This window comes from Enhydra lutris, unplaced genomic scaffold (assembly GCF_002288905.1).
Source record: "Enhydra lutris kenyoni isolate GAN:26980312 unplaced genomic scaffold, ASM228890v2 scaffoldscaffold1, whole genome shotgun sequence".
Lineage (NCBI taxonomy): Eukaryota > Metazoa > Chordata > Mammalia > Carnivora > Mustelidae > Enhydra > Enhydra lutris.
The window spans coordinates 34,097,404-34,169,492 of record NW_019154085.1 but is presented as its reverse complement, the minus strand read 5'-3'; the positions used below and the strand labels follow the sequence as shown (position 1 = coordinate 34,169,492).

The 72,089-nt window shown below is 38.9% G+C and overlaps 1 protein-coding gene across 1 annotated transcript; it reads left to right on the top strand.

Moving 5' to 3' along the window:
* Positions 1–20,588: 20,588 nt before the first annotated feature.
* Positions 20,589–64,366, top strand: LOC111144975 (dedicator of cytokinesis protein 10-like). Its single transcript, XM_022499619.1, has 28 exons — positions 20,589–20,679; positions 22,770–22,866; positions 24,780–24,824; positions 26,643–26,818; positions 26,945–27,061; positions 28,148–28,259; positions 28,982–29,103; positions 29,191–29,305; positions 29,396–29,462; positions 29,688–29,735; positions 30,491–30,592; positions 32,543–32,667; positions 33,963–34,075; positions 35,403–35,540; positions 35,934–36,116; positions 36,645–36,755; positions 38,780–38,995; positions 40,407–40,464; positions 40,798–40,896; positions 43,494–43,600; positions 45,540–45,662; positions 45,801–45,914; positions 53,217–53,363; positions 55,791–56,001; positions 57,196–57,386; positions 59,285–59,385; positions 59,503–59,641; positions 63,605–64,366. Exons 1-28 carry the CDS (start codon positions 20,611–20,613, stop codon positions 63,719–63,721), a joined length of 3,363 nt encoding a protein of 1,120 aa, XP_022355327.1. The 5' UTR covers positions 20,589–20,610; the 3' UTR covers positions 63,722–64,366.
* Positions 64,367–72,089: the final 7,723 nt, after the last annotated feature.

The following is a 72,089-nucleotide window of genomic DNA, read 5'->3' as shown; positions in this document are numbered from 1 at the left end:
TTTCAAATGTGATGTGAGTTGTCACACAAATCTTTCCTAGTACAATTCACTGAAGATAAATATAGTGCTTAAAGAGACAGTGTCTATACATCAAACAATTGAGTCATTTTGATCCATTCTAGTGAAACCAAGTTTCAAGCTTATAATTTTGAGCAATCCAAGATACAAAACAAAGTCACAGACTCTGGTTATTGCTGCTATTTTTAGTATGTTCTTGAAATCCAGAAATCAATGAATTTTAGAACTTGGAGAACCTTAAAGATCATTAATCCACATATTGCAAACCACCAGACAATGGACCACATCCCACTCAGAAATGTGCTTTACTTATCCTACACGGCAGTGTTTTTCTTTTAATTAAAATTATTGGCATATTATTAGTGCAACCACTGTGGAAAACAGTATAGAATTTCTTCAAAAAATTAAAAATAGAATTATCATATGATCCAGTAAGTCCGTTATTGAGTAGTACCCACAGAAAACAAAAATACTAATTTGAAAAGGATATGCACCCCTATATTTATTGAAGTATTATTAACAATAGCCAAGATATGGAAGCAATTCAAAGATCTTTCCATAGATAAATAGATAAAGAAGATGTGGTATATGTAGACACGATGGAACATCACTCAGCCATCAAAAGAATGAAATCTTGCCATTTGCAACAACACGGATGCGAGAGGGTGTAATGTTAAAGTGAAATATGTCAGTCAGAGAAAGACAAAGACCGTATGACTTCATTTTTATGTAGAATTTAAGAAACAAAATAAATGCACAAACGAAGAAAGAAACAAACTAAAAACAGACTGTTAACTATAGAGAACAAACTGGTAGTTGCCAGAAAGGAGGTGGCCAGCAGGGAATTAGTGAAATAAAGAAGATTAAAAGTACACTTACTTAAAAAAAAAAAATGCCATATTTAACATTTTTCAACTTTTCTTAATGAGTTTGAAGGTCTAGCAATACACAATGTGGACAAAAGTCTGTGTTCCTTCATGACATGGTGCGTCTGCCCTGAGACGCTTCCTCCTTCTGAAGGCACGTGTGCTCCTGCCCCTAATGTGCCACAGATACTCCTTGCTCTCCTGTTTCAAAACCAGCCTGCTTCACTCATTTCCAAGGCCTGCCTAGGACCTGTGGGTACTTTGGTTTGCCATCTCTCATCTAGACAAGGCTTTGTTTATCTACAATGAGAACGCTGAAGTACATGGTAATGACCAACTCTAATTCACATTCTCTTTTTAGAGACAAACCAAATTTATATAACCAGTTTTTCACAATTTTAGAAAGTAATTTCTCTAACAGATATTTATTCACCATAGAAAATGGGATTGCAAAAGTTCACATTTAAATTCTGCTCAGCAAATACTGGGATAGGTGGTTCCTTTCAGTATACGGCTAATTTCAGAAACCTAAGGGGAAAAAAATGCATGAACCATGTGACAAATGATATAGTCCACGACAGGTGTAATGTGAAATGAATCTTATTTGGATTTTGTTCCCTCTATATTTTCAACTCGTTTGGTGAGAGAGTGACTTTTTCCACTAAAAAGTAATTTTTTTAAATTACTGACACCTATAAGGATGACTACTACTTAAGAAAAAAAAAAAAGGCAGAAAATAACAAGTGTTAGCAAGGATGCAGAGAAATTAGAATCCTTGAACATTGTTGGTAGGAATGAAAAATGGTGCAGCTGCCATAGCAAATAGTATGGCAGTTCCTCAAAAAACTAAAAATAGCATTACCAGTATGATCTAGCAATTTCACTTTTCCACTCCTCAGTGTGTATCCAAAAGAACTGCAAACAGGATTTCAGAGAGATATTTGCACACCCATGGTCATAACATCACTATTCGCAATAGCCAAGAGGTGAAAGCAACCCAAGGATCCATCAACAGCTGAAGAGGTTTTGTTTTGTTTTGTTTTTTAATGTGGTATACCATATATATATATGACAAAATATTATCCAACCTTAAATAGAAAGGCAATTCTAACACATGCTACCACATGGATAAGCCTTTAGGACATTATGCTAAGTGAAATAAACCAGACACAAAAAGACAAACACTGTATGATTCCACTTTTATGAGGTATCTAGAGTAGTCAACTCATAGAAACAGAAAATAGAATGGTGGTTGCCAGGGACTACAGAGGGGGGAAAACAGGGAATTATTGTCTAATGGGTACAGAGATTCAGTTTTACAAGATGAAAGAATTCTGGAGCTTGGCTACACAACAATGTTGAACGTACTTACCATTTCTGAATTGTACACTTAAAAATGTTTAAAATGGTCAATTTCATGGTTTGTGTTTTTTAACCACAGAAATATAAATTTTTTTAAAAAGAAACTTTTAGTCAAATCCACTAGGGTTTTTTTTGTTGGTTTTTTTGTTTGTTTGTTTGTTTGTTTTTAGGATCTAGTGTAATTATTTCAAAGGTTAGAATGGTGTGATCCAAAGATAAAATAGAAATATGTGTCTCATCCTGCAGAGGCTGACTGAACTGATACCTCTTGGGAGTGAAGTGAGAATTTGAGATTAGAATTTCATCTCATTTCAAAAATACAACAAATTTCTTCATTTAATGTCCCACGTTTACTTTAAAAAACAATGTGACTTAAAAAAGCAAGAACTTGATATAACTAATAAAAGCCAAATACAGAGAAAGTAGAAAATATCTTAGAACACTAAACCCATCCTTATTTAGGGATTAATAATCTACTTTGAGGTTTCAGTACCTTTCTCGGTATAAATTAATTACTACTATTCTACTATTAATTACTACTATTCACTAATTCTAGAAAGCATAGTTCTTGGAATTAACAAGGACTATATTAACTACTCATATTGTCCTAATTCTGTGTCTAAAGGATCATCAGTCACTGAAGAAAGTCCAGATCAGTGTCAAGGTCCCATCAGGCCATCCTAGTGCAAACCACCCTCTGATAATTTTGTGATTGTTGATCTATTTTTGTATGTTGAATAAGGATATCTATAAGCTGCTGATATGCATGTCATTTTGTCTCACTAACTTTCAACATTTTCTCAGTGTCTCTAAAGACTGCCAAGGAAAGAACTACTGTGCCAGATGCTCAAAATGCAACTCAATAAGGTTGAGTTTGATTCACTGGAGAAATTTCTTTTGGCTCCTCTTAGATACAGCCTCTCTTCTCTGTGGATACTATTGAGCTGTAAATAGTAAATGTTCAGGCCTATGAAATGGAAATTGGAATCTATCCAGGAAACGGATTAGTCAGTGCTCCAGGGCTAGGCTATTCTTAAAATACAAACTACAGACTCATCTGAAAATTATAAAAGAGTCACATTTGTCTGTGTCTGGAAGCTTAGCCATTCTGACAAACGTTATCCTGACATGATGATACTCTCATAAATGCTGTGAGAGCTGGGGAGGGGACATGGCGGGAAAGGCATAGGAAACAAGGAGACTGGTCTGCTCTTGAGAAGTTTATGTCCTAGTCACAGAGATAAATGCTATTTACATGATTCCAGAAAATGCATGAGCTTGTATAATCAAGTGTCAAAAAGTTGTGATGTCTGCTACACTTATTAAAAGAATTCAGAGAAGAAAATAATAATAATAATAACAATAATAGAATTCACAGAAGGAAAAGACCTAAGCATTTTAGAGGGTTGAGAAGGATTCCTTGAACTTCATAGAGTTCCAAAGGGAAGTTGAAAAAAAGGTGTCATATAATATGTAAAAATAGAGAGCAGACCATGCCCATGCTCTTACTTCGATTCTACAACAAACATTTCCTATATTTGCTTTAGCACACATCTATCCATCTGTGCCTTCTTATAACCATCCATACATCCGTCTCATTTTTAAAATATATTTTAAGGTAAATTTCTAACATCACTTTTAACACTCCTACAAACTTCAGCCTGAATATCATTAACTAGAATTTAAGATCTGTTCATAGGTTTAGGGAGAGAAATTTGCACAAAGTGAAATGCACAAATCTTAAATGTACTCTTCGGCACATTTCTGACAAATGTTTTCTCCTCTTTCAAGACATATAACATTATATGTGTCATATATATATATATATATATATATGTGTGTGTATATATATATATATATATGTATATATATATATATATATAAAACCTCTCTTTCAAGACATATAACATTACTCCCACTCCAGAAAACTCCCTCATGTTCCTCCCCGTCAGAATTCATCCCCTAACTCCCTTGAGGTAACCACTGTTCCGATTTTTTTATCCACAGATTAGTTTTGCCGATTTTAGAACACCATATAAATAGAATCATATGCTATCTTTTGGGTAAGCCTTCTTTTATTTATCACAATGTTTTTAAGAGTCACTCAGTTTTTTTCATATATCAGTAGTTTGTTCCTTTTTAGTGCTGGATAGTATTCTGCTATAAAGATAGGCCATAATTTGTTTTCTATGCTCCCACTGATAATCACCTGGGCTATTTACATTTGGGGCTACTATAGATAAAGCTACTATAAATATTGATTTACAAATCTTTTCATTTCTCTTATATAAACACGCAGGAGTGGAATTAATAGGTAAAATAGTAAATGTATTTTAGTTTTATAAAAATTGCCAGACTTTTATTCAAATTTATTTCCAATTTATACCCCCCCCAACAATATATGAGAGTCCTATCTGTTCCACAACCTCACCAGCATGTGGGGTTATCAGTCTTTTTAGTTTCAATATTTTAGTGGATGTGTCTTTTTGCTTTTCTTTTTAATGATGTTATTAGATACTGGGGCCAAAAATAAGAAGGAAAAAATACCTTTACAGCTTATACCAGAATCTCATTTACAATAGAGAGCAGACAAAGAATAAAACTGGATGATGGGGTGCAGCAAGTCTTCATGGTATATTTTTAAATTAAATTTTGCTCTACAAAACTCCACAGATACCCATTAAGATTATATTTGTTTCTGAGGGCATGGTAGGGAAAGATATCCTAGAAATATTCAGTCCCATAATTTATATCTCTTTGCTTCAAAACAAAAGCTGGCAGAGAAACTTTTGCAAAGGACCATTACAAAAATTGCATCTCATCAGGCAGTAGTGGGGAAAAAAATGAGAATAAGATTCAGTCATTAGGGACCATTACTTTTTATATTTGCCCATATTTCATGCAATCATTCTCAAAGTTGTAAAAAATTTGGGAAAATGAAGACACATGCAAGCCATCTAATTTTTCATTCTATCTTTCTGTTGAAAAAGAAAAAAGTGAGAATGTGCAATGATCATTATTATGCTCTGTTTAAATAGTAATTTTACATCCTAGGTAAATGCAAGTAAGAATTTCCCTAAAAATGTTGGAAGTAACCTAGAAGAAACAGGCCCATTTACCATGTTTACTGGTGATTTTTCTATGCTAACTTTTGAAACTTGGGTATTTTTCTTAAATTATAGTACAGTGTCTGTAATTTTATGGTGACCCAGATTTGGGGAAGATCTAGATGACCCCATCCTGCTATTTCAGTCTTCTCAAGTTTGCTTTATGAGATAAGACTGATGCAGTTACTAAAAAAGCAGATTCCCAGGCTTTTTCTCTAGGAGAATCTGATTAGTAGGGATGGGATGAGGCCTCAGAATCCATCTGTTTGATTTTCAGACCAGTATCCTAGACTTTTTTTTAAGATTTATTTATTTATTTGAGAGAGAGAGAAAAAGAGAAAGGGCGGGAGGCGGGGATGACACAGAGGGAGAATGGGAGAGAGAATCTCAAGCAGACTCCCCGCTCAGCACAGAGCCCAAATGCAGGGCTCCATCTCAGGACTCTGAGATCACAACCTGAACTGAAATCAAGGATCCATTGCTTAACCAACTGCACCACCCAAGCACCCCACCCCAGACTGGCTCTGATCCTTGACCAAATTTTGTATATCACAGAGGCCTCCAGGGATTATAGGCAACACATCTGGACTTCACCATTGCACCACTTCACTGCTAGGAAGTCCAAAATCATATACCTGCAGATTTGGTATCTGGTGAGAGCCCATTTCCTCAGGAGCAATGCCTTTTTGCTGTGTCTTCCCATGGTGGAAGGTACAAGCTAGCTCTCTGAAGTCTCTTTTATAAGGACACTCACCCCAGCCCTGAGGGTTCTACCTTCATGACCTAACCACCTTCGGAAGGCCCTACCTGCTAATGCCATCACCTTGAGGGTAGGATGCCAACATGTGAATTTTAGGGGGACATAAACATTCAGACCACAGCAGCCTGGTATGTTATCTACAGTATTTGGTTTAATCTAATCTACCTTGAAAACCTCAAATGGTATCTAGCTTACAATAAGCCTTTAATAAATTTTTGTAAATTGGAGTGCCTGGGTGGCTCAGTCAGGTAAGCATCTGCCTTTGGCTCAGGTCATGACCCCAGGATCCTAAAATCAAGCCCTGAGTTGGGCTCCTTGCTCAGCAGGGAGTCTGCTTCTTCCTCTGTACTTCCCCCATGCTTGTGCATGAGCACGCACTCTCTTTCTTTCTCAAATAAATAAATAAAAATCTTGAAAACCAAAAATACAATTTTTTGTAAATTAATATGTACATTCAGGGTCCTGCTAAGATCCATGTATGTGCATGTAAAATCACTTTGTAAACCAAAAACTCCCCAGTCAGGTATCTTACTGCTATTAGGCTACTGTTAAAAATATATATAACTTCAGGGCGCCTGGGTGGCTCAGTTGGTTAAGCGACTGCCTTCGGCTCAGGTCATGATCCTGGAGTTCCGGGATCGAGTCCCGCATCGGGCTCCCAGCTCCACGGGGAGTCTGCTTCTCCCTCTGACCTTCTCCTCGCTCATGCTCTCTCTCACTGTCTCTCTCTCTCTCTCAAATAAATAAATAAAATGTTAAAAAAAATATATATATATATATAACTTCATCTAAAGATATAAAATTATTTTTTACACAGAATGTATTTGATGTCAATAGCAGTGTTAATTTGCTCTTCCAATTTTGTTATATTTATTAATAAGTGAAATATTATATAACTATTATATGCAATAAGCTCCTTATAGATGAAAAGTCAGTAGTTTAAATTCTCAGTTAAAAATGTCAGAAAATCTGCAAATAATTAAAATTTTTAATGTTTTTAAAACATCGAGTTCTTTCCAGCCTCTTGACTAACACTTTACCACAAACAATACTTAGCAGAAAATGAAAGCTGAGTTGAATTACTTTTATTTTCATTCAGTAGCTTCTCCCTGCTCGATATCTGTATTTCCATTATGCTCTCCATGAGTCATATGGCCACAGTGCTCACCATGAATAAACACCCAAAGCTGAACCTCATTAGCCATATATGCAGAATTCTAATGTAGGAGGTAGGCATTAATAGAGACCTTTCCACTTCTGTTAAAAATTTATAATCATTACTGCAAAACTTCTCATTCCATAAGCACGTACGACTGGACACTGTTGCTGGTATAAGTATCAGCACCAATAAGAGTAATAATCACTTATATCATTTGAAAACATACTGTGGGGCACCTGGGTAGCTCAGTCCGTTGGTTAAATGTCTGCCTTCGACTCAGGTCATGATCCCAGGATCCAGGGATAGAGCCCCGCATCAGGCTTCCTGCTCAGAGGGGAACCTGCTTCTCCCCTTCCCTCTGCTTCTTCCCCTGTTTGTGCTCACACACACTCTCTCTCTCTCTCTGTCAAATAAATAAATAAAATCTTTTTTTTTTTTTAATGAAGATATACTGTGTTCTCTGCATTGCTCTAAACACTATTTATACCTCACAACGACCCTATGGAGGGATTATTATTGTCCCTATTTTACGGCAGAAGAAACACACATCACACACTTTATCAAAAATACAAACCCCAGCACTCGACACCGAGTGGACACATTTGTCCTCAACTTATTCTGCCTCAGGATGGTTTTAAGGACCTTGTTTCCAAAAGAAGCAAAGATGAACAGTAGGTGTCCAAGAGAAGGTATTGTATGGTTGATGTGGTAGAAAAAGAGTTATTTCAAATCCATTTTTAGTACATGGGAAAAAAAGCAAATCATGAATTTAGAGGTAACCTAGAAACCAAGAATTATATTTTTGCATATTAATTTTGAGTAAATATTTTCATACAGTTGGCGGCCCCATCTGAATGGCAAGTTTTTTTATTTAACCAACTTCCGTGGCTTTTATGTACATTTTTAATTGAGATAGAATTCACATGCTGTAAAATTATACATGCTACAGTATGCATAAATCTTAAAAACACTATCTTTAGTGACACAAAATGCTACATATGTTATGATCCCATTTGTATGAGGTGTCCAGAATATAAAAATCCAGATACCAAAAAATAGATTAATAATTGTTAAGGACAGGGAGGGAAGCAGACATGGGGAGTTACTGCTGACGACTAAAGTGTTTCTTTCTGGAATGATGAATATAATCTAGAAAAAGACAATGATGAGGACTGAAATGTAGTTTAATGCTGATGACTTGTAAATGACAAAGGCTTGAACAAATCTGAAAGTGGACCAAAATGGTCACTGGCCATTTTGAGAACACTACCTTTAATTTCTTCATCCTTTTAGGGAACACCAGTAAACGTTCAGTAGGTACATGAACCTAGGGACAGATGGGAAAGTGAGCTATAAGAAAACATGAATGTGCAGAGTTCTTCTTGATGGTTAGAGAATAACACATATTGGAAGTTTGTATACTGTGATCTGTGATCTCAGTATTTAATTGCCCTATGCATTTATTTTTAAAAACCTGAAGAAATAAATAGAAGCCCAACAAGATACCCTATTTCTGTGTCACTTCATTACCATTCAATATCCCCAAACCATTGCCTTTCAGATTAATCACTTACCTGAGTGACATAAAAGAAGCAAGTCTGAAAACCCAGCATAATACTTTTCTGTCAAGAACACAAAAAAGAACAGAGGACCCCCAAATATTAACTACAAAAAAATTTTTTTGATGGACTATTTAATTTGAATTAAAGTCAGAAAAAATGGCAATAGCAATATAAATACAGAAACTTCAATGAAAAAAAAAAAGGACACTTACTCGTGTCCTTTAGTTCTGATACCTTTTTTTTTTTCTGATACTTTTTTTAAAGCCCACCTTCTGAAACACTGCTATTCTCTATAGTAATACACCAAAAATCATAGAGGAGGGCCAGGTCCCTGAACAAGGTTAACATGTTTTCTCGCTTCATTCCCAAGAGCCTAGAGCTAGAGACAGCCTCAAAAATGCTTCACTGGATGAATGGCTGTCTAAAAACAAACAAACAAAAACAGATGGCCATTTGCTTAATTATAAGAACCTCCAGAAACCAAGAATTTGAATTGAACATAAGCAAGAATAAACTCTTAAATACTTGATGGAAAATATTTTTTTAACAAAATCATGAATGCCATCAAAGACTATATATTTTTATTATTAACTTCAACCTATATGTTTCTGTACTCATTGAACCAAATCTATCATAAAACCCACTGAACCAAATCTAATACAGATCTCATGTAAAAACTAGACCAGAGTGAAGTAAAATCCAATCACATTTTCAGTGAGTTGTAATTCTGGCAAGATCAAAAGAGAACTCACCCCTGCCCATCATTATACCTAACAGTCCCATAGTCAAATGGCTCCTCTGCCCTGTGAACTCTTTTTACTACTGTCATAAGAGGTCCACCTCAGGCCACCATAATGGCAGTGCAGTTGGGAAAAGAAGGGGCATAGGATCCCTATTTCAAGATGTCCCAACCCAGCCAGACTGCATAAAACCACATACCAATGACCTCACAGAGATTCCATCTGGAGTTAAATAGTCAAAAACTTGTGTCCAATCCAAAGTATTTTCCATGCTTAGAGAAGAATCAGCCACAGGGTCCATTTTTAGGACATGAGCCATTTTCTTAAGCAGGTATTCTTAGTTCTCTCTCTATTGGCAAAGTACCTTGTATTTATTTTTTTAAATATATTCAGAGAAAATTACTATTCATTCCTTTCTTTACCAAACATGCCCTAATAGTATAAGGAACAAAGAATGCTCTTTGTTCTAATACAATGGCAGTAGTCAAAATAGCACAGTCTATTTTGAACAGTCTCTAACGTAAACTAGTAAGAGAACAAAAATAGTTCATTTGGTCTCCTCATTGAAATAAAATTTTCTCTCCAAATCACACACAAATCACAAAATTCAGTGAGACAGTTCATCCTCAGACAAACCCAAGGATATCTTGCCACTTAAAATAATCAGACACAGTAAATAGTATTTCTTGAAAATAAAATTGTCACTCCAAAAGCAAGACCCTTCCAAACATGTCATAACAAGATCATTGTTGGCAAGCTTGGGATTGAAAATTATTTTACTAAAATATCCTGGGTAGGAGAAATTCCTTATATGACATAACATGTTAATGGATCACAAAAATATTTTCTCATAAATCATCCTGTCTCTTCACATTCATTACCAGTTACTTAATATCTGCTCTAATCTATTTTCCATGAAAAGCGCAAAAGACCTTTTTAAAACTTAAAAGACTCAAAATGAAAGCCCGAGTCATCCATCTGGCAGTTTTTTTTGTAGGGTTCTCACGTTCTCACGCTTTATGCTGTGAGAGATCTTCTCTGACCATCGTCAAAGAAAAGTCTCCTTAAAGAAGCATGGCTTCTTCCTAATACTGATTAACACAACTACTAACATAATGCTAAGTACGATTTATGTTTTTATTATTGTCTGTATTTATTTAGTTGTCTCTCTTATTCAAGCATGAAACCTGTCTGTCTCCATGCCCACGATAGTAGATTCGATAGGTAGATGCTGTAAAGTTTCGCAGGTGAGGTAAACACACCACCAGGCAAGGTAGGTGCAAGGCAAGATTTATTAAAGGCACTCTCCAGCAAAGTTTCAGGGCTCAGGAGAAGGGGAGCCAGGAAAGTCGCCAGGAGGAGGTGGGCACCCTTGGGCAAGGTTACTCGACTCCGACTCCGGAAAGTGGAGTGGGGGATGTCACACTGGGAGGGAGTTGGCAGGGGTCTTTTATCGGGCCAAGGGAGGGCTTGGGCTCACATCCATATTTGGTGATCAGAAGGTATGGGGTGAGGGCTCCTGATACTCCTGTTTCCTGCATAGATATCGGGTTACCTATGGAGACGTGACCTGGGCGTACACCCTTATGGTGGGAGAGTCTAGGGTTAAGGAAGGCAGGGGAGGGGACTGGAAGATGGCGGCCCCGGCGGTCATTTCTATTGTTCCTCCTGCACTCCCGGAACCGCCGACCCAATAGATGCTTAAAAAGTTATTTCCCAAAATGAAAATGAACAGACGAATGAATAAATGAATTGCTTCAAACTCTCAAAAAGAATGACACACAGAGCATCTTAGCTTGTGATTAAGATACTTTTCCAAGTCGGTGGAGTGAGGTCTGGAGCCGATGACCAAGAAAGAATTCTTGAGACACCTTTGGTGCAAAATTGTGGTTTATTAAAGCATGGGGACAGGACCCATGGGCAGAAAGAAGTGCTGCCCTGGGGCTGTGAGGGGTGACAGGTTATGTATCATGGGGGGGGGGTAAGGAAAAGGGAGTTTTCAATAGAACTTTCATATGCTAAAGAGGACCTACAAGATACCAGATACCAGAGGACTTGCATTGCCAAGGCCTTTCTGCTTTTTAGCAAGCTATTAAGAATAGTTGGGAGATTCCTAAAGAACATCACATATGTCCCACCTAGGAGGGGGGGGTGGTTTGCAGGGTGTCAGCTTTTGCTTTGTCCTCAGTCAGCCTTCTGTTCCATCACTACTGTGCCACTGAGTGAAGAACTTCAGATAACTTGTTTCCTTTATACTAAGCTTCTAGGGATTCTGCCAGCCTGGAATTAAGAGCACTGAAGAACCAGGTGATGGAGTTTTAGAATATAGGTGAGGTTTAGTGGGGTGGAGTCCTGAGCCAATGACCAAGAAAGAATTCCTGAGACATCTTCGGGGCAAAACGGTGGTTTATTAAAGCATGGGGACAGGACCAGTGAGAAGAAAGAGGTGCTGCCCCAGGGCTGTGAGTGGAGGCAGGTTATATACTATGGAGTTGGGAGAGTTAAAGAAAAAGGGAGGTTTCAAAAGAACTTTCATATGCTAAAGAGGACCTACAAGATACCGGAGGCCTTGAGGCTTTGCCATTGTCAAGGTTTTTCCCTCTAGCAAGGTATTAACATTAAGATAGTTGGGAGATTCCTAAAGAAGGTCACATATGTCCCACCCAGGAGTGGGGGTGGGGGAAGGTTGCAGGGTATCAGTCTTTTGCTTTGTGCTCAGCCAGCCTTCTGTTCCCTCATCACAGGGATAAATAACCTGCCCCCTACACAAACACTACTGTCACCACTGGGAAAACCAGAACAGTCTCAGCAGCAACAGAAGCAGGGGTAATGTTTACTTACACTCACTACTTGCCTCCACTGAATCCTTCCATCTGGCTGACTAATGAGAAAAGAGAGAGAAAAGGAATAAGGAAGTCTTAGGGAACAAGCTTTTTCAGAGGTCCGGTGTGTAAGGAGCATAATTATTTCTTCCCATATTCCACTGGCCAGGACTCAATCACGTGGTTCCACCTAACTGAAGGGGAAGCTGGGAAATGTAGTTTATATGTGAGCCAAGAAGGAAAAAAATACATTTATAGATATTTTCCTCTGAAGATTGTTGTAGTCAACCCCACAAATCTTCATTTCTAACGGTCTTAATTTCATTTTAATTTTTTTTAAGACATAACTGTTTTTTCATTTCTATATGGTGAATTCTTTGGGGTAAAGAGTAGAGATCGCTCCTTTTGTCCATATTTACTATCTTCAGAGACCATGACCCATAATTTCCACTATTTTATTTTTAATTTTCAGAGGTTCTTTATTTTTCTAAATGTTCTCTTTTTATATATATTTTGGTCTTTTTCATGAATGCTATTCTTCACATATTTTCCAGGAATGTTAATTACAGTTAATTGAATTTTCTTCTCCCTCTACTTGTCTCTGTTTCCTATAAGGATCTTTATTCCATTTGTTTGTTTGGCCTCCGTCTTTCTTTCTTTCCTTTTTTTTTTTAAGATTTTATTTATTTATTTGACAGAGAGAGAGATCACAAGTAGGCAGAGAGACAGACAGAGAGAGAGAGGGAGAAGCAGGCTCTCTGCTGAGCAGAGAGCCCGATGCGGGGCTCGATCCCAGGACCCTGAGATCACGACCTGGGCTGAAGGCAGAGGATTAACCCACTGAGCCACCCAGGTGCCCTGGCCTCAGTCTTTCTTGATAGATAATTCTCCTGATTGTTATTTATTTACTACCCATTCATACGCAAAGTGACGTACTACTACAAGCTGACATAAACTCAGTGTATATGAGATTGGGGGATGGAGTGAGAAAAGAGAAATTACCTCTCCATGGGTGAAACCATAAACTGACAATGTCTATAGATCTTGGGCTGGTCAATGTCACAGAAATCAGAGAAAATTAACTAATAGTTACAAGCATCTTTTTAAAAGGTTCTAGTGTTGGGTCCATGGTCAAAGGAGTGAGACTGATACAAAGCGAAGGTCAAGCAAAGCTTTATTTTGCGCCAAGCATCAAGAATCAAACCAACTGGCCAGGGCCATCTCTTGCAAAGAGGCGACCTCTCTCTGCCTTACTGACTAGCTTTTAAGGGCAAAGGCCATGTGGTTGGGCCTGGCCATGCACAGGTGGCCAATGAGATTGTAACACACAGAGAAAGCTGCACAATCATGCTAGGTCACATATAAGTGACCAATTGAATCAATTGAATTACATTACCCTATAGTAGGTATTTGAACTAGCCTATCACCTTGGTCAGAATTGGCACCCAAAAGGCTCCCAAAGGGCGGGGCCCATACTCCTTGGTAGCTAGGGAGACAGTATGCACCCCCACTGATTGGATACCTCCACCTGGCCTGACCCACACTTGTATTTGGGCTTTGTTACCTGGGACTGGTTTCCGGGGCTTGCTTTTAAGTAAGTCCCCTGGGGGTGGGGGGGGCAGGGACAGTTTAAGTCTTACTGTATAAACAAAGTCATTCAAAGTCATTGTTTAACCGGATGGAATCGCTCTGGCTACATAGGCCCTTACACTAGAATTTTCACCATTGGATGATGGTGAAAATGGTAATGCTCACTTAATCCTCCTTTTTCAGTATGGTATTCACACTTTGAACTTGGTGTGCCCAGTTCAGAATCCCTTAGGTTCATCCTCACCTAAGAATAAATCTCCAATGTTATATTAACACGTGGGAAATCAACTGGATATGTGGCACAAGGAGGGCATCTAGGAACCCAATTGTTTTAACCATTCTCCTTCCTTTGGCCTTTCAGTAATCTGCACATTTATAGGTACCTAACACCAAATTCTCAGGGTTTTCATGATTATTCAGCCTTTCAGAGATTTTACCCAGGCTCCCATGCCCTCTCTCTCTGGTTGGCCAGGTCAATTACCACTTTTCTCTCTGATTTCTAGTTTCAGAAAACTGCTATTGTCTCTTTGTCCTTGTAGGATCAAGCCTTCCTTTGCTTTCTCTTTAATGGACCTGTGAGAGGAGGTGGAAAAAAACATACACATTCTGTCTGCTATGCTGAATTTGAAGACCCAGCATATTATGTTCTTTTTCTCTATTGTTAGATTGTCTGTGTCTTTTAAATCTTTCCATTGTAGCCAACACTGAGCTAGATTGTACAATCTCACACATAATCCCCAATCCAAGCATCTGTGTGAAATTTATCCATCCATAATTAGGGCAATATTGATATGTTTAGAAGTATTCTTTTTAGGGTTTTTTTTTTATATTTTCTATTAAACAGCAAGTGGGGTTTTTTGGTGGTGCCATAAATTTTTATCTCTAGTGGTTTAGAACCCTATACATACTCTTTCTCTTTTTTCAGTACTGCCTTTACATTTTTTTTAATAATCCTTTTTTTTAATATTTTTATTTATTTATTTGACAGAGATCACAAGTAGGCAAAAAGGCAGGCAGAGAGAGAGAGAGAGAGAAGAGGAAACAGGCTCCCTGCTGAGCAGAGAGCCTGATGCAGGTCTCGATCCCAGGACCCAGGGATCATGACCTGAGCTGAAGGCAGAGGCTTTAACCCACAGAGCCACCCAGGTGGCTTTACATTCTTGACAGAACTATTAAAATCTATATTCTTCTATAGTTACATGAAATAAATCAATATTTACATATTTCCCTAAAGAGGAAAAGAAACTTAGCACTCAATCACTTTACCAATCCCACAATACATCAGGTCATAAATTATGGGACTTTAGTTCCAGATAGGTTACTATGAATTGTTTTCCATATTATGCATCAAAGATTAATTCTGTGTTTTACTGATTTTGTTTACCTGTCAATTTCTTATATATCAGGTCTTACTCTTTCTTTGATTCATTTTTCAGTTTGCTGTAATATATCCTTGAGTAAATCTTTCAGAGAATGTATGTGGCTGGTAAACTTTCTGGGTTCTAACAGGTCTTAAATTTTCTTCCTCTTGCTCTTACACTTAAATGTTGTTGGGCTGGGTATGGAATTCTAGGATCAAAAATATTCTAAATCAAGACTTTGATATTTATGTCTCCTTTTATTCTAGTGTCCAAGTGCTGCCAATGACAAATATTTGGGGAGCAGGAATTGTTTTTGTCTGTTTGTTTTCTGCTCTGGACACTTTTAGAGTTTTCTTTTCATCTTAGAGATTTTGATAGTAGACACATTAAGATGTATCCAGATATGAGTCTTTTTAAAAAATTCATCCTGTTCAGCACTCAAGAAGATGTGCCATTCTTCAGCATGTCAGATATATTTTCTTCAGATATATTTTCTCCTCTTGTTTTTCTAATCTCTATTGTTGTTCTATTAGTTACCTGTCACAACATAACAAATCATGTCGAAACTTCAAGACTTAAAGCACTTCATTATTTCTCATAATTCTGTGGACTAATTGAGTGGTTCTTTTGTTGGCCTTACCTGAGGTCACTCATGCTGTTGCTTTCAGCTGGCAAGTCAGCCCATGCTGGGCTCAACTGGAACACTCTCTCCATCTGGGCTTCTTCATCCCATGGGAGACTCAATGCAGCATTCTAAGAAGACACACTTGGAAACTTCAGGGGCTCCTAGAGTCTAAATGAAGTCACACATCACCTCCATCATTTTCTGTTGGTCAAAGCAAGTGACAAGAACTACCTAGATTCAAGACTAGGGAAACAGACTCTATATATCAATGGGAGGAGCTGGAAAGAATTTGTGGCCATATTTAATCTCCCATAGTTGCTTTGACTTCTTTGGGACCTCTTACGGGACAGATGTGAGACTCCTGGATCAATTCCCAATGTCTCCAAACTGTTCTCTCATTGGCCTAGAAAATGGGTCTTTGATTCAACTAATCAAAGTACACCCAAGAATGTACTGCAGTAGTGTACATTCATTATTCACTCCTCATGAACAGAGGGACTTGTAGCCAGAGTTTTTGAAAAGGTGAGGTACCCTGGCAGGTCTGTGAGCAGTTCAATGTTTTTGTGGACCTTAGAAAACTGAGAAACTGTTACTTCTTTTGGGGGACGTCAACATTCTCCATAGTGTAGCCACCTCAATAAATTTTCACATGCTTATTTTTTCAAATTATATCTTTCTATTGTGTCATCTCTCATCTTCCTGTTAACCACATCATTACGTTGTTGTAACAACCACAAACCTTTCAATACATACAAAATAGTTTTTTATTTGACTTGAAATTCCTTTCTGCCTGTTCTTTCATTTCACAGATGGGAACTAGTAGCAAAATAAAATAATTTAGCTACATTTTCAACTTAAATGGTAGAGGTAAGTGGACAAATTATTACTGGTAAGATTAGATCTAACCTCCAGAAGATTTGGGTACTCCCAAATGATCGAGATTTTATCAGCCTCTAATTAATTGTATAACCTTGAACTTGTTTGCATGTCCTAGATTAGTGACTAGCATATAGGGAGGAATTAAGAAAATGCCTTTTGATAAAATGGAAGAGTAAAATTTGTGTTCATATGCCATCCTTTTAATCATGGTTACCATCATTGAGGACCTACTATGAGAAAGATACCCTTAAGATTCAAAACATATGCATTCCATTAATTCCCCCCAGAAACCTATGTATTTAACAAGTATTTATTGGCTACTACTATGTGTCTGGCACTTTTCTAGGTTATATAGATACAGTAAAAATCAAAGCAGACCAAGGGCCTCCTTTCATAATGCCTATATTCTGGTGAGAAAGGTACACATGCATAAAGAAACAAACGAATATGATGTCAAGTAGATTTGGTCTCATGAGAAAAAAAAAAAAAAAACAAGGTAGGAGGTAGAATGTGATAGTGGCCACTGTCTTAGGTAATAAAAGCCTTTCTGAGGAGTTGATCATTAAACAGAACACTGAATAAATGACTCTGAGACACCGTGACCTGAAACTCCAAGTCTTTATGATACAGAAGTGACTCAGATATTTGTGAATGCATCCAAGATCCTTGTATGAATCAGCTCAAGCTGCCATAACAAAATACCAGAGGCTAAGTAGCCTACACAACAGAAATTAATTTTCTCAGTTCTGGAAACTGGAAGTCTGTGATTTCAAGGTGCCAGAAAATTTGATTTCTAGTGAGAGTTCCCTTCCTGGCTTTTAGACAGCCACCTTTTTGGTATGTCCTCAAATGGCCTTCCTTTGTATGCATGGAGAGGGAGCAAGATGTCAGAGAGACAGAAAGAATGAGAGAGAGGGAGAGAAAGAACACTCTCTAGTGTTTCACCTCATAAGGACATTCATCCTATCAGATCAGAGACCATCCTTATGACCGCAATCAGCTACTTCCTTAGAGGCTCCATCTCCTACTACAACCACACTGAGGGGTTAGGTCTTCAACATATGGATTAGGAAGGGACACAAACATTCAGTCCATATGAGTCCCACATCTAGAAAGTGACAGAGATGGAATTACAACTCAGGGCCATTTCTCTGCAAAGCTAACACACTATCCATCACGGTGCAAGATAGTGCTCCACAAGACAGGATTGCTCTTAGGACCAAGTAGAGCAGTGAATGGGAAAATCCTCTGTAACTATTCATGCACTACAAGAATTAAAACAGTATTATTACCTCCAGGAATGTTGCTGTTTCTTACTTACAACATAAACATCTTATAAAGTGCTGTAGTTTCATCTTAGTGGGGCTTATTTGTGTGGTGAGTAATTGTAAAGAACTAAGAGCTAAAGAATCAACACAATATGGGTCCCTGGATGGCTCCATCATTAAGCATCTGCCTTCAGCTCGGGTCATGATCTCAGGGTCCTGGGATTGAGCCCCTCATTGGGGGAAAGCCCTGCTCAGAAGCCTGCTTCTCCCTCTCCCACTCTCCCTGCTTGTGTTCAGACAAGCAGTTTGGGCTGATGGGCCACAGTTTGCCAAAGCTTGCTACGAATTATTTTTTGTTACTATAAACTTAATATAAATTATTTTTAAACAAAAGCAAAGAGGCCACTCTAGACTTCAGCAGTGGGCTGAAGAACTTCTGCACTTGGGTCAAGCAATGAGGAGATGGACCCATGACAGGAGAGGCGCTTGATGAAGCTTGACTTGTAGGAGGGCTCTCTGCAGGCAGAAGGCTGATTCTGCTGATCTTACATCCTAGGATATGTATCCTTTTTCCCTCACTGCCCCTTGGAAAGAGGATGACAAACTTACCACATAGGTCTTTCTTCAATCTCAAGAAACTCTAAATGGGGTTTCCTCGATTCCCAGGGCAGCGAGCCTTCTCCCCATCTTCCCTGTCACTAAGGCTGGGGTTTGACCTCCTTCAAAAACTATCACATCTGCTCTGCAGAATAAGGACTGTCGCCCCTGTTTGGGACAACTGCCACTACTCTGGTTCAGTGACAGAACTCACCAACCCCTTCTCCATTGAGTCAAAAACCCTTGTGTCTTTACCATTGACTCCCCAGGGTTCTTTTTCATCTCCTTTTTAATTGAGATGTTTCTAGATCCCACAGTTGTATTGGATGGTCCTCCTCTCTCTGTAAGGTCAGACCCAAACCCCTTTCCAACAGAAAGAAGACAGCAAGGGGAGGTCTTCTCTGGAAAAACTCCACATTGGGGATATTTCGAGGTTGGGGACTAACTCCTACAGCTGGAGAACCTGCAAGGATTTGACATACCTGCTGGGACCCCATGTGTACAGAAATAGAAAAGCCCCTATTTTCTTCCTCGCCTATCTCTTTACATCTCTTTACATCTCCTGAGCCTGTGACTGTGACTGTGCTCTGGTGTCTGCCTCTCCCCACTGCTCTACCGGCAGATGGGAGGACACAGGAGCCATTTACCTTTTAGTGAATGGAGAGTTATTGAAAGAACTTAAATTCATATTAAAAATGAAAATATAAATGAGGCAGCATACTAACATAGTAAGGAATGAGTAGGTACATAACAATCAGAAGAAACCAAAGGACAAGGGAAAGGAAAATAAAACAAAAATATAAATGACCTCCCTAACAATTAGAAGAACATTACTAGAGAAAATAGTTGTTTATTCACAGATGTCTTTCAACGGGAGACTTTCTACTTGGTAAATATCCTATCTATGACCAATTTTACATCCTGTCCTCTCTGAGAGAAGAGATTTGTTTGTAAAATTGAGAAGAGATCCAAAAAATGCAAAACCATTGCAATGGTACATGTCAAACTCTAGAGACAAGAAAGAAACCTTCCCTACTAAGTGGTACAGCAGCAGCAAGTTTTTCCCATGTACGTCCTCACATCCATGTGGATGATGGAATCAAACCCATGCACACAGTGATGACCTCCCCAGGGTCTGGCATCAGTAAATTCGGTCTGTGCCTCCTACTTCACACTTACCCAGCACAGTCATTTGGCCAACGTTGCTCAGTTACTGCTTACATGGCCATTGGTCTTTTGGAGAGAGAGTACTGTGCCAACTTGGAATGTGTTTGCCTGTCTCCTCCCAACCTACTTGCTGTTTAAGACCCTCCTTGACAACAGAGTAAGAGATGGAAATCTCAGGGTCTCTTACCTTCATTCCACAAATTCAAGCTGCCTTGCCTGGAAAGGAAACTACTTGGTTAAAGGAAGCCAGAGATTTAAAAAGGCTTTCCTGACCCACCTCTGCCACCTCTGTTCCTACCCAGTTATTGTACAGCAAAGGATCTTCACCTGATAAACTGTGTAGTCAAATTACTAAAAGAACAGTAATCAAATGTAACTAAGTGATTTTAAAAAATAAATAGATAAGTAAAAGCTAAAACCTGTATAGAAAGGAAAGGACTATAATATTTCACTGCAATATTTTAAGTGGTGTTTTATAAAATTGACAAATAGGGGTTTGTAACTTTCTGGTATGTGCACACTATCTCACGTTTTAATTAGTTGCCATACGTGGATGGATGCTTAAACATATTGTAGAGTTCTTTTAAAACTTTTATTACACAACACATTTAGTTAAATGTCATTTTACTTCAATATATTTAACCACCTTTTCTAAAATCTTTAATGACCTTTAAAGCAAAAATGTCTGAATTTACAATTTTGTATTTTTTAGCGCTGTTTTACATTTATGGATCGGGGCTTTGTATTTAAGATGGTTAACAATTATGTCAGCATGTTCTCCTCTGGTGATCTCAAGGTAAGAACCAAGTGAAGGACTGATTGCTTTCTGAACCACTGCATTATAAATAAATCTACTAGTCTCTGTGTTTTCCTGCTTAAAACATTAGCCTATCCATCCTCTGTATCAACAAATAGTTTCTATCCCAATGAGAGGCAGCCTTTTAAAACGGTCTATCTGTTCGTCTCCCACATCCTTCCTTAAAGGGGGACTGTGGAGTGTGGAGTCTGGAATGAACATGTAGGTTTCACTTCTATTTCCTGTGGGCGGTGAAAGGAGTAATACTTTTCAGCTGCAATTATCATAGTCAGGTTTGCTTGGGATTGTCTTGGTTTTAGCACTGAAAGTCTCACTTTTCTGAAATCCTTCAGCCTAGGGAAAAATGGACAGTTGACCCCCTTTCCCAAGTAGGGAGAATGTGTTGGGAGATAGATTGGGAACCATGCTGTCTGGAGAGCAGTGATTCTCAAAGTGTGGTTCCCAGACCAGTGATCCCAGAGCTGACCGTGGCAGGTGGGATTCCAAAATCTATATTACAGTAAGGCTTTCAGGTGATTCTTATATTCTTTCAACTTTGAGAACCATTGAGCTATGGTAGGACATATGCTGGAAGGAAATAAGACTGGATATGGGCCAGATCATGAAAGCTGTACCAGTTAAGTCTCTTTGGGTTGCAAGCAACAGAAACTTATGTCAGTTTGAGCAGAGGGAAAGTATTAGAAGCATAAAGGCATCAGTGAAAGAGCTGGAGAGCTGAGCTTGAGAAGGAACAGGAGCCAGGGCGCAAGAATAATTGCAAAGGAAGAACCATGTGGCTAAGGCTCACTACTGCTTAAAAAATATCTTGGGACCATTTTCTTCCCCTTAACCCTCTGCTTAAGATTTACATTCCAGAGAGGAAATGTGTGACCAACCTGCTTTGGGTCACATGCCTGCCTCTTAAGGAGGGAAGACAGGTCACTAGAACTGATAGTTCCGCATTAACCTTTGCCCTTTGGGAAGAAGGAAAGTCCCCAAGGGGTAATTTTCTAGGTATTGGGAAAGAATAATGAATGTAGAGAAGCCAAAAATAAATAATGATCTTCTTATATCCATTCATGCCATGCTTAGGAACCTGAACATTATCTTTTGGGCAATGGAGATTTATTTTTGACTAGGGGAGTTATATGATTATATGCCATTTGTATTTTGAGAATCCAGTTCCCTCTGTATATATTTTTTGAAAGAATATTCTTTGTTAGTGCTCCAATTATGCATGAAATTTGCCGAATATCTTTTTAGATATAATTCCAGGAGGCCTAAATTATTTATTTTTTTCAGAAACCAAACAGAACATACTCAATGAAAAATAATTAACATACAATTTAATTATGCTCTTATTCACCTTGATGCACAAAGGATTAAGTCAAATACTATCCTTGTTTGAAATGAGAGTATTTTAAATTATTAACTGAAGTTGCCACAAAATATAATTCTAAAATATCCGAGCAAATGGAATATATTTTATTTTGTTGGATGATATTAGTGAATACAATGAATACAACCTAACTGGATCCTAAAAATTGATTACTTAGTCTGCACAATGAGGAAAACAGAATATTTATGAATTGTTAATTGTTCCTTCTTATGTGATTGTTTTTAACACATGTATTAAGCTGTCTTAGACCATGTCTGAATTCCATTAATCACTGTCCTAATCAAAACATTATTGAGAAGACAGACCTGTTTGCAAGGGCAGGAAAGAGGTGAGACCAAATAATATAGTCTGAGAACAAAAGACCTACAGAGAGATCACATGGGCCATTATCTTCCTTAGCACTGGATAAGAGGGGTTGATTGCAGTGACCTGTTCTATGAGCTCAGTGCAGTTTTAGAGTTCTGTACCTGTGATGAGACACAAGCCCTCTCAGAATAAACATGGGCTGATAGAAGCTTAAAGAAATGGAAAATACCACTGGGTAAGATCATATCTTCATATCTCTTAGAAGCTCAAAAACAAAAGTACACAAAAGTAACTACATCTTCTTTCTAGGTATAAGATTCAAAGGCAGATTTTTTATTAACCTTCTTGGTGAGTAAATAAGTCATTTAGTTTGCCTCTTTTTCAGACCTTATGCCAGTATAAATTTGATTTTCTTCAAGAAGTATGTCAGCATGAACACTTTATTCCTTTGTGTCTCCCCATAAGATCAGCAAACATTCCAGGTAATGCCCAGAATTTGCACCGGTTCCTACAAAATGAACATTCAAATTTATTTATTTGTTTTTACCTTCATTTATGTGTTGCTTTTTTCCTACTTCCTTGGTCTTGTTTGTGCCTCAATGATTATAAATCAAAGAATTTTAACCTACAGTAATACTTTTACTATACTGTCTCCAAAAGAAAACTTTCTTTTGATTTTGAAAGGCAGAAAATTATGAGGAAGAGAAGTTACACTTTGTGAGTACAAATACACTTAAAGGTATCAATTAAAGTGTCTAATTATTTAAAATGCAATTCTTCAAAATGAGTTTTATACAAAAACAAAACAAAAACAAAAAAACTTTTGCCTTGAAAAGGAGAAAAAAAAAAGGCAGGCAGGAGGGCGTCACTGTAAATACTCCGCATCTGTGGGTTAGAAAGAGCCCCTGATGTCTGTGCAGGGAAGAACAGGGCTCCTCGATTCCATATTTGCTAAAGTATAAATGGTCTACAGAAAATGTTTTCATTTTTAACTTTATTAATATCTATGTTATATATACCAATATAGATAGATACCAAAATGACCATCATACATCTAGCCATCAGAAGCTAATCTAACATCAAGATTCAAAGAAAACACTAAAATGATTTAAGAACTTAAAATATTCTGCTCCTATTTTGCAATACATGTAAATATGGAATTATTATGTTGGACACCTGAAACCAATATAGTGTTATAGTCAATCATACTTCAAGAAAAGGAGGAAGGAAGGAAGGGGGGGTGGGATGAAGGATGGAGGGAGAAAAAGAGAGAGGAAAGAGAGAGAGAGGAAGAAAGACAAAATGCTTTGCTTCTAATGTGTGAGTAAATTATCCACAGGGCACAGTTTTGATATTCATGGAAAGCAGAAACTAAGATGGTAAAGAGCCTCCTCACATGTATTGCAACTTCTACTGTATGTATTATACAAAGCTAGTATTTTGGAGGGAAAATAGAGTAAAGTGTGCATAATATTTTGGAGGGAAAATAGGGTAAAGTACATTATCAAGCCTATGAAAGCATTGTCATTTTATTTTTATTTTTTTTTATGTTTCAAATTTTTATTTAAATTCTAGTTAGTTAGCATATAGTGTAATACTGATTTCAGGAGTAGAACTTAGTGATTCATCACTTACCTACAACACCCAGTGCTTATCACAGGTGCCCTCCTTAATCCCTATCTCCCATTTAGCTCATCCCCCACCCACCTCCCTCTAGCCACCCTCAGTTTGTTCTCTGTAGTTAAAAGTCTCTTATGGTATGCCATACCATGAAACTTCCGTCATTTTAATCTTAAATATAAGCTACTGAATTCTATTAAGGAATAAACATAAGCTATTTAATTAGTTATTCCATTTTTTTCTTCTTTACAAAGTACATTTAATTTTAATGCCTTTATAGAAAAAGAGGTAGAAACGTTACTTTCGACTTTTGTTTTGTATTCCTTTTTATTGTATAAACTAGTGCCAAGTTATTATTGGGTGAGACATGCTGGTTAAGATACTCAAGAGGCGCAAACCTGTTTTATATTTTAATTCTAATTGTTTACTATTTGTCAGTAGCTCAGGAAACGTCCTAATAGTCTCTTTATAGATCTAATATTATCAACAATGAACATAAAAATATATGTTTTGTGGCATGCAGATTTCTGATAGAAAATAACAGGTGCTCAAGTACAAGGCCAAGAATTAAAATAATTCTGTTCATGGCTTCCTTTTTTAAGGAAACAACCTATGGTATTTGTTTCCAAGAAACAAAACTTTATTGAAGAGTCTTACTTATAGTTTAGGACAATGTATTTTAATTTTTCAGTATAAATTACCAATTGTTAATGAATATGGTGTATACCTGAGTATGTGTATATCTAAACTTTTTATTTATTCCCATTAAATCCAGATCCTTTAACACCTTCAGAATCAACTCAAGAGTTACATGCATCAGGTAAATAATTACATTTTATATTACATTATCTAAGCATCAGTAGCCATACCATAATCTGATAATATTGACAGATGCACATACTACATATAATATTGATAGATAATATTGATAGATATACATACTACAAGTTTCCAATCTCCAGATGCCAAAAAATAGCCATATGTTTATCATACAATCAAAACAGTCAATATGCTGACTGAACATTGGTTACAAATAATTAAATGCTTTGCCCACATCAATTCTTTCTTATTTTATTCTCCAGAGTTTTACTTCTTTTTTTAAATTTCCCAAATCATCTAAAATTTTCTTAGGGTGTATCATAAACAAAATTCCCAGCTATATGCAATAACATGTTTGTTCAGTGTAACTAGCTTCATGTGATATATTTCTGTCAATAAACCACGGTCTGGTTTTTGAGCTCATTTCTCAAGATTGAAATTATCATTTTTACTTGAAATAGATTCATAACTTAGAACAGTCTGGGCAGAACTTTTCTCTAGCCCTAGGCTGGGAATTACATAGTTGTGTTCTACTTTTGGGCCCTCATGAATACTCACTATTACACAGAGAAATGTTTTTAACCTAACTACGCCCTTGGACCACTATTTCTAGAACTTTCACATTCCCTTTTCTTCCACCTCCAGTGGCATCGTCCTAGACTACAAACTTCCACGTGCTTCATTTGCCCCTAGTCAGTGATGACTGTAATATTTCAGCAGCTCATTACATCTAACGTGTAACCTCGCAGATTCACTGAGATAACCCCTATAAAGGGCTTGGCCTCCTGTTGGCACTCAATACGTGTTCTAGAAGTGGGCGCTAGTCCTGTTATTAATCATTACATTTAGGAAGCACATTGGGCAATTCCAAATAAATCCATACTTAGTGGAAATTTTAAGATTCCAATTTCTCCATAATTCAGGCTCCAGATTTTGCAGTCCCTTTGGTGTTCCTCTTCTTGCTCTTTCACATCCTTTAGCCAACTTGTCCTGGTCATTTTTCTTCTACTACTTGGGTCCTCCTACCCCAGGCCAGATGCATCTCACTTCTCCCCTCCCTTCCCCAGGGCCAAACCTCTTGTATTATAGCCCTTATCCCACATTTCCCCCAAGGAATAACTCACTTACATCCTGTTGCCACGTGAGCAAATAAATAGGCACAGGTCTGATCTCAAAGCCTTTGGTGACATAATCCTTTCTACACAGAATTCAGTGCCAAATGGTGGAGGGTCCTAGGCACTAGCTAAAGAATTTGTGTTTAGGTCTCTCCATCATCTGGCCCCAAGTGCCCCTCAAGTCTCAATTCCCACCACCTCATCTTGGCTGCTGTGCTGACTTGTACACCCCCAACCTATAATCCCCATACACTGTGCTTTCAGAAGTCTGTGCCACCAAAACCCTGTCCCCTGGTCCTCCCAACCTCTTCTCTTTCACCCCCAACCCCCACCACCACTGACTCCTGACCCTCTGCCTCTCCAAACCTTCAACAGCCTCAAAGGCCCATCTCAACATATTCCTTCCAGTCACACCTCCTGATTCTTCCAGACAGAAAATCAATCTTCTCTTTTCAACTCCTGTAACATTGTAGACATACCACTTTTATAGAATTTGACCATGGTCAGTGAGTATTATTGGTAGTAGTGTACACACAATACTTCTGGAATGTTCCTCTCTCTCATTTCTCATCTCTGTAGTAAGACTGCATTACTGAATCCTTCCCTGGTGGTGAGAGGGTTGGTAGTTGTTGGATAAATCTTTCTGAATTATAAAGTGATCATTTGATTTTCAATAACATGATCTCTTTGCTTTCCTCACAAAGATATGCCTGAATATTCAGTCACAAATGAATTTTGCCGCAAACACTTCTTAATTGGAATTCTACTCCGAGAAGTTGGCTTTGCCCTGCAAGAAGACCAAGACATCAGGCACTTAGCTTTAGCTGTCCTAAAAAATTTAATGGCTAAGCATTCATTTGATGATCGATACAAACAACCAGTGAGTGATTTTCTTTTCTCCCTTCCCTAAACACCATTTAATGGCTCACTGCATTAAATGCATAGCAAACCTACAAGTCTATTGATTTTTATGTGAATAATTTCTTTTGACTACCTTTCCTCCTAGGAGAAGCAGGCCCAGATAGCAAGTTTATACATGCCCCTCTATGGCATGCTTCTGGACAACATGCCAAGGATTTACCTAAAGGACCTGTATCCTTTTACTGTCAACACATCTAATCAGGTGAGTTTACAAAATGGTTCAAATGTTGATTTTAATAAAGAGTTTCCCTGTTTTGTATTTTTGCCCTGGAGAGCTATTTTCCCTCAACTGTGAGCAAACTAAGCATTTCGTGCTAGCCATTTTAAGATGTTGGCATCAATGTCATTTGGTCCACATTGGTCCCTGAAGCCTTCCACCTCATCCATCATTTTCCTCTCTTCTCTGTATCACCTTCCAGTTCTGTCCAGTTTTTACCAGGTTCCTCTGTTGCATGCATGGCTCCATCCTCAGCGTGCCCCTCCTCCCTCCCCTGACCTTTCCCCACATGAGCTTCATGACCACCTGGTGTTAGTGTAGCCAAGTGCTTCAGTCACACCCAGGAGTGGCCTCTTTGCCATCCCTCCTCCACTGAGCCACCATTGCGGCTGCACAGCAAGCCACCTGAGATTGGATTCCTCTGTTCACATCCCAGATGAATTAACACACTACGGAGGGCAAGATATTACCACTTCGAAGTTAGGAGCTATGCCTTTGGAAAGCTGTTTAGAGGAAGACCTTGTTCAAATCCCAGTAATACCAGTTTCTAGCAATGTAACCTTAGATAAGTAATCCAGGCTCTTTCAACCTCTACTATCTTCTTTATAGAATGGGATAGAATTACTCCATCACAGGATTCTTATGAGGATTAAATGGTCTAGTAGAAAACACTTATAGAGACTGGCACATAGTATTTGGAATTAGTTTTTAGTATTAGTAATATACATAAGATGACCCATGATTATAATGATATGTAATCTATAGCATAATCCATAAAAAATCAGTAGCCATTCCAACCATTTAGTTTATATCTAGAAGGTAGTTTCCACTACATTTTAAAAAAAGAAAAAATCACATAAGAAATCAAGTGGTGACTAGGGGTATGGATTTGTTGAAGAGTATGATTGTGACTATCCATTTCTCCTACCTGCTTTTGCAGAAGACCTTTGCTGGAATATGAAAGGTCAAGTCAAATAGCATCAAATCAAAAGTGTAACAAAGAAAGCATGTGTGGGTTTCCAGTGTTGAAATATGGCAATTCCCATAATCTCTTCTGTGCTTGAAATGCAGGGGTCTAGAGACGACCTCAGCACCAATGGAGGATTTCACATCCAGTCAGCTATGAAACATGCAAACTCTGTGGACACATCATTTTCTAAAGATGTTTTAAACTCCATAGCAGGTACTTAAGACCTTTGGGGAACACTTGTGTTTCACTCTCATCCATGTTTACGTCACATATCATCGTGTTTTTTACCCACTCCATAATTCAATGTGCATAATTTCTGTATGTCAAAGTACACTTTAGTTATATGGCTAAAGAGTTTCTTTACCCATTTATTTAAAAACCATCTAGGGGCTACCTCTTCCACTTAGCATTCAGTTTTTCTTGGCTCAAAGAGCAATCTGCTCAGATGTTAGCAAATTGCTTCATTCTGGAAACAATCTTTAAGTGTTCATTGCGTACAACCTGTAAAATATAATAGCCCATCAACTTCAAAATTTACTTCTAAGAACTATTTTGGAAATAGTTCTTATAAACTGTTCAATTCTTATAAACTGTCAAAACTTGAAAGCTTCTTCCCCAAAAGCCACCTTATGAACATTTATTAAAGCATTTTTATAAGAGAAACTTTCTTTTAAAAGTTTTTTTAAGAAATCAAAGGAACAAGCAGTACTTTATTTCCATTTATAATGGCCTAAATTTTCCTAAATCCTTAAATGCCAGTGTGGTCTTCATGACCATTCTTACAATGTGGCATGTCTTTAATGGCAATTCCAGACTCTGTTATGTCAGCCTTGCCCAACATTGCCATCACCTCCATGCTCCATATCTTTTTGGGTCATCATGTGTGTGCCCATTGCATCTCATTATCATCTGTGTGCTGTGGCTTGTGTTTGCAGCATTTTCATCAATAGCTATTTCTACAGTAAACCATGCTGACTCCAGAGCCTCCTTAGCAAGTCTTGACTCCAACCCAAGCACCAATGAGAAGAGCAGTGAGAAGACTGACAACTGTGAAAAGGTGGGGCTTCTTTCCCAATTATGCAGCACCTTGTGAGCCAGCAGTCTCTCACTCTACCTCAGCCCTTCTTGATTCTTCCACTCCTAGGTCCCTAGACCCTTGTCTTTGATAGGATCAACCCTTCGATTTGACAAGTTAGATCAAGCAGAAACCAGGAGTCTTCTCATGTGTTTTCTTCACATTATGAAGACCATTTCGGAGGGTAAGGAGAGCTCTTGAAAATTACAATTTTTTAAAAAGGAAAAAACTTTGAGTTTCCAAGAGTCTCATGCTCCACGGTGTTTCCTTTCAGAGACACTGATTGCCTACTGGCAAAGAGCACCCAGCCCAGAGATATCTGACTTCTTCAGCATCTTGGAGTAAGTTATAGAGTTGATTTGTTAACATTTTTTTCTGAAGCTTCAAAATAGTTTAGTATGCCATCCTTCATTCTAAGAACCCATATGCTAAACTATCTATCACTAGTAATGGAAGAAATATTTAAAGAAAATGTAATATTTTTCTTCTAATGTACTTAAATGAATGGTTTGTATAAATAAAAGGGCATGAATAATTAGAATGTGACTTTTTTTTTTCCTTTCCAGTGTTTGTCTTCAAAATTTCAGATACCTAGGGAAACGCAATATAATAAGGTAATAACTTTAAAATTCCAATCCGTTAATCTGGTCTTTTAAAAAAATTATGACAAATAGTGATTTATCCAGTTAGACTTATAGATATATGTTAGAAATCTTCAAATGCACATAAGGATTATAAGGTTGGCCTCACAGTAGACATAGGAGTTTGATGATTACCCTCTACCCGTAGTAGGTCTAGGACTAGTTAAAGCTGTTAAGAGAATAAAACACAAAACATACCTTTCTGAAAGGAAACCACATTTCCTACATAGTCTGAACTAACTTACCTATCATTTGTATAGATGTAATGTAGAAGATTCCTATTTAAGAAAATACATCCAATGTGAATAAGTCACAGGAATAAAAGGTACAACATAGGGAATATAGATGAGGTACACTTTTGGTGACTGCCACAAACATACAGACTCGTCAAATCAGTATGTTGTACACCTGAAACTAATATAACACTGTGTGTCAACTATTCTTCAATTAGAAGAAAATAAAGAAAAAATATAACCTCCAGTAAGCTAAAGAGAAAAATGAATCTGGAATAACTACTGTGTTGACATCCTTTTCTCGTGAGAGACCATGAAGCCCCCAGTACCTTCACTAAACCCCCATTTCCCATTGCTGGAAGAAAATATGATTCTGTTTTTCATAGCATGTGAACTTATTTCTTTGTTCAATAATCAACCTGCCAGTTGCCATTCTGTATTTATAAATAAATTACAATTACTGAGCTATGATTAAAACATCAGTTCTCCTTGCAGAAAAATTGCTGCTGCATTTAAATTTGTGCAGTCCACCCAGAACAATGGAACTCTCAAGGGATCTAATCCTTCCTGTCAAGCATCAGGTCCCTTGTCACAATGGTAACATCACATTTGCTTGATATTTGTAATCATATTGTGTGTATAAATGTGTGTATATGTATGTATATATGAGTGTATATACATGTGTATGTATGTATATGTGTACACATATATACATATGTATCAATGTATTGTATATATGTATATGTGTGTATATATATGCACAGATACATGGATATGGATGTGTATATGTGTATGGGGGTATGGATGCACACACATGAGCATGCGTGGATGCACACACACATGTGTATATATGCATATACTTCAAACCAAATGCAGATTTCAAGTAACTCTGTGTTTTTCTGAAAAAACTTCTCAGGTACTGCCTGATCTGCCCCGCTAGCTTGTGAAGACCTAAGAGGCAAGGATTATGCTTTATTTATGTGCACTCGGGGCACAATGCCATGCATAGGATGAGGGTTAATAGGTACCTTAATTTAATTGAACCCAAAAAGACGTAATTCCAATATATGACTCGTTTAATGTTTTTTAACCTCCTAGTGACAAAGTAAGATGAGAGGTTGTATCCCCATTCCTCTCAATAATTGTAATATGTCAGCAGCATCTTTAGAGCTCAAATTGTTTTCTAAAGGGTCAAAGGCAGGGAGGATTTAGATGGTTTCCTAGTCATTACACTGATTTGACTAGCATATAGGACCTGGAGTCATCCTTTATTAACCTACCCTGTGGGGAAATTTTGCCCTGAAATCCTACTTTAATTCTCCCCTGCGTCTAGTAAGTAAGAATTCTATGCTAAAATTTTCTCGTTTGATTTATTCTTCCCAGAGGTACCATAATAATATATAATAGGAAAATGGCTGTATTTTAGAAAGAATTTTAGAAATAAGAAAGTGGTAAATAACCAATAAATCATGGAGTAAATTTTGCCTCTTCATCCATAAGACTCCTTAAAGTGGCCCCTTGTGTGAAAGTAAATGAGAAAATGTAATAGGTGTGTTTTGCAAATGGTAATAGAATAGAGAACTATAAACAATGACTTCTTATGTTTAAAGACTATAGTCATGTACCTGAGATCACTGTAGTTTTGTTGATGTTTGGTCAGTTAGATTTCAGGCTTCTTCCTGAATGATCTAGACAGGTCCTAGCCATTCCCACCTCTCTCTTTCCAGAAACCAGTATTTTCCTCCAGAATTTCCAGACTAAAATACACTCAAAACCTGGAAATAAACCAGTCCCAAAGGTCCAAGCCATACAACCTAGGACCCATTATTTCTTGTAGCTTCAGGAATGACCTGGACTCCTCTGGCTCTTGAAAACCAAAGTTAGATCTTCTGGGCCTCAGTCCATCCAGAGCATTTGATTTGGTCAGAACCAAATGAGCCTTGAAAAGTGTCACCAAGAGAAAACCATTGCCATATCTATAGGCTTGACTCTTCAGGGTTTTTCCTATTGCCAGCTTTCCTCAAAAAAAATGTTCTATTATCTTGGCCAAAAGATAGCTTAAATGAAAGTTAAGAATGGGAAGTGTTCCTACTTCCACATAACACTGGCTCATTCCCCAGATGGAAGTGCCAAGGAGACATCAAATGAGAGCCACTGCCCGCCATTGTCTTTGGCCTGGAAAGTACCTGCACTCAGGGACCCCTTAGCTCTCTCCCTTACCAGGATGGAATCCCATGAACTTCCCATGGAATCTCATGATTTCATTAAACAGTAATGAATATGCTTGTTCAGATTAAATTCAGTATCTATTATTCTTCTATCATACTTTGGTATTAATTATCCTTCTGAACCTTTTTTTGGTTTAAAAAAACTTCTCCTAAAGTATTCTTAAAACCCCTTTTTATCATGTTATCTATAATCAATATTTTTATGCAACATCTCTATTTAAATATTGTTTTAAATGTTTTACTCAATCTAGAATACTTGATTGAACACCTATATGTCATATCTCTCGTACATTAACCATTTTTTCCTATTAATTTTCAGGATGCATACCCCGTCCACTCATGAAGGACATAAGCAGCACAGATCACAAACCTTACCTATAATTCGAGGCAAAAATGCACTTTCAAACCCCAAACTCTTACAGATGTTAGACAACACCATATCCAGTAAGTAAACAAGAAATAATAAGAACATGATGGTGATCAGTGTTTCTCTAGATGTGTGGAAAACATGAAATGCATTATAATGTTTCAGAAACGTAGGAAATGTTGGCATGCCACCGAGATTACTGCTTTTCAGGCTTGCTGTAGCCCAGAGAATTTTTTTAAGAGGAGAAAAAAATCACCAGAGAAGGGGATTTAAAAAATGTAGTGTCCTTATAAAGAAGAAAGGAAAAAGGCGAATCACTAGGTATAATCTGCTGGGTGTAGCTCTTCTGGTATCAAGTGACTTTGCTATTGTCAGGCTTATGGGGCCTCTCTGAACCAGATTATTGTCTGCTCTTCAAGAAGAGCAGAAAGTTGCCCATGTTCTAGAAACAACATGTGTGACATCTTGAACACAATAATGCACACATTCCAGCTTGTGAATGAGGAAGAATGGACCCAGTGTTTTTTGTACCATGTACATGTTAGTGATTCTGGGCATATGACCAGAGTTACCTGTTTGAAGACATGTGCCTTCACCTATAAATACCTTTAGTGCCTTTAATGGCCATTAATGCACACTGTCCACAGAGACTGCATGTTTAGTCTATTAGCCTGGGAGCATAAAACTTGACCCAGACTGAGAATGAGAGAAATGTGACTCTGTCAGTGCCTGTGTCAATGGAAAAGAATTAAGAACTAATGGTAAATGGATCACTCTTGTCTACAGCTGACATATGAAAAGGGAAAACACACTATATTAGTCAGTTTGAGTTGTTACAAATTAACAGTCTGGGTGGCTGAAACGACAAACATTTATTTCCCATAGTTCTGGAAAGGTGGGAGGCCCGACGTCAAGGTGCCAACAGATTTGATGTCTGATGTGAGCCTTCTTCCTGGTTTGCAGACAGCTACCTTCTTGTTGGGTCCTCACATGACAGAGAGATAGGTGATCTTTCTGGTGTCCCTTTTTATAAGGGCACTAACCCATTCAGGAGGGTTCCACCCTCAAGAGCTAATTACCTCCAAAGATCCCCCTCCAAATACCATCATATTGGGTTTGGGGCTTCAACATACGAATCGGCGGGGGTGGGGGGTGGGGGAGACACAAACAGTCTACAGCATCCATTAAAGACTCTGTCTAGAGTTTTTGATTCAGCCAATAAGGCAATTGAACAAACAAAAGCACTTTGATTTAATAAATCACTTAACAAAACACCAGTAAACATTGAATATGTTATAATAGAAAAAAGTCCTTTATGGGATACAAAGAATTTTCTTAGACATTTATGCATGTTCTACCTTATATTTTGTAGGCAACTCCAATGAAATAGACATTGTGCACCATGTGGACACAGAGGCCAATATAGCTACAGAGGTTTGCCTGACTATTCTGGACCTGCTATCCCTCTTCACCCAGATTCATCAGGTAAGTTGATTCTGACATCTTCACAACATAAAATGGGAAGTAGAAAAGTCGTAGGAAGTCAAGAATCTATTTTTAAAGTATTTTATGAAATCAACTAACCTTACATAAATCAACATAAGCGTGAGTGGAAAAAAATTTGAAAGATGAGACTCAGAATTTAACAGAAGTTGACTACTGCTCAAATGATATACGTACATACATATGTCACTATCATCAAATAATAAACATTTTTCCTTGTTCCTCCTGCTTCACTCTCAGGCAAGCCCAGCTAAGGGAAGTGTGATTCTACTTTTTCAGTCTTGAGGGGAGAGACAAATGACAGCCAGACCCAACATCTTTCCGTGTGCTTATTTGTCATCTATGTAGCTTGGGTGAAATAATACCACTACATACTATTAGAATCACCAGAGTTATGGTGAATGGATTTTACTAATGGTCATATATCCATATACTAGAATACTGCTCACTCATGTTCAATGAAAGAAGCCCAACAAAAAGTTTGTATTGTATGTCTCCATTTACATAAAATTTTAGAAATGTGAACTATAGAAATTACATGTCAGCTATACCTCAATAAAGATATTTAAACTATTAGCTCAATCTAATGAGCTTATAGATGTTCAGGGTTGAACTCGGAAGAGTTGGATCCACTGAATAAAGTCTGCACCAAACAGAATGATTATGCCAAGAAAGCTCTGCTTTCAGGTGAAATGTCATCATGGGTAATAGGAAAAGCAAAAACCATATTTTAATTATTTATTACTCAGTGACAATGTCAATCAAATCTCAGACATCACAAAGGCCCTATCAAAGCCGATGAGGACCTGCCTCTCTGAGACCTCATCTGTGACCTCATCTTCTACACTTCTCCTCATCTCACCCCATGCCCCACGCTCAGGCTGCTCTGCTCTTTTTTTTCTTTTCAACCTTGAACTCATAAACTTCTTCCCAACTCATGTCCCTGGTATATCTGTTTCTCTCTCCCTAAACAGTCCCTTCAGATCTGCCCATAACCAATTCCTTTAGTTCACATATCAGTTCATTCATTAAAGAGGTCTTGACTAACTATCCTGTCTAGAGTAGCACTATCCCCAAAGTAATTACTTTTTATTATATCCTATCATTCTGCTCTATTTTCTTATTTCATGATTTTTTCAGTCACTTCTGTATAAGTTTCAGTGGGAACATAGGTCTTATCGCCTTATTCACTACAATTTCCAGAACTTAGAATTGTGCCTACCACATAGTAGGTTCACAATAAATATCTCTCAAAAGAAAACAGTTGTCCTTTCACTCATCCTAAATAACTTCTTTGTTAAATTTCCAGAGACAGCTCCAACAATCTGAATGTCAAAATTCAATGATGAAGAGGGTCTTTGACACCTACATGCTCTTTTTCCAAGTCAACCAGTCAGCCACAGCACTGAAGCATGTGTTTGCCTCCTTGAGATTGTTTGTATGCAAGGTAAGCGTTCTCCTGGTTCCAGTGAAAGCTCAGGGAAGGATGATGATAAATGCATATTAATTCTGACATCTCTCAGTATGGAGGAAAGGATCCCTGTGTTTCGACGATGTTCGGTGAATAGAAAGCATTTCAAAGTTCTTAATCTCTAGTTCTGGGTTGTCACTGGTTATTGATGCATGGGAGACTTACAATGTAAAGAATGATTATTTCTAGGGAAAAAATATTAATATAGGCTTAAATAAATACAATTCTATCCCTTCCACTTGCAGATGGGAGAAAAAGACAAGGTTAAAAAAAAAAGGTGGATTTTGTTCTAAGGAATTCTGAAATTGAGCATAAACAGAGTGACATGAAAGCATGGTCCACCCTTAACCAGTCCTTCTATTTCCATAGTTTCCTTCAGCATTCTTTCAGGGGCCAGCCGACCTGTGTGGATCATTCTGCTATGAAGTCCTGAAATGCTGTAACCACAGGTCACGGTCAACGCAGACTGAAGCATCAGCACTTCTGTACTTTTTCATGAGGAAGAATTTTGAATTTAACAAGCAGAAGTCAATTGTCCGGTCTCACTTACAAGTAAGTGCTGTCAAGTTTCATTAATGCTGTTTTGAAAACCACTCATCTGTTCCAGCACTGATCAAAGCCTCCTGGCTGCAAGGCAAAAGCTACCAACTCCTCTACCAGACCCCTCCTTGAAGACACTTGGCACAGTCAACTCTCACTCAGAGGAAGAGGGCAGAAATCAACAAAGTCCGTAACTCCATTTGGACTTTCCTTTCTTCTGCCAGGGAACAGAATAAAATAGAATACACAACTCGGGAGACCAAGGCTATCTCTAGAATGCCAAACCCCACCAGATTCTCCTCACAGAAATGTCTTTCTTTAAGGCAACCCAAGATTCCTGCAACCTTCTTATATAAATATCTAAAATTATAGGAAACGCCCTAGATGACATGACCTTCTAAAAATTTAATGCATGAAGATGCTACTTTTGGGACCCACAAGGAGAAATCAAAGATGCATTCATCCAGTCCAATGGATTTCTTTAAAATTACTATTTCTCAGTTATCACTTTTGAAGTTCCATTGTTCTTTTCTCTTCTAGCTCATCAAGGCCGTAAGCCAGTTAATAGCTGACGCTGGGATTGGAGGCTCTCGATTTCAACATTCCCTTGCAATTACCAATAATTTTGCCAATGGAGACAAACAGATGAAAGTAAGAAATGCTTTGTGGGCATTTTCAAAGACTTAGGAATAAAACTAAACTGAATTCTTTTGTGAAATATCAAAATCATTAAAAAATACAAGTTCTGTATTTTGTTTATTGAGACTTGAACTGAGTGCTAACGTTGAGTTTACTTGTTTGAATTAATAATCAGTTCTAACACTGTTAGTCTGTCATCTGTTAAGTGGAATTTGCAAGATGTGTGATTGAATGGGATATAACAAGAAAACTAACCACAAACATCCAGAAATACAGTCATTTTCTTATAATCTTACTCTTGGCCAAATTTACTGAATCATTCTTTTAGAAATTTCAGAAGTCTTCTTCATTAGTCATAGTACTGAAAAGTCCAGGGATAGAGTCCAGGGCATGGCTGATCCCAGGGATTAAAACAATGTTTCAACATTAATTTGAAAGGATAGCTGTAACCCCATGTTCATAGCAGCATTATTTACAATATCCCAGGCATGGAAACAAGCTAAGGGTCCATCAGTGAATGAATGGATAATGCAGTCGTGGTGTATATATTCAATAGAATAGCATTCAGCCATAAAAACTGAGGAAATCTTACCATTTATGACAACATGGATAGACATTATGTTAAGTGAGATAAGTCAGACAAAAAAGACAAATACTGTATGATCTCACTTATGTGTATCTTAACACTTATGTGTAATCTTAACAACAACAACAACAAAAAAAAAACCCTGAAAATCATGGAAAAAGAAATCAGACCTGTGGTTATCAGAGGCGGGTGGTGGGGAGTGGGGAAACTGGGGGAGGGTGGTCAACAGATACAAACTTCTCATTGTAGGAGAGATAAGAACTAGGGATGTCAGGTACAACATGATGACCATGGCTAACACTGGCCTATGCTATACAGAAAAGTTAGCTTAGAGAGAAAATCCTGTGTTGTCATCCTAAGGGGATTTTCTTTTCCTTTTTCCTTTTTATCCTTCTTCCTCTGTATTTCATCTACATGAGAAGATGGTTGTGAGCTGAACTTATTGTGGTACTCATTTCCCGATATATATATGTATATATCAGACCACCATGCTGTATGCCTTAAACTCACCCGTGATGTATGTCAGATACTTCTGAGAAAAAAATTTAATAAAAAAGGTTTTTTTTAATTAAAAAAATCATCATGTTAAAAAAAATCATCATGTTTTCAGGCCCCCTTTCCGTACTGCCTCGATGTTTGCCTCTCTCTATCTCTCAGCTTAGTTTTCCTCTTTGCTTACTTCATTTACAAGTGAATGTAAATGCTCTCCCCAGGAGCTTACTCTTTCAGAAATCCTGAGGACACTGGAATATTCTATAAGTGGAAAAAGTGCCTCAGATCACCTGGGTGGCACAGTTGACTAAGTGTCTGTCTTCAGCTCAGGTCATGGTCCTGGTGTCCTGGGATTGAGCCCTGTGTGGGGCTGCCTGCTCAAGAGGGAATCTGCTTCTCCCTCTCCTTCTGCCCCTCCCCCTCTCCCCCAGCTCATGCTATCTCTCTTTGTCTCAAATAAATAAAATTGTTTAAAAAAAAAAAGAAAAAAAAAAAAAAAAAAAACACTTCGTTCTGTAGTGCCAATCAATGTCCCAGACTTGAATCTCTTTGTTTAAACCTTCTATCATTCCTAAACCAATTGCTGGCTTGAGGGATCAAAGAAGTTGATTGGCCAGGCCAGTTTGGTGGACTACACATTCGTGCCCCTAAATGAAGTAGACCCTTTCAAATCACATGAACCAGAGCCAGAGAGGTGAGAGCTTCAAAGAGCAATCAGGATGCTCTTACTAGAAGAAGCTAGGTGAGCAGAGAAGATGGAGTCCACTGCAGTTCTTATGTTCAAATGTGTACAACCACAATCAATACGTAGAATCATATCTAAAGCAAGTACATATTTATGAACAACATAGAGAGTGCACCAAACTGTGAAGCCAAGCCATGACTAACAGCATAACTTGAAGTAACCTATTTTAGGGATTAAGAACAGATAATGACCCAGGTGCTCTGTTTTCCAAAGAACAGCAACTTCCCAGCAGAGGTGAAAGATCTGACGAAACGTATAAGGACTGTTTTGATGGCAACAGCTCAGATGAAGGAGCATGAGAAAGACCCCGAGATGCTGGTGGATCTCCAGTACAGTCTGGCAAACTCCTATGCAAGCACCCCTGAGCTGCGGAGGACCTGGCTTGAAAGCATGGCCAAGATTCACGCAAGAAATGGAGACTTATCTGAGGTAATTAGCCAAGGCTCAGTCCTCCACTGGTATTGTCCTCTTTATCAGGACAACTGAATTTTCATTTACAGTAGGCTACCATATTTTTCCACGTATCTAGATATGACCCAGTGATATATGATGTGCATTAAATTGGCAAGTAGGATTCAAGAATGCCCGACTCCTTGTAAAGGATACCAAGTCAAGGCCAGAGTTGTTAGTATCAGCTGTAATTGTAGGATATGCAATGCAGAAACGAAGGGTGAAAGCCTAAGACTAAGGAGGATGGTTGTAAGGATGTCTGGAAATTGAGTTATGTAAGTTAATGTTCTGTGTTCTAAAACATCTTCCCTGTAATTGGACTCGGATGGGGAAGTTTGCCACTGTGGTGAGTAATCTCAGGCTGGGGTAGTCTGTCCTCATTTGCAGCTAGTCTGAACTGGTGTTGGAAATATTAATGCTCCCATGAGCCATGTGAGGAGAGTGCACTGTGTGAAGGTTATAAATCAATACATAACTTTTTTATGTCCATTCAAACACTGGGCGGAATTTTATGCAGCAATTCACAGCCCCCAAGTGGTTTTTTTCGGACACCAAGTGGGAAACTTCGGCCTTATTCTCAGAAATATGCCCCTTTGGGGAAGAGATTAATTTATCTGGGATGATCCTAACACCTGAAGTTTTCCTAAACACATCTGAGGGATCCTGGGCTAGAAATAGAGCCGATCAGAAACCCCGGTTGAAGGCAATTTGGTGGGACAAGAATGAGAAACTCTAGTTCCCTTGGACGGCCCAGAAAATGGAGAAATAACTCCACAGCCTTCAAAGGGAAAAGCTGGAGTCATTTGGAGCCCTCAACAGGTCAGGCTGTAAATAAATAAAATCCTTTTTTTAAAAATTGCCATATAATGTGGTTGGCGGGAGCACACATGGCTCATTAGGCCTCACTATTTAATCAAGTACCACCTTGTGTGTTGACCATCTTAAAGACAGTAGATAGTCCAAAGGGGCCATTACTGGTAGTAGAAACAGTAAGAAGGTTGCTTAATTTTACCCCCAGTTTAGAGCCCGATGCTATAGCTTACAGTTTTAATAAGGAAAGAGAACTGTGGATTTAAAAATATATACATTAGACTTAGATATTAAGGAAGGAAGATATTTCTGTTGAAAAATTCTTCAGGTCAATTCATTCACCCACTTGAAGACTATACCCACATGAACACAAACAAAATTTCCCAAATACCCGTTTTATTCTTGATGGTGAACTTTTTAGAAATCAAATCGATTCTTATTTTTGATTCTTTAATTAAAAGGATTCCTCCACATATTCTCACATGGAATACTGACTCACCTCGGAAGATTCGTCCTGATTAGACGAATAGTGAAATGCACACTGTGTTTTCCTCTGAACGGTTTTCTTGTTTTATTACAGGCTGCAATGTGCTACATCCATATAGCTGCTCTCATTGCAGAATACCTGAAGAGAAAGGGTAAGATGACCGCGACCGCGTGCAGGGAGAAAAGTCTAGAAGTTGACATGTTGAAACCTAAATTACAATTAACTTATTAATTTTAGGTTGTATTAATCTCAATTGTGTTTTATTAAGTAACATTAATTTTCACAGACATTTCTAATTATACAGTACTTATGAACTTTAGCTCTCTCGTGCCATTATCATGTTTATTTTATGCACAAAAAGGCTAACTCGTCAGCCTCTTAGTTCAAAATGAGAATGTTTCATTGGTTAATGATTAATAGTCTCATAAGCTTGTATTAACACTAACATGTAACAATGTCTTAACCTCATCTTGCACTACCATAGGTTACTGGAAAATGGAAAAGATTTGCACACCACCCCTGCTCCCGGAGGATATCCACCCCTGTGATAGCTACCCATTACTAACAGCTCCTGGTGGAGGAAGTGAGTGGCCTAACTCTCCCACATAAACTCCTTTACCCCCATGGAACAGTGCAAAAGAAATCACCTTGTTGCTTAAAGTCTACTTTGATAGAACTGTGAAATGTATTCTTAAAAGAAAAACTATCTCAGACCTTCATAACTACCACTCATAAAAGCTTGAAGCTCCTACCATTCCGAAATCTACCCAAATGTATGAAGTTTAGAAATGAAAAGTTCTCAGCATAGAGAACTGCATCTTTTCCAATATTTAGGATTACGAGTCATAGCCATATTTGCTACCAATCTGCATACTAGTTTGCCCTTGGGATTTTATTCTAAAATTGTTTAAAATTGCAAGAGAAATCTATTTTAATTTTGAAATGTAATAAGACAACTCATTCAAAACAAGGAATGCCAAAAATGTATATGCAGGACTCTATAATCATCATATTCCATTATCTTTTTTAAAAGCCTAAACCGATTCAAAAAACTTGCAACACATAATAATTTATAGTACTGATTCCCTTTAATGAAGAATATGTCATCTTTAAAGTTTGATGAAAGGTTTTGTAATAATAACTAAAGAATTACTCTTTGTAAAACATTTAGCAATATAGCTAATCCATTTAACTTGTTTTCTCTTACAAAGGTTTGTTCAAACCCAAAGGTTAAGGCCTGCGATCTATTTCCTAGTGCTCTTTTAATTTTCAAAATGTAGTGGAAAGCTCAGTGTAAGAAAAACAGAAACAAATCTTTAGATACTAAGATCAAAATAATTGAGCAAAAGGTAAATAGACTTTAGTTACAATATTTTGGAAGCATAATTAATCCCCTGTTCTTTTAAATATGCATATATTTTCTAAAGAATCTCAGTGGCTTTTCCAAATAAAGCATTTGAACCAAATGACTAAAATGAAAGGTGAGACAGTGAGGTCACTTACTTGAGGAGGAGACCAGACCTGGCCTCATGGCTCCTGTCCATGCTAAAATGCAGGGATCTTCCTGCTTAGTTTCACACTTAGGATTTAGCTTCCTTTTTATTTGCACGTCATCAAACTCATCACTGTTTTGTCTAATGTACCCTTCTTCCCCATCTATTTTGTATCATAATCAGACACTGTACAGCTCCATAAAGATGATTTCAAATTCTAACAAAAACAAAATTGAAAAAATCTGATAAAACTGGGGGTCAGTTTGAGAAATTGTGGAAATTTATATCCCAAAATATTTTGTGAAACTTTAATATTCAAAAAATGTTAAATACCCATTTCCAGACCTAAGGTAACATTGGACTCTACCATATCCATTTAGAAAAGAACATATTTGTTTAGTAAACTCTAGGAAAGGTGATTTTTATGATGCATTAACATATATTCATATCCATTGATATATACCTGAAGTCCTCAATATACTTTTATATTATGATGTTTCTAAATCAGAGGAATAAAGTATCTCCTTCAATACAATGTAAACATAATAAGAATATAGGCAAAGATAAACAACTCCAGAAAGTACAACTGTAATAATCATCATCCTGCAAAAAATATATCATGACTTTCTCTGCTATATATCCCTACTAGTGTATTGTCATATATTTTAATATATGTTTATTTCCAGAAGGAATATTATTATGCTAAAAAGTAGGGAAGTAGAATTTTTAATGCAAGGATTAAATTGCAAAAACTATTCTAATTATAATTTCAAGCACATTTGGGGAGTGATCATTTAGTTACATAGCTCATGAGCTGATAATTAAAAATGGAAACATCTCACAGAAGTATTAGCTATAATTTTAAAAGTACGTGTTCCATGTAAGGGACCACACTGGGATTTATACTGGCCATGTCTCCATTAGTTGCCTCTTATGTGTCTGAGTTAGGTGCTATTAGGGCCTCCTGTTTTCAAGTGAGAAAACCAAGAGAAGTGATACAATCCGACCCAGGGTGCATGGTTAGCTTGTGATGAGACCAAAGTTCAAGGGCTGGTCTGTCACTCCAAGCTGTGCTCCTGACTACTCAGATTCCCCACTGTTCAGTTCCAGTCCTTCCTCCAGGGACATCGCCCATAACCAACTATCTTTATATATTATCTGTAGAGCCAGATCTTTTCCTTCTTATCTTGGTAGCCACAGTGCTAGGAAATTTTAAGAAAGTTTCTAGATAATTCATAAGAGTGAAAATTGGCAAGGAATGAGCATTATTTCCGTAATGCATTGATCATTCCAGGTGTTTTCTCAAATATTAATGTTTTGAATCGCTTCAACCATCCTTTGAGATAGATATTAACATCTTCAGCCTAACAAATGGGGAGAAGCAGACTCAAAAAGTCTGGCTAAATTAGAACATTAGAACCATATCTATCTACAAATTCTATATTCTGTCCATGATTCCATGCCAGCTTCTAAAAGAAAATGTCATCTGAAAAATGATACAATTTTATAAAACAGGATGACTGGTTGCCCTGGAAAAGAATATTTATCAACAGAATTATCTACCCATCTTGTTGACTGTGTGAGTTTTATTGTACTACCACTTGTAACGTCATGAAGAAAGGCACTATCTTTTCCAAACAAGATTTGACTCAAAATAATAATGTCACATTTTGTTGGTCCACTCAAGGCATGTTCTCTATGGGCTGGCCAGCTTTTCTGAGCATTACACCAAATATTAAAGAAGAAGGAGCAATGAAAGAAGATTCAGGAATGCAAGACACACCGTACAATGAGGTTAGATCAATATAATCTAGTGTATAGTAACTGAGTAAAAAGATGCATTGAACTGGTACATTAAGCTAAATATGGAGGAGAAAATGTTATTCAGAAATCAGATTACTGAAGAATAGGACTTAGGTTAAGTGAAAGGCAGGCTAAAATTAAGCTGAGATTAATAGACCTCAAATTCCATTGATAAAGCATAATTTTCCATGAATATTTAAACTAAACTTTATTTCTCTAAGATGGACCCAAATATATAATGTCAGCTCTTCTATAAGATATGAAATCGTTGGTCCTTTGGTAAACGTCATAAGAGATGATGAAAATTTTGTGAGCGGTCCACAGCTTTTTAGTGCATTAGAAAGTTTGTTTGTAAATACACTTGAACAGAAAGGCTCACTAGTTTCTGCAAAAAACCTTTTGATTTGCAAACCATGGTTATTTTTTATTAATTCAAAACAAGCTTTCTAGTGTTGATTTACATAGCAACAATTCTGATAAAGAAAACAGAGCTCCCTCATCAAGTAAATAAAATATTTCACCAGCTAATTGCTTAAATTTTAATGTTACATAGATTGAAAAAAAAGGGTACAGAAAGCAAGTTTTGGGGTGGATTTTTACTTAAAATTTATATAGTTAATGTTGATTTAGTATACCTTACAAACAAACAGTAAATGCAACAACATATTTGTTAACTATTTCAAATAACATCTAAGAATCTTTTCTTCAGGGGCGCCTGGGTGGCTCAGTGGTTAAAGCCTCTGCCTTCGGCTCAGGTCATGATCTCAGGGTCTTGGGATTAAGCCCCGCGTCGGGCTCTCTGCTCAGCAGGGAGCCTGCCTCCTCCTCTCTCTCTGCCTGCCTCTCTGCCTACTTGTGATCTGTCTGTCAAATAAATAAATTTAAAAAAAAAAAAAAGAATCTTTTCTTCAAAGACATTGTTGAAAAGATTCCTACAATATTATCCACTTCCTTTAGTGAATATATAATTTGATTCAGCTGAATATTCTTTAAACCACTAGTATATGTGAGGCACTGAGTTCAGGGTGGAGGACAAAGATAAATAAGACATAATGCTGACTTTCAAAGAGCTTAGAATCTTGAGAAGGACAAATTTTTTCAGGGTGGGGACTAGCTAGTCCAAGACCCAACAACTATAAATCTAGGCAATTAAAGGGAAACTTTTTAAGTGACAGTGACTGGGATGCAGATGGATGGGACATATATGAAAGCTCTCCAGACTTTTACACGGGATCTTGACATTGATGGGACTTGAAGGTGCCAAATGAGAAAATAAGGTTCTTATAGCTGCAGCCACAACATAGGTAAATGTGTGGAGGTGCAAAAGGATTCTGAGACTGGAGTAGTACGGGATGGTATAACCAAAGTGCAAAGTCAGTGGCAAGTGGGGGGTTGGACTGAAAGGGAGGTTGGTGCCTGACTGTGGAGCTCCTTCAGTGCCATGCTAGAGAGTTTGGATGGCCATTCAGAGATACTGGAGTTCCTACAAAGTTCTAGGGCGGAGGAGAGCTTGAGATCAGATTTACGTTTTAGAAAGAAAGATTCCTGGAGAACAACACGTAGGATGGACCAGAGTGGGAAACAGATTACTAGAAGACCACTATGGGGTCTGGAAGTAAAGGAAGAGGGGTTTGATCTAAGGCAGGGACCATGGAACGGGAAAGGACTAGACAGAGCTGAAGGCATTTTGTAGATTCAAATTAGCAAATTTGAAGGACAAATTCAGTGATGGAAAGAGAAGAATCTGAGAAGATACCACCATCCCTTCCAGGATGGTGTAAATGCCAGTAACAAAGGGAACACAGCAGCCCTGCTATAAAGAAAACTGACAGTTTAACAGTTTTGAAAACAAGTTTCAGGGATGAACCACAATGCGTACACTGTGTTTACACAATCGTGTAAAATCTCATTTTGGTTTGGGGAATTACAGAATATCCTGGTGGAACAGCTCTACTTGTGTGTGGAGTTTCTTTGGAAGTCTGAGCGATATGAACTCATCGCTGACGTCAACAAACCCATCATCGCTGTCTTTGAAAAGCAGAGAGATTTCAAAGTACGTTTTCTGAGGCCAGACCTTGGTCAAAACATCCTGCTTTAAGTTGGTGAATTACTTACAATGTTCAAAAAAGAGAAACTCTATGTTTTTTGTGTCAGCATCACCTTCATGAAACCCTTTGATTTATGGTTTCAGAAATTATCAGATCTCTACTACGACATTCATCGGTCATACCTGAAAGTTGCAGAGGTGGTCAACTCTGAAAAACGGCTATTTGGTCGCTACTATCGTGTAGCATTTTATGGGCAGGTAAGTTCAACAGAAGCTACGTGGCCTCTACATTCTGTTAAACAATGAAACTTTGTCTTTCATTCTCTATGAGACATCAAACTCCACATGCCAAGGGATTGAGAGAATGTGGGTGTATCTGGGTATGTCTGAGGGGTTTTCTGGATGTGAGGGTCATATGTTTTTCCACGGGAATGCAGTGAACTGGGGAACAAAAGGGTAGAGAAATCCAGGGGTCTTAATACAGATCTAGTTAAACCATGATTAACTTCTTGGAGAACGAGAGCGTTTATTTTTCGGCATCATCTTCTTCCCAGTTAACCCCAAATATCTAATTACAGTTTCACATCCTATGTTAAGGTGAAATTAAATTAAACGTGTTTTGAGGAATGAAATTCATAGCATTCTGGGAAATAAAGAATTCCTAGGGCTTCCACCATGTCAAAGCCCTTTGACCATACAGTCATGCATTTTCTTTCCTCCTCCTTCTGAACTACCACTGATTCCAGGCAGAACACCGTTTTATTTTTTTTTTTTCTGTACTGTAGGTCAGTATAACTGTTGCGTTATCTTCCCCAGCCTCCCACCTTAGCAGTGAACCAGAATAATAATATTAGTGACCCATAGCATTAGCCAGAAAATTAAGTAACATATTCTCTATTAATTATGAGTGTCTCTGAGCAGTGCTTTAAGTGGAACAAACCCAGGCACCACCCTGCTTCTTTTCAAGAAGGCTTATAACATGATGACATTGCAGCAGGCATACCTCGGATTCTGACCTGTGTGCACGGACGCTCCATCCTTTTATTTTCATATGACCCTGCCTTGTTTCCTTTCCTACTTTTCCCTCACATAAGACAGTGTTGCCGATAGCTTCTTTTTCTCCTCAGAATGTTCAAAGGCAGTAGCTGAAGAAGTCAAATCCAGCATGGTCATTCCATATTGCTTGCCATTAAAGTCTTTTGAAAAACATCTGTTTTCCCCTAATTGCCAAAGGCAGCTTAAAAACTAATTTCTGAATTAATAAAGATTAGCTGTTCTCCACCTGGAAAGAGAAGTGTTACCCATTACCCACTTACCATAAACGAATTCATCCAACTCAGATTTTCCTCCTCACATAGCAGCACCAGGATTGCAGAGATAGCCAAAACTAGCGGAGACAGTCCACAGATACAGACTAAATGTAGACATGTGTGGGGTCTACACATGTCTACATGTGTAGTATACCTTGAAGTGATGGTGTACCTTGCAGGGAGAAAATGGGGGAAGCTTCAGGGGAGGATGAAGAAGGTAAGGGAATGATATCTTGAACATCATGAAGGAAAGAAGCAATATTTGACCTTGGTGAAACATTGACAGGAAAAGTGGCGGAACACCCCATTGGAAAGGAAATGTGTGTGTTGAGGGATGGCAGAGGGAAAGACAGGGTTTTCAGGGAATGGTCACAGGCTAACTGAGCAGCAAGGAAGTGACAAACAAGATTCAAATCTACAATCCTTCCAAAGAAAAAGTAGTAAATTGCCATGAATAGTCCAGTCTTGAAAGCCAGATTGCCCACCTGATGGTTTCTCCAGCCGGTCTCTAATATAGGGATACTAAACAGGTAGAAACAAATGCTGCTCTTTTCCTACCAGATTTTAATGCAGACGTTTACTCTTTCCTTCTTTTGGTCTTGATGGTTCCAGGCTGTGGTAAGTGTTCTCTTCTCTGTTTGCATGTTCTAATATCCTCACACTTCCCTCCATATAGTCATACTGAACCTTAACTTTTTGTGTGCAAATCAACGTTTGGTAAAAAGGTGAGATTATCCTGCTTCCCTTCATTTTGGAGTCATCTGGCATTTCTTGAACTAAATTGTGTTTATTCCAGTTATCTGAATTACAAAAATGTATCGTTTACTTTTCACATATATTATCATTCTACACAAAGGTAAATGTGGTTTAAAAACCTGCGTAAACACACGTGCCCTTGTGTGCACACCCAGGTAAATATGATCACCACATATTTGCAGTATTTGTAGGATAGACTTAGTATTAGAGATGATCTGCTCATTTCAGACCACTGGGAACTGCAACTGATGAAGAAGGGCGTGGTGGTCAGATTTTTAGAAGTTGGAGTTGTTGCCATTGACAGGCTCCTTCCCAGGCTCCGGAAAGAACCTTGTTCCTTTCCACATAAGTATTGTGGAGAAACAGGGCTCTCTGTAGTGGTGAGCTCTGAGAATTCTCAGCGGTAATGGTCTTAATACCCAATGCAAAAGATGACCAGTGGACTAAACCTTAAGCCAGCAGGGCAGATTAGGTCTCCTAAAGATTCAGAGAGAAGTGATGTAAGAAATTCTGGAAAGCCAGCAGAGGCAGAAATAACGTGCCAGCACCTAAAGCTCTGTGACACCAAAGAATCTTTTTCCCTTTTTGAACCATGTAAAAGTGCCTGTAGTCATACATTTTTTTAAAAGATTTTATTTATTTATTTGACAGACAGAGATCACAAGTAGGCAGAGAGGCAGGCAGAGAGAGAGGCGGAAACAGACTCCCCGCTGAGCAGGGAGCCTGATACGGGGCTCAATCCCAGGACCCCGAGATCATGACCTGAGCTGAAGGCAGAGGCTTTAACCCACTGAGCCACCCAGGTGCCCCTATAGTCATACATTTTTTTACCTACAAAAATTATTCACCATAATTCAACATAATTATTGCTAATTAAGCTGGAAAAACAAATTCTTTTCATTATCCACACATTGCCTGTCCACATTTGGCTCTGCTCATCTGACCACAACATACTTTTTTGTAATTCTTTAAGCCCTCCCCATGTCCATACCAAGATTTTCTACCTTCATTTATAAAATGGGGGTCATGGGTCCTTAACTCACCTACTAAAAGAATACTTGAAACCCCTTGTACTAAATAGACTGAGGTGGGGGTGGGGGAAGAACTGGGAAGAGCTACTTTCAAATGATCTAACTTTGTTCTTTTTGCAGATTTCTCAATAACGAGTGCTAATTGCACATTTGGCCTTTTTTTTTAAATATGTGCCACCAATATTCTCAATTGTCTTTTATTAAAAATTCCAACCTAAGCTTAAAAGTGTTTTGTTAAATCTGCAGACCTGAGTGCACGCGAAGGCATGGTACTTTATAAGCTCAAACTCCAGCTGCCTTTGAACAAAAACTAATGGGTCTTCTTGATACACAGCCATTTAGAGCCTCAGTCATCAAATGAAATTCAAATACCTGTCCCAGGATACCAAATGGAGAATATGAACTATGGTATTCAGTAGGAGCAGACGGTGCACAGCAATTTACACTTGATGATAAAGAAATACCAACTAGATATGAACATTTCCCTGAACGTGTACAGAATGAAGGTTCCAAAGATCTAAGATAAAGTCTTAACTACTTGATTAGCATAATCCCCATAGTCAGAAATAATTTCTTTTCATCATGGTACTTTATGTCTCTGTAAAATTCATCTTTTAATATCCAAATTGGCATGTCTCACAATCGTGTTGCAAAGATTATGAGAATATAATATGCAGTAGGCCTTTTGCCTTCACAAGGCCTTTGGGTATTTTAGTGTCCCATGTGGATAGTGTTTCTTTACGTGGTATTGGCTAGAGTAGTTAATATTATGTCTGCAATGAGCCAGACAATAGAAAACAAGTTGGAAACTGTTCTTTCATGGCAGGAAATTAAATTGCAAGTCTTGCATAGCATGAATTTTCTAATGGGACACCTGGCATCACTGACTATGGGAATAATTTTACACAGAGCAGCCCATATACAGCACCCTCCAAAGTGTCCCTAAAGTATTCATTTCCAGAGTAATGAAACAACAGTAGTAATCAAACATCAGCTGTAATCAATGAAATACTTAGGCTCTGATATTTAGCATGTAAGGAAGCAAGTGAATGCCCATTGCATAACTTAAAACATCAGATGCTCCCAGAATGAATAAATCAAAGGCTGTGGGAAATTTTCTTCTCTTGACCAAAGGATATAGAGTCCCGGATTCTCAGTCATGCCTACATGGGTGTAGATGTATCTCAGAATCTTGATAGACTAGTTTAAGGGGAGGAGGGAAGGTGCATTCTGGATTCATTCCTTCTCCATTCTGGATTGTGATATATCCTTGTGGCTCCCCATCTATATGAAAACCATTGATAAAAAATGTGCATTTTAATACATAAAATAAGTATACAAAATATGTATAGAAAGAAAGACATATTTATATGAAAACATTTCTTGGAGCTTCTCTTCTCATAGTATTTAGCCTATTTTTAATACTTTCTGACCCACATTTAGACATAAGGTTCCTCTTAGGATGCGTTCCTTTGTGAATTTTGGATTACTTAAGTACAATGGCAGGGGCACTTATATTTGACATCCCAATAATGACTCAAAGTCATTGCAAAAATCTGCAAAAACATCTAAGAAGGAGTCCAAGAGTCTTTTTAGTTGTCTTCAGTTTACTGAAGTGCATTTTTATCATAATCTATTGCCTTCCAGTTTCATAATCTATGTATGTTAACTCTACTGATTCAAAGTCCTTGTTTAACTGGAATATGTGCTATTTCCTAATGATAACTGATCAGAACATTTATCACATTGTACAGTGACATTTAGAAAATCAAACTAGCAGGGGAAATGCACATTTCCTACTGCTCTGAAATGCAGTCTACTCATAACCTTGGGACTAAAACAAAACAGAAACTGCCCGTGGATTTTCATCATCTGGGTCCCTCATTATAAATCATGTATTTCATAGAGCTGAAATTGAAACTTAAGACAATGTCCTGTGGCTCAGCGGGCTGTGCTTTGATAGTTTCCCTAGGTGAAAAGTAGGCGCACATTCCAAATATTTTCAGAGCTGCCGTTGATCCGGCTCCAAAAGCTCTTACATGATCCCAGGAAGACACCGATTAAATTTTTAATTCTGCTACTCCAGCTCCTTTCTCCTTATTTTGGAAGACAGGCCCAACACGTTGATATTTCCAGGCTACGTACATAATAATCACAATTTTTTTTCTGATTAATCACTTACCAAAATATCGAAATCAACACGAGTAGACTTTTTACAATGAGGAGAATTGTAGAGTTCGTGCAAGAGAAGCTGAGGGTATGTATTTTTAAGTACTCGAAACAGTTAAACGGTGTTCCCCGAACGTTAGCCAGAGCTCAAATTGCTCTAGTGACCCAGAATGTTCTTTGTTACCGCTCTCCTTCTCATCACAGCTAACACACACCAAGGGCCTATTGTGTACCAGGCACTGTTCTTGGGGCCTTCCAGTAGAGTTCTGAGTCTGTACCATTTCCCATCCCCCAGATCAAGGAGCAGGATTGAAAGAAGGTCACAGTTCATGACCAAGGCCATGCGGTCATAATAATGACAAGAAAATCCTGCTTCCCACCCCTCCTTTCCGGCTAACCCTGGATTCAGAAATTTGTTAGAGGAAAAAAATCTCAGTGAAATGTCTCTTTGTGCTGGTTTTCACAGCGTGGTGAGAAAATCTTTTCCTGGAACTTGGAGACATTTTTCTTATTGAAAAGGAAGTTATAAGTGTTTCTATGGCTCTTGCCCTGTGGAGGTGCTGGTTGATGGCCTCAGAAGCCGTATCTCTCTCATGTGTCAGTCTGTCAATTTAGCCACTAACTTCTGACCTTGAATCAGACAAATCTTCACAAAGACAGCAACAGAGAAATCATGGCAGGCTGGAAGTCATGTGGGAACTGAGCCAGACCTCACTTACCCCTACCAAGTCTTGAGGAAAGACCGCAAGGTGCTTTTCATGCTCACGACACTCCAAGTCACTTCTTAAAGCAGTTTGGGGTCAGGACACTAGTATATTCAGCTGTGTTGAACAGTCTCAAAGAAATCGTTCAATAAAAACATCTTGATTAAAATCCATAGAATCTTTTCCAGCTATACCTGGTGCAAATATACCCTTTTTTTAGATGTATGCCCTCTGAGAATTATTTCATTCACCTGTTTATTCATTCGACAAATGTAGAGTGAGTTTCCCTTAAGAACCAGCACTGTGTTAAACACTGAACGTGCCCTGTTGAAAAAAGACCCTTCTCTGCCTTTAAAAAACGCAACATCGATTTTGGGAAACGCTTGACAAAGCCTGTGCTGGTGAATGTGCCTTGTTTGTCGTCTTCACTTGCCACCCACTTAGGATAGAAAGTACACGGCTCACGGTGGTCACACCTGGACAGATGTGCATTTTGATCATTATTCTTAGATCACCTCACATGAGCCAACAAGATTATGCATATTTGTTGTTACATATAATGAGTATTTTTTTAGTCAAAAATGATAAAAACAAAAAAAGCACAGCTAAGGCTTTTCTGATCTGCAGTATCTTCACTTGGCCCTCGAAAGCCGTTTCCATGAGGTAAATTCTGCAGTCAGGAGAAAACCACATGTGCTGGGATTCTTAACTCCCGACTTTACCTAGTCTTCTGAGGTCACATGAATCCCACAGGAAAGATGCACCTGTATCTCTTCAAAAGGAAGGAGTTATGAAGACTGCCTTACCGAGTGATCCTCAGATAATGAAATCCTACCTTCCCACAGTTTCAAATCAGACAACTATAATTAGTAGAGGTTAAAACCTACTTGCACCTATGGCATAAAAATGACGACGTGGTTACTATTTTGAATCCCAATTCTAGCTTTGCAAGAATGTAAAAGATCTATTAGTAAAGTCAACTGAGTGATGAAATTGCATATGTTGCTTTGGGCCTCTGAAGACATATTATAGTTATTTTAAAAATAGCAGTACTTGGGAGCATACCATATGTCATTTCTGTGATGACAACGATCCAAAGTATGTTGGCTTTGCATCTAAAATGGCACGGGACTCGTATCAATGCATAGCTTTAGATACCGTTCCATAACATACAGGGTTTCCTATGCTAGTTTCAAAGACGTGCAGAAGACCTTATTTAAAAAGGCCAAAAATTACTCCAGACTCTGTGTTCTACCCCAGGCTGCCACAAGAGGGCATTCTTCTCCCAAAATATATGCAAGCAGAGTTTACCACTGATTTCTACAAACAGAGAAAACATGTGTCTAAGATTATCTCACAAGGGTCTTTAGCCTGGTCAGGAGTGTTTCATTAACGACTGATTCTAACATGATATTTTGTTTTCTTTACTTGACATTTTCTGATTGTGAATTTTATAGGGTGCTAATTAATCAATGGCTTGGGTGACAACGGAAGACTGGATGTATTGTTTAAGCAGAGTTTTTGTTTTGCTTGTGATTTGCGATTTGAGTTCCCTAAAAAAGTTGGTGGTTCATTATGTCTCTCCCTTAGGGCTTTTTTGAAGAGGAGGAAGGTAAAGAGTATATTTATAAAGAGCCTAAACTGACAGGCCTCTCTGAGATTTCCCAAAGACTGCTCAAGCTCTACGCAGATAAATTCGGAGCAGACAATGTGAAGATAATCCAGGATTCCAACAAGGTAAAGGAAAGCCCGTATTCACACAAGTGTGAGGAGTTGACTTAATTTTTTCTAACTTTAGTAGTTAAAGTTTTCATTTTCTGCCTGACTGTGCAAAGTAAACCACCTCCACTATTTCGGATGTTTTGCTCATTTGTTTATTGGCTGGTTGATCAGTGATTTCTTTTTTCTTTTGTCAATAATGTTATATACATGTTTATTCAAATAACTTACAGATAATCATAGAAACAATTTACTAAATTCTGTACTTATGCCATGGGTTATTTGTTTGCATTTGAACAGCAATCTAAGGGTTAAAGTGATTGGGCCCAGTGGTGGAGTTGGACGAAACAGCACAATGTATGTATTCAGTCATGGAGGTCTTTGGGAGTCATACCAATTTTGAAATCTGTCCTCTGTGACAGTGGCAGACTTGTATTAACCCGAAAACATTCATTTTACTTCCTCATGGCTGCATGAAGCAAGGGCTTACATTCTCTGATTAGATTAGTCAAAATTGGATCTTCTAGTGTGCTTCCATTCATTTAGCCAACTTTATCAAGCACCTACTACATGCCAGGCCCAGAACTAGCAGCTGGGACACATGGAGTCTCTTCCTTCCAGAGTTCACAGTTCATATAGGGTTAAGAAGAGAAGAATATATGAGAATAGTTAATTAAATAGAGACAGTGAAGTACCACAAGAGACATGGTCCAAGTCACATGGAGAAAGCTCAGGGCTCCCTTAACAGCTCATTCTTGGCTGGGCAATGCTCCACAGGGGAAGAATGTTTGCTCTGGGAATTGCAGAGTGAGAAGGTGTCTGCTGGAAGCATAGGGCATTCTAAGAAGCCCAGCACAGGCAATGCCAGGAAGGAATGAAAGCAGGAGGTGTGTTTAGAGCCTGCCAGGTCTCAGAATCACAGTTTGGAGAGAAGAGCGTGGCAGAGTGAGGGAGCCGGAAAAGCTGGTTTGTGCCCAAATGTAGAGGCTGTTCCTAGGCCACAAAGGAAAAGGTCTTTTCACGCCTCTCCTCTTTTACACAACTGGTATTTGGAGCAATCTGGGCCTGAGGCTACTGGATCCAGACTGAAGTTGTGACAATGGGCTCATCATTCTCTCCCTTAGCTGGAAAGGTACAAGCCCCTTCCCCATGAAGGTGGACAGAACTGGAACTACTGTCACGGTGGTTCTCTGAAATAGGGGGCATGGACAGAGTTTCTAGTGGTTTCTAGAGTTTCTGTCGAATTTGGTGTCAGACCACTGGAGTCTTCATTCCACCAGAATACCTCCTATCAGCCGGTGATCCCTCTTGGAGAAACTAGTGGCCACTCTGAAGCTCCTTTTTTTTTTTTTTTTTTTTAAATCTGTAAAGTGGTTACAATTATACTCATTTTACAGGGTAATTTTTAGGAGCATTACAAAGAAGTTCTCAAGCTTCCTCAAGTCTCTGGAATCAGATAGGCAGCAAGCAGTTAAACAGATGGAGAAAGCTGGAGGATGTTGGAAAATTCTTCCAGAAATCATTAGGAAAGAGGATGAGACTCATCTCTTCCAACCTTGAAAAATAGCAAAAGCCATTCCCTGGCTGTTCTTGGGACCCCCCCCCCCATCTGCCTGCCTTGTTGTTTGAGAAGGCTAGTCACTGCAGCAGAGTCAGTAAATACATTATCTAGGATGATTTATTGCAGATAAAAGAAAAAAAATAGAGAAACTGAAAATAAAAATATTGGCACTCATGAAATAGGTGAATCAGTTAATCCTCTAAACAGACGAAGAACCTCCTTCCACATTACAATCCCAGAGCCCATGGCCTCAGTCTAGGTATGTAGTTGAATCCTGGAGGGACCAAGAGATACATTTCTACGCTCAAGAAGCTCATATTCTAGGGGCACCTGGGTGGCTCAGTGGGTTAAGCCTCTGCCTTCGGCTCAGGTCATGATCTCAGGGTCTTGGGATCGAGCCCTACAGCAGGGCTCTCTGCTCAGCAGGGAGCCTGCTTCCTCCTCTCTCTGCCTGCTTCTCTGCCTCCTTGTGATCTCTGTCTGTCAAATAAATTTTAAAAATCTTTAAAAAAAAAAAAAAGAAGAAGAAGAAGAAGAAGAAGCTCATATTCTAGACAAAGGTAGGGGTATTCATTACAGAAGAGAAAGAAGATCAAAGATTAAATTATATGCCCTAAACAGGTACTTAGGTGTCCAAGAACCTCAGCTCCTTGGAGGGCTGGCTCCAACCCACCTCTGCCGCTGTCTGGACCACCGTCCAGCCAGTTCCCCTTACTGTTGCTTCAGGTGGCCCAGCTCTGAAGCGATGCCATCGCCTATCTTTCCCCGCGGGGACAGGGACAGGCCCCTCCCTCGGGAGGCCGGCGGCGGGAAGGCAGAGCCTTCTCACTTCCAGGAGCCCCTGGGGCTCACACTCCTTCTTTTGCCATAATGTGTTAACCCAGGTAAACCCCAAGGATTTGGACCCCAAATATGCCTACATCCAGGTGACCTATGTCACGCCGTTCTTTGAAGAAAAGGAAATAGAGGACCGGAAGACGGACTTCGAGATGCACCACAACATCAACCGCTTCGTCTTCGAGACGCCGTTCACGCTGTCGGGCAAGAAGCACGGCGGCGTGGAGGAGCAGTGCAAGCGGCGCACGGTCCTCACCAGTAAGTGCCCTCGCGCGGGGCCTCTCCTCGCGGGCTGCGCGGTGGCTCTCAGGTTTGCTGACGAGGACCCGGGACGCGCTAAATGCGACGTGTGTGCCGGGAAGCGCCTCCTTCCCCTCCTTGGGAAAGTCGACAGGGAGAGAAATTCTCAGTAGAGCTACTTAATGCACCTCTTCCCTTTAGACGTTCCAGCCGTCAAGGTCATGGTGTGCACATCCTGGGAGAGGCACTGGGAACTTCCCCCTGCCCTCTCCCTGAGCCTGCCCCCAGGGATTTCAGGGTTAGCAGCTCTCCCAAGTGTGTGCCTTGGGACCAAATTCCAAACCACTCTGGAATTCAGGCTTCTCATTTGTAAACTGAAGGCAAGGGATGACCTCCCCCGTTCCTCTCAGCACCCTCTAGATCTAGTCTATGAGTTAGTCATCCTTTTACCTATTTGGTAAACATGCCATGAGGGCCTGCGAGGGGCTGGACACTCTCCCGGGAATTTAAATAAATGAACCCCGAGTCTTGCCCTCAATGTGTCCACGGTCTGGTAGGAGAAAACCAAGTAAAGCAAGAAATCCAGGCGAGCATGGCCTGAGAAAGAAAAAGGGAAGGCACAGGTAATCCCCCTGGGCGGGGGGGCGGTCTCCTAGGGCAGACCAAAGAGAAAGTTGAGCAAAGGTGTTCTGGAGGAATCTTGAGAGATGAGCAGTCCTGGAGTACGCAATAGATACAATAGCAGTGTCCCAAATTATAGGAAACATTCATCTTCGGTAAACTTTTCCAGAACTTTTATCATCAAAAAATGAGAACAAAACTATCATACTATATGCTACTGAGTACACATTTAAGCATTCTTTAGGGTGGTTTAGAATAGTTTTTATTTGAATTAGAAGCTGGCGGGGGGGGGGGGGGCGATACTGTTTTAAGACTCTAAAAGCCTAAACCCAGCCAACAGATGAGTAGTTGTTGGCTAGCCAAATGTAGAAAAGCAAGCCAGGTGACAGCCGCTGGGCCCCAAGCTGAGATGTGAGACACCACAGTACAGTGGAGGAAAAATAACTCACATACACAGAAACCATGCAGAGTGGAAGATGCTGTATGCAAAAAAAAAAAAAAAAAAAAAAATTCGTCTGGACCTTCCAGTGCCACCCCGGACTCACCTCACTCACCTCAACCTTTACCTTCTCTTGCATATCTTTTGTGCAGCAAGTCACTTGTTCCCATATGTGAAGAAGAGAATACAAGTCATAAGCCAGTCGAGCACAGAACTGAATCCTATCGAAGTGGCGATTGATGAGATGTCCAAGAAGGTTTCTGAGCTTAACCAGCTTTGCACGATGGACGATGTAGACATGATCCGACTGCAGCTCAAAGTCCAAGGAAGCGTCAGCGTGAAGGTAGGTGCTCTCGGAGCGGAGAAGCGCTTGTTATAATGTGAAGCCTGGTATAAAACACCCTAGAAATTCTTTACAAAAGGGCTAAGAGAGACTTTTTTCTGTGTGATACCATCCAGCAACTTTATCTGAGTCTTTCAAATTTTGTTTCGCTGTAAGTACACATGGATGGTGCTAAACACCAGGAGATAAACCTTTTTATTTTTTTAAATTTTAGCCTAAATAAAATTTCTTCATCCTCAATCCTCCTTTCCCATCTCCTCTGGATAAACTATGTTCTATATTCTAAAATCTAACCAATGAATTAATTAATGAATAATAAATGTGGCTTTCTCATCTGTAAGTAAAAGCCTTATGAAAGTGTTCCAAAACAAAATTCTTAAAAGTGTATTAGTTCATAAGATGTGTGTCAGTATTTATCTGACTGTCACATGTCTGAGAAGCTGCAGATGGCCTGCTCACAGTGGGGGATTAAAGAATATATAACAAGCAGACTGTTTGCAAAAGCATAAGCAGTATTTAGGAAAATCAGCAAGGTGGGCGCAGGTCCTAGCTAGAACGTTATCCCCTAGATCTGAAGACAAGGGGAGAGAAGAGTGAATGGGAGCAGAGAGAGAGCTGGGAGAGCCAGCTGGTGAGACAGACAGAGCCGCCTCTGCTAGATAGAAGACCACAAGGAGGAAACCCTGGGTCCAAAAACACCCTGACCAGCTGAGACTAGGGAGGGGTAAGCAAGGCACTCACCTTGGGCACAGAATTTAAATAGGCATCAAAACACTCAGTACCCACCATAAAATAATATTAATGCAGGTTTTTTTAAAATAAAAAATGTCAAAAATTTATAATGAACCAAGTGTTCACATTGTAAATAAAGGCAGGCCAGTAAGTATGCCCTGTGCAACTACGATGGAGCCCAAGGCAAAATCAGGAATACAGATCCTGATGATCTGCTCTCCGCTTCTGCACCTACCTCTCTTCTGTGTCCCCCATGGCTGACTCAAAATAGCAATAATAATAAATCTTTTAGAGCCAGAAAGCAGAAGACCCATTGCTGTACTCTAAACGGAACAGCTTCCCTCAGCACATAGGTGTGTCAAGGAAAGTGAGCATTGGATCTAGAGAAGCAAAGGAGAGTATCCATAACGTTTACTCATTCTACCATGCAGGCAATCCCTCCCCCATAAGGGCCTTTGAAGACAACTCTAATACAGTGTTAGCTTCCTTCTTCTGTGACCGTATTCCTTCCAAGCCCTACAGTCACAGCAAAACGCTACAAACACTAAAGAATATGGACTCCTTCACAAGTGTGAGCCTACTCATGTGTGTGCACGTGAACGGGACCTGGCATTGTGCATTCACTCAGCAAATCTGATAAATGCTTCCTCCGGCCAGTATCTAGGCCAGACTGTCAAGTGGAATACAGTCAAACAGCGTTTCCCAGGACGGCACATAGACCACCACCATGGAATGTCACTTGTTAATAGTTCAGTGTTTATTGTAATGTGAACAGAAAAAAAAAAAAAAAAGTAGCACATCAAACATTTGATTTCACAGATGTTAAAATTAAATGGATTTAAAGTAAGGAAAAATGAGTCGCGTTTTCAAAGATAGTGAAAAAATAACGGTGCAAGCCGAGTGCAGATATGACAAAAATGGGAAATGATGGGCAAGTGACAGTTTGCGAAGGGTGGTCATGGAGTACAGCACTCAGATTCGTCCTTCAGGAGCTTACTACTGAGTTAGAGGACAGCAGATGAGAGAGGTAGCACATCATTAGGTCACCAGGCTCTGTGAGAGGATTGGGGTGCTGCGTGATTGGTTCTACTCCTTCCAGCGGTGGAGAAGGCCCCATCCAAGGAAGAGATGGGATGGTCCTCAGCCAATTCTCTTCTCCCCAACAGGTTAATGCTGGGCCTATGGCCTATGCACGAGCTTTCCTTGAAGAAACCAATGCAAAGAGATACCCTGATAACCAAGTAAAACTTTTGAAGGAAATCTTCAGGTAAGTTTTTCTGTGTTGGAATGTACCTCCTCCAGGTAGCAGAATCTCTCAGCAGCTTGACTCGGAGCTGCCACTTTCTATGGCTAATTGGTCATTTGCTTTTCACTGTCAATAAAGGCAATTTGCAGATGCATGTGGGCAAGCCCTTGATGTGAACGAGCGGCTCATCAAGGAGGACCAGCTGGAGTACCAGGAAGAACTGAGGTCCCATTATAAGGACATGCTTAGTGAACTCTCCGCAATCATGAACGAGCAGGTAAGACTTGGCTTGAGGTGGCCCAAGCTGCCACGTTATAGAAACTGTCCATTCTGTCCCTAGTGCCAGAAGGACTGTAAATGTCCCTTTTCTTACATGAACAGCATGAGCACAGAGGTTCTCACTCCTCCATGTCCAAGATTCTTTGCTTCTCAAAGCAGAGATCAGGTTAGGGGAGAAAAAAATCTATGGGGGGGGGATGAGAACCCAAGTAATTTCCAAAGTTTCAGGTATGTTTATCCAAACTCTATGCAAAGTTGGCTTTCTAAAATAGATGGAACCTTTTAGACACCAAGGAACACAGGATGACATTCCACTAGATTTGCTGCCTCTCCTGTCACCCCAATGTACACCTCTGCAACGCCCAAGTTGTGAGATGGAGTTCTACCACCAGGGGTCTCTGCACCATACTCGAGAAGAACCCTAGGTCTAAGGTCAAGGCTTTGTAAGGTCCAGACTGCACCTACAGAGGCTGGGAATTCCTGAAGATGTGCAGAATTGGGTAAAACTTAATCCTCTGCCCCACCAGCAGGTCATCCACGCATCTAGCATGTTCCATAAGGGTGTGCACAAAATCTGGATATTCATTAATCACAATACTTTTTGAGGCGCAGAAATCAAGTGGAAAAGCTAAGGGCCACTCTTTGACTTTCCAGTATCCATCAACTCCCACACCTGGACATCCCGACCTAGACATCTTACTACTCACGGTCTTCTCCAGGAGTTTGATGTGCTCTTTACAGAATAACTGAGCAGGAGAATTTGAATAATCTCCTAACAGTGCCTCATGCACAGCAGCCACTCATTAAAAATTAGTTCCCCTTCTTTTCTTTAAGCGGCCTGGCACTATCAACACTATTCACAAAGCATGAAATGTATCTCATGCATGTTTTCTTCCCAGTGCATTTCTCATTGTTTCTTTTGTCTTCTTTTCCGTCTCCTTTTACCCACATTTTAAACTCTCCAAAGTAGCTAGGGGAAGAAATTGGTTAATTGTTTACGTTGGAGATCATTAATCTCCCTGGATAGGATTTCTCAATGAGGGATTATTGTTAGTGGGATTTGGGATTATGAAGGGACGATGGGAATTAAAAACTCAAGAGAGATGCCTCGGTGGCATGGGGGCAATCATAGATCTGAGAGTGAAACAAAAGAACGAGCAGTGGACCTTAAAGCTGGAAAAGGTGGTGAAGAAATGTTCGTTTCCAACTATAAATTACATCTGACCTTGAAACTTCGGGCAAAAAATACTTTTCTCTTTTTTTTCCTGGCAGCTCTGTCGCGGTCCGTGTCTATACAGCTTCTGTTCCTCTGTGTCTAGTATTTCCCTCAGTACTATAAGCAAAAGTGGTATGTTTTTCTTTCCTTATGTCTACACTGTCCTTTGTGGCCTTCTGGTCTGCCTATCTCTTCCTAGTTGCTCGTATTCCCCCAGACACCTCCACCGTGGCTAGTGTTCTCTGAGTGTTTATTTAATTAGAACAATTTTATTTCCATTTCGAGATAGACTGATGTTAAAAAAAAAAAAAAGCTTGCTGATTAAAGTTAAAAGCTTATCTTTTATTTATTTTTTTTAAGTAGGCTCCATGCCCAACATGGGGCTTTAACTCACAACCTTGTGATTGAGAGTTCCATGCTCTTCCAACTGAGCCAATGAGACACCCCAACAACTTAGCTTTTAAAAAGAAAATTCATACTCAGCCAATTTGTAAAATATATTTGAGGTCAATTGTATCTGAAACAAAGATTCAGTATACCTCAAATTGCAACAACAACAAAAAACAAAAACAAAAGAACAACAACAAAAATCTTCTGCACAAATATAAGAACCAGCTGATTAAGAGGAGAGAAAAATAATTCTTTTACAGGATACCTTTACTAAAAGAAGCAAAGTTTAAGTTTGTGCTTCCTGGAAGTTGATTCAAAGAAAAGAAATGGATGGATTTCACAGATCTTATTATTCAGTAAAAGAAACAGATCTGTTGGCAGGAAAGATAAACTTCCCCTGGTCCTGGGGATTTGTCACATTGGTATTCATATACGGGACAATGACAACAACGTATGTTACCTTCAAAAAAAGTTTTCCTTAAAAATGATTTCCTCTATTATATGGGTTTTCCATATTTCCACCTTAGATTAAAATGAGGACAAAGTATTAACTTCTAACTCTGTAAAAGAGATTCTAGAAGAGAAACTAGTTAATAATCATCAATCGTAAGTATAAATTATCCATAGCAAAACTATAAGATATCTAAGTGAAATTAGCTATTTTCATGACAATCATCAATAACTGTTATTCATTGGTTGTAATGAACAATTTCCTAAAATCAGAAAGAGCTAGCCAATGATTAAGATCTATAAAGTCTCTAGTATTTTTTAAAAATGGGTGTTGTCTCAGTTCAGATTTACAACAACAAAAAAAATTGTTTACTTCTTTTCTCGTTTTTTTTTTAATGAAAAAGCATCTGGCAGTAATCATTGAATTCAAACTCTAGTGGAGGGAAGGGTTGTCTAGTATTAGCATGATCTTGTAATGCATGAATTCATTCACATACCTTTACAAGACCAGTGCTCTAACCCCTGAGCTATAGGGCCTCGTGTCATTCACATACCTTTATACTTATGACATGTTCTGGAAGAAAATTACATATATAGTTACAGTGAAGAGAGAAATTCTACCCTTGAGCTTTTAAAAATAGAAATAGTGTTAGAATAGATAGACATAGAAAGAAAGAAAAATAACAATGGCATTAATTATGCAGTTGACTCCAAGAATGCCCAGAAAAGTCCTAGCTAAGAGGGTATCCTGAAGCCACCTACTTAGTGAAAGAAACTTCAGTATACGGAAGGAGAAGGACTAGGATAAAGCAGATGCTAGCGTGTAAAATGGAGATATTGGGATGAAGCACTTCGGGTTGCTAAAGTGACAGGCAGACAACAACTACCTTAATAGGCAGCCAGAATGCCACACTATTTTATAAGTAGCCAAAAAACATAAAACCTCCTTTGATGGAGGCCAAAGTGATACATGTAAGTAACTGGAAGAAACATAAATATAAGACGCTCATTTGGAGTCTGTTTCAGCACTGACGGTGATAACATTGTGAAATCAACGGCCGTAATGAATCTCAAATATAAAATACAGAGAAAGGAACGGGTCCACTCTGTTATGGTGCCAAGAAGGCAAGATGCAAAGGCATGTTGCTCCGGGAGTGTCAGATACTCTGAGGACACTTTATTTCCCAAATTATTTAAGCAGAACTTGTGGCATCGATCATAAGGAGGATTTATGGGCAGTCTAGGATACCCAGATGCTTCGTGCTCTGTGCAGGTTGAAGTGTTAACCTGTCTTGGAGGGTTAAAGAGGGTTAAAGCTAAACCATAGTAATATGTTAACTAAGTGGAAAAATCTTTTGAAATATCCATTAAGTCTCTCCCTTACAGAGATACATTTTAGATGTACCTACGGTTTCTACTGTTGTTATCATATTTACATATCATTATTCGCACAGATTTGACAGGAAGTTATTACTTAGGCATGTTAATATTATTTTCAAATAATATTAGTGTATTTTTTTCTTATATTTCCATTAATGCAAACATTTAAATGAGCTTTCGGGTGTTTCCCCTTTTTGGTATTTTGACAGTATAAATTGTAAACTTTTAGAATAAAATGAAATTCTGGAAGTACTCAGATACAATCATAAAGTCATTATTTATAAATTTATCTCTGATAGTCAAAGAGTATTGTGAAGCTATTTTAAATCTTGCCAAAATGCTTCTGACATGGGCTTGCAAAAACTTCCAGAACTATTCTGATAAGCTCATTTTCGACAACTCACAGCGGTCCTTATGGGGTGGGAGAGAAGCACTGTTCTGGGTTTTAATTTTGTGCTTGCCAATATTAACACAAAACTCTCTATTTTCCTTTTGATTTGCCGTGTTGCATTTCATCCTGTCAAGATTACATACAGGGACGACCCGTCAAAGCGCGGAGCGGAGCGAACCTGCCCTCTGGTAATTAGCAGGGCGGCCCCGGCTGTGCCCACCGTCTCCATCTCAGCCAGTGAGGAAGCTTGAGTGGAGGTCTGCTGCATCAGACACACCTCTAAGGGAACCCTCTGAATTTGCAGCTCATCTCGGGGAAGAGAGAGATTTAATTTATTTGAAGTTTTTATAGTGTTAATAATTTTTTTTTTTTTTTACCTCGCTAGCTTGAAAATTTTGCCCGCCTCCAGTTTTGCACATTTCTTATGATTTGTTTGTTTTTTTTTCCTTGAGCAACGTTGATTAAGTCAAGCTGAACATTTGCCGTGAAATTGCAATGAATGTGTAGCTCAAAAGCAAACCCTAAGTTTGCTGTCAGTTATAATGTGTTCAATACCAAGCCCTAGTACATATATTTTAAAGGTCAAAGTGAATGTTTTTGTAACATTTAAGCACATTTCAAATGTAAATAGAAGATTGTAAGATATATGGTTTTTACCAAATTTAAAAGAACCTTTTTAGTTAATACTTATGACAGTGCTAAAATTGTATGAATAACATTTCAGATACCATTATATTAAAATATTTGTGTATGTGTACAAAAGTGTTGATAAATACTAACCTTTAAAGTTTGTGGAGTTCCTTTATTTGTAATATATGTGCTCTTAAAAGCAATGGGATGTGAAATTATGTAAGTATTTTGTTGTTAATAGAAATAAAAAATACAGTTACTTTGCATTTGGTTCCCTCTTGAAGAGTGGGTGAGTTCCTACTAAAAGTGGTTCATCGGACTGGATACCTGCTGAACGCAATCCCATATTCACTACATATGGTGCCTCCTTAAGAGGTTAGGGAAAGGACTCCACACTCAGCCAGGCTGTTACTCCAAAGATCAAATCGACATGCCAGAAGTTTCCAAATCTACAATAATAGGATGACTGGGGAAGATAGAATGAATCAGAATCATGAGGGCTGTGGTATTTAATAGGACTCTTCACAAATATTCCATATAAACTTGCGGTGGGATTGCATGTTCCTGCCTCTTTTGAAGTTAGACTTGGCCATGTCACTTGCTTTTGAAATGTAAGCAGAAGTGACATGTGTCATTTTCAGGCAGATACTTAAAAGCCAGTAAGTGGTTCTGCCCAATCCCCTCACTGAAGCACTCACATGGAAATGAGGCCTCTATCAGCCTGAGTCCCCAAGTGACCACAACGAGCATACACACACACACACACACACACACACCACAACTACCACCACTCCCCACCAACCTTGTCAAATACAGAGTCTGAGTCAACAGCACATTTGGTTGTATTAAGGTCCCAGGATTCAGGGACTGTTTGTTACCACAACATTATGAGTTCATCCTGGATGAATTGTGACTGATGCTCAACCATGTTTGGGAACCACTAACACATTCCACCTCCTCCTCCAGCCAGCTCTCTCCCCCAAGCAACACAGCAGCAGTGCAGCTGAACTGAGCTGCCTCCAGATGCAGAAGGCAAGCTCAGGAAGAGCATTTTACATTCACCCCTGGCCGCCATTCCAAAGGTCCAGCCTCCAGTTAGGAGACTTTGGCTGAGTTCATCTTTCTCCTTCAAAAGTCCATCAGCCACTATCCACAGAAGACCACAAAGGAGGGTAGAGCTTAGAAGACATATTTAAATACTGTGAACACAGAAGTGATAAAATCGTATTTGAGATTAAAACTCTGATCACTCAAGATTCACGTAACTGCTCTTTTCTCAAAGAATGCACTCTTTTATCTTAAAAATAAATAAATAAAGCCCTGTGATGAGATGACCTCTGATTCAAAGTAACATTCCCTGCTTCATTCTGATTCCAACTTTCTGGGTATTTGTCTGGCGGGATGGAATCTTGGTCATCTCATCTAACTTCCTCATCATTACTATACCAAGAAACCAGGAAGACTCTTCCCCTGCTACTGTTCCCACTCAATTTCCACCTTTAGTCTTGAGACCTTAAGCCCATCCCAACCCACCCATTCCCCTGCCCCAAGGACACTGTCAGCAATGGGCTACCTGGCCAAATCTGAAAATACAATCTATAAGGAAGTAATTGTAAATAATGGGTCTTTGGGCCACCTGGTGACTCAGTCCACTTAGTGTCCAGGTCATGATCTTGAGGTCCTGGGATCGAGCCTCCTGACAGGCTCTGCTTGAAGATCCTCTCCCTGTACATCTGCCCCTCCTCCCTTATGCTTGTATACACACTCTCTCTCTCTCTAAAATAAATATTTTTTAAAAATAGATATTTTTACTTTTGTTAAATGCCCAATATTCTATTCACAAGGAGGAGTATGTTCAATGACTTCATTGTGGTTTGCTCCAAAGTGGTTCCTAGATCAAGTCGTTGAAGATTTTTTTTTTTTTAACAGAGAATGCAAGAGGGAGAGAGAGAAGCAGACTCTCCACTGAGCAGGGAACCCAATCTGGGGCTCCATCCCAGGACCCCAAGATCATGACCTGAGCCGAAAGCAGACACTCAACCAACTGGGACACCTAGGTGCCCCATATAGCAATAGCCTAAAAACAATTGCTCTAGAGACAATGAGCTGAAACCACTCTGCCTTAACAGCATCAAAACTCACCCTGCACAGTCCCAGAACCTTGGTACTCCTGACTTCTTTAGACCAGATGTATCAAAAACTGGCTTCTCGGAGACTGAAGCCAGCACATCCACATTTTATCTGTGGCACACAATGTCTTTAGGTTTTTGCAATTAGATATCAACACTTAAATACTCAGAGACAGGTAAAATTCCAGCTTCTTAACATCTGTTAAGAAATCAGGCTCTATGGCAATGCTGGATTCAATTCCCACATGACAACAATCAGTTAAAACTGAGGTACTGTTGACCCTTTACATGTGCCTTCCAGCTTGCCAGAGTTGACACCAGGTCCTAACTGACTTACGCCTGATCAACCCTCTTACCTATTTCCTGCCTAGACCTAGGCACATGCAGACCTCTGTTCAGATAAGCTTTTTATATGTAAGCATAGTGATCACTAGATGTGGACAGCAGATCATCTGTTTCAGAACTGGGCAGGACACAAGTTAAAAGGCATATTTCTGAGCTCTATCAACCTTCTGAAATAGAAACCCCTAGGAGCCATACCCAGCTCCACATGATTCTTAGGCACACCAGGGTATAAAAATTCCACTGAGTCCTCTAATTACCCCTTAAAATGTACTTTGCAGAAGACAATGCCTTGTGTACCAGTGACCTGATTTTCAATTGCCAAGACAGTGAATTCTTATTTTATATTCTTTTTATCTTTGTATAACTTCTCTCAAAGCAATCTACAGCATTTTACCCAAATTAATAACTCCTCAAAATAATCTCAGTAAAGAAAAAAATGATAGTAAATTTCACAGTTCTACAAATGGAAATGGAAAGAGTAAAAATAAGACAAGTGGGATCATTTTCATTATTTACCCTGGAAAGTATCCAACACAGAATATGTGGAGGTAGTGCTTGGGCTCAGTCCTGGCTCTGTCCACCATCCATTCATCATCTCACTCAGTAGCTACCTCTCTTCCCATTCTCATTTTAAAGTGCAAAATGCCCAGCCTGTTAAAAAAAAATTAACATGTCCATGAATTTTTGGTAATAATTACCTTACAAACAAGTGTCCATTATCCAAACCCACACAGTATGTCCCTATTTTAACTGTGTTCTCATTCATTTAGAGACCAATATAAATGGTTCAATTAGCCTGTTTCCTTCAGAATGACATACTGTTTTCTGAAAAATGGAGAGCAAGTTATAGGGAAGTATCAACTTCCAGAACCCTAAACGCTGCTCTGCAAGATTTTACCGTATGTGTAGATTGGCTTTTCATCTTATAGTATTGTCAAACTCCAGAAATATAAAAAGATATATGTATATATAAAACCAGTACTCTTATGAACAGTTAGGAAAAGAAACAAATTTGAAAGCAAATGTGACAAATGATCCCAAATTACACTTTAAATTTGCTCACCTTACAAGTGGTCTCCAAATCCTCCACTCCTACATTTGTATCAGTGAAAAATTATGTATATTTAAAAATAGATATTATATGATGAAATATGATATTTTGTTCAGAAAATGATGAAGTACAGGCATGACTAATGTTCAGGATTCTCTGCAGGAAGCCCCTTGCCCTCCTTCTAGTTCCTTATCGTGCCTATTTGCCTACATGTACCTTTTACTTAGATCCACAATGTTCTGTTCACTTGGGGGAAAAAAACAAAACAAAACAAGACTATTTTGTGCTTCCTTCTGACAGAAAGATCCATTTCCCTTTTCTCCAACCACACAAATCCAACCCATAGACATCAGGACTAGCTGAATTCATGTCTGTGGTGGATGCTATGACAGCACACCAGTTCCACCCTCGAGGACTGAGATACCCATTCTGCCAGCTGCTCAGAGGTCTGGCAGCTAACGTCTCTCCTCTGAGTCCCTCTGGCCCAAGGTCACATCACTGCCCGGAGGAAGCTTATGCTCAAGGATTGGTTGATGGTGGAAACCGCAAAAGCCTGGCTTCTTTGCCCCAATCCAAGACAACTCTGAAAGGCCATCCCGGTTACCCGGCTCCTAAATAAGAGGTCATCTGTAACCACATCATGATTGAACAACTCCCTCTGTCCACTTATCTTCTGAAGAGGATTCCCAAGAGGCACTGATTCCCAATACATTTCCTGCATGTACACCTCCACATAGACTCTGTTTCTTTGGGAATAGATCAAGTCAACAGCTTTTCAGATGCTTTGCTTATGACTCTTGCTCACCTGGATTTCTCATCCTCTGCCCTTCGATGGCCAAATTGCCCTGAATCTCCCATTTTTCTTTTCTTAATTATGTTGCCGGTTATCATTTCATGTGTACCTGTGTTCTTCCCAACCCTATCATGCCTTCCTTGAAGGCATACTGCGTCTTAATATTCTTTGTATTCTTTGCAGTTCAAATTACTGACCTGAACTTCAGAGTTCTGGAGCTCAGCTCTCAAACTCTTGTCAGGATGAAACAGTTCCAGAAAAAAATGCTAGGGAAGGGAATGAGGAGCAGAGGAATGAAGAAGCAGAGGAATGAAGAGCAGATTGTGAGACGATAGGTTTGAGGCCAGAAGTCAAGTGTCCTCAAATCTCTTTTTTAAGGGAATATTTTTTAAAATATCAGAGTTTACTGCTTTCTGGTTTCTTCTCAGTTCTCAGCCTCAGCAGAATTTTGCTACTAAAGTATTTGGCACTAAATATGTAGACACCTAGGAACAAATTAAAGCAAAAGTATTAATGACATGATGTTTTCATTTGGAAGCTTTCCAGCTCCTCTTTGTTTCCAGTTCCTTTAGATTCCTATGCCCACCCCATCACCCAATGCTGCCTCACTATCGTCCCTACACTAGCACTCCACCCAGCCCTATCTTCCTCAGGCAGAAACCCCACACCTTTCCAGTCTGTGCTTGCCTTCTTTCCAAATGGGTTCTGATTCAAATGCCAATTCCAATCATAGGTAGGTTGTTGCCTGGAATGCCTGGGATGCTGGGTTGGGGAGAATTATGCAAGGCCACCTTTGCTCCCAGAAGATATGCTCCACTAGCTACATGATGGGCACAAGAGCTAGGAATGGCAGCCTACCTGCTGTTCCTTTGCCATCCATGCATGAACCTTCCTCAAAGGCTAACATCAAGTTATCTCAAGCTATAGTGCCACTGTCTGATTATAGGCAAGAGTGATATGGTTTCCTAGTGTTAACAATCGTTGTTGTTAACAACATGATTAACCCAATCAAACAACAATCGTAAACCCCAGAAAGTGAAATTCTAAATGTTGGAATTGTAGGTCTTCAGATATTCTGCCACTAAAGCTCTTCCTCAACCCACACTCTTCTCTACCATATCACTGCATAGACAATCATCTCTTCCATGTAGGCTGAAATCATCCCTGAACATATTCATTTAAGTCAGATGTAGGTGAAACAGTACATGAGTTACAAAAAACCATCCCTACTAATTGCCTGAAGTCTCAGCTAGGTATGTCCTTGGGCAATCACTTGAACTCTCTAAGAGAAAGATATGATCACCCCTGAACAAGTTGTTATGAAAATTAAATGAATAAAACAGATGTATGGGTACTTTGTTGAGTGTTATCCATATATGTCTTATGCTAGTCACTAATTGAAAATTGTCAAATATCAACCCTACCAACTCATGCTATCTTCCCACATTACCCCAATGCAATCAGTATCTGATTCTCCTGATTCTCGGACAACATTCAAGGTATGATGGCCACTGAGAGAGCCACATGTGCATAATGCTAATGAACCTTGAAGGCATGAGAAAGTTTATGGGGGATACTGAATTTTTTAAGAGAGTGAAAAGGAGCTCAAGACATCATAAGAGCTGACATTTGAGAGTCCCCTCGCCATGTTTTTTGCAGCTCCACCCTAGTTATGTCCTGAAAATAATGAGAATATCCATGGTCTACTTAGAGAACATGGTCCCATCCTGGCAAGGAGCAAATTTGCCTGAGCTGTGAAAGTGGTAAGTGTTGATTTGCCTATGGGACCGGGAGAGGAGCAGCTATGACTAGGAAGCAGATAGGCAGATAAACAAGTTTGGGCTCAGAACCTGGGTGATTAGGTGTTGTGGGTAAATTATAGAGATGAGAAGACATCAATCAAAGAGAGAAATTCCCATGAAAGCTCTAAACTCCTCTGCCTTCCCCTTGCCCCTAGAGATTACTGTAGGGAATGCATGTGCTTTGGGATGAGAAGGAAAGGAAGAATAATTTGATAGAATGATCATAAATCACAAGTCTCAAGAGAAATACTACAGTAAGCACATAAAGTTGATCTTACAAGAATAAGGAGTAAAAGATAGATCAAAACATGCCCAAATGGGGTTCGTGAATGTTGCTTGAAGAAGGTAATGGTGATTAAGCCTGAGTAATTGTGTGAAAGTTTACAAAGAATAACTTTAAATAACACTAATGTCAAGGATCCTCCAGAGGAATCTGTTTGCCATTTTCTTACATCATTAATATTAATACCCAACTATAAAGTCATTGTTTCTTGGATGTATTGCTAACGTATAAAGGATATTTGCTTTTGAAGCTGATGACTTTGTATTTCATCAAAAGCACTACAACTGTAACTACTAAATCCAGTTTCTAAGTTATAAATAAGATAGTCAGAGATAGTTGCAGGATATTTTATTAAACAGAATGCCCCACTGACCAAAGAAGTTTGTTCCATAATACTCACAGGGAGGTTAGTAAGTCCCCTTGGATTTCTAAGGGACTCATCTTCTGAAATGCTATTTTTCCCTTTGAATGAGCAATTTAAAAATAAAAGAAAAGTAACGTTCCAGAAACCCAACTTAAATCACTTCTTTAGAAAAGAAATTTTTATTTTTTAACAAAAGTCAAGTAAACTAGAAATCTAGCCAGGAAGGTTCTGGAGTGTTCTTTGAAAATATTTCCTAGCAGTGACCCAAGGCCATGGCAGAGGCCTTTTACCACCTCAGCTCAAAAATATTCCTTTGGATCCAGGAAGTCAAATGGCCCATCACATTCTGTGGAGTGGTTTTCAAAGTTAAGACTCTCCTGAACAGCTGAGTAAAATATACATTGACTCTCCTAGGTTTATGGAATTAGTTATTCCTAGGCTAGAGGATTGGGGAAGTGCATGGCCCCTCAGTCTGCCTTTAACCTTAGAAGAGCTGAAAATAGGATTCCTTTCTAGAAAGAAACTGTTCCCATTAGGATTTGAAGCTTAAGAGTTGCAAATCATGATGCAAAAGATCTTTACTCTACCTTTAAGTGTCCCTGATTCAGAAACCACGGGTATCTATAGTTACTGCTGGACAGAGTGGTGAAAAAACTGTAACAGGCTTATGAAACCAATATTCACTGTCTCCTGGAGTGTCATTGGCGTTTATAACTGTGCTAACAGAGCTTCTCTCCCAACATTTTTTTTTTTTTCTATCTTACTGTTGGTCCTGCTTGGAATGAGTCAGAACCTCAAGAGTGGATGGGTAGGTGCCACTCCCCGAAATGGGGATTTCCTAACGTCATACATTGGCAAGAAGGAAATGAGAGGCTTAAAAAATGTATGAAACACAAATAAGCCTAGTCCAGCAAAGTAAGCCAACACCTCCCTGACTCCCAGGCTGATCACCAGCCCTCGGGAGTCTGAGGTTTTCCACTTGCAAAAGCCCCCATACGATGAGACATCTGTTTGTTGGGGGAGGATATCATGGCAACATTATTTATACCTCTCAAAATAACTTCCATTTGGCATTATTCATAAGTACATCATTAGAAGTTGGATTTTCAAATCAAGCTGTCAGTAAGATAACAAGATGCCTTAATTGAAGAATGGGTTTTAGTGTTTTGGTTACTATCAATTTTTCCAGTCCCATCAAATGTGCAGCTTTTCTACTCCTTTC

Bases quoted from the DNA above. Each gene is read 5' to 3' on its own strand.
- LOC111144975 (XM_022499619.1), top strand. From the start codon at position 20,611: ATGGATCGGGGCTTTGTATTTAAGATGGTTAACAATTATGTCAGCATG. The intron at 29,104-29,190 runs GTGGGGCTTCTT...TTCCACTCCTAG, and splicing joins AGACTGACAACTGTGAAAAG to GTCCCTAGACCCTTGTCTTT. The intron at 59,386-59,502 runs GTAAGTTTTTCT...CTGTCAATAAAG, and splicing joins CTTTTGAAGGAAATCTTCAG to GCAATTTGCAGATGCATGTG.